At 43.5% G+C, this 72,089-nt stretch overlaps 1 protein-coding gene and 2 pseudogenes across 1 annotated transcript; 2 read left to right on the top strand and 1 right to left on the bottom strand.

Moving 5' to 3' along the window:
- The window catches only part of LOC132503231 (leucine-rich repeat-containing protein 37A2-like), a 36,354-nt pseudogene extending 2,725 nt beyond the window's left edge, over positions 1-33,629 (bottom strand).
- Positions 33,630-56,663: 23,034 nt separating this feature from the next.
- On the top strand, positions 56,664-59,416 carry LOC132503220 (dipeptidase 2-like; annotated as a pseudogene).
- Positions 59,417-66,726: 7,310 nt separating this feature from the next.
- Positions 66,727-68,371, top strand: LOC132503208 (probable ATP-dependent RNA helicase DDX28). The gene is given in 3 exon segments (XM_060119633.1): positions 66,727-67,965; positions 67,968-68,183; positions 68,186-68,371. Coding segments are annotated over 3 exon segments (1,641 nt in total).
- Positions 68,372-72,089: the final 3,718 nt, after the last annotated feature.

Below are 72,089 nucleotides of genomic sequence, written 5' to 3'. Positions count from 1 at the left end.
AGAAGGGAAGTTTTCTTGCCACTTTACAGAAGGGACTCATATGTTCTACCTTTCGTCAGCTTTGAGAGAGGCCTGTCCCTACATCACCAACCATGTGGCCCTCCCTACCCCAGAGCCTCCTAGAAGGCCTCTGGCCTGGGGTGATGCCTAGGAACCAGGCATCAGGCCAGCAGGAACAGGCACAACCAAAACCTCTCCCTGTCCACCCTCTTTCCTTAAAGGACTAGTGAAAGCAGATGAATCTGTGCCAGTCCTGTTCTAACTCAGCTTGGGCTGGGGAGCTAATTCTGCTGGTAAATAAATTAGGGTAAACCATTAGGGTAATTAAACATTCTTCCTGCCTTTGGTGAGGAAATTGATATATATGAGTTCTAAGTTCTCCTCTAGTTGTAAAATTCCGCTTTAAAAGACCAATATTTACCTTCTGCCTCTTTTTTATCTTCCTCTTTTGCAATTCTATGAGAATAAATCTGTTTTGAAAGAAAACATGATCATGATTATTCATTACAACTATCTCCAAATCCTTATTCATTCCTTTTTACTTTAAATCATACCTACCCAGTGAGATGATAACTTTTTTAAAGAAAGGAACTCTACTCTGTTTAATAATTCTTTGACTCTTCCACAGTACCTAACTTAGGGTCTTGCCTGCAGCTGGCGATATATTTTATTGACTGTTTTAAATAACGTTCAACAGATAATTCCTAATAAAAACTCTTAGAAGTAGGAAAAGAAAATAAAAGTATCTAGCAGAAACCTAAGCATTGTTTTAAAGTCAAGAACAAGAGTAGGATGCCCATCATTACTGCTACTATTGATCATTGTGGAGGAGGTCTTAATCAGTACGATAAGAAAAACGAAGTATTGGAAAGGAAGAGACAAACATATTTGAACATGAAATGAGGGACCTAAAAATACCAAAAGAATCAACCGAAATTTTATTGGAAGTAACATGCGTAAGATGGCTCCATACAAAATCAAGAGATCAACATATAAGGCTCAATAGCTTTCCCATGTAACACAAATAACTAACTAAAAAACAGAAGAAACATCCCATTTACTATATCAATAAAAATGCATAAAGTACCTAGGAATAAACTTCACCAAAATTTTGTAAGACCTATGTGATGAAATTATTAAAACATTTCTGAAGGACATTAAGAAAAAGTACTTACATGGCATGAGATACCATCCTCCTAGAATGTTATAAAGAGGTCAATTCTCCTCAAATTAACCTACAAATTCAATGCAATCCATTGATATCCAAAATATTTTTTAAATAAAACCTGGCCAGCTGACATTTGGTAGAGAATATATGTAAGAATAGTTATGAAATGTATGAAAAAGAAGGTCAAAGAGTAGGACCTTGCCCTACCAGATATAAAATAAGTTATAGAGCAACTGGAATCAAGTAGTGTGATATTGGTACTGGTACAGGACAAGATAAATGGATCACAGAACAGAGTCTAGATGAAGACAGTATATTAGACCAGGGAAGAAAGAATAAACCATTCAGTGAAAGATTTGAAAACAATTAGATCTACATGCAGGGGGGAAAATTTAGATCCCCTACGTCAACCACACTAAAAAACAAATACAACAAATTCTAGACAGATTATAAAAGTACTTGAAGAAAATATTAAAGATGATTTTTACATCATGAGGTGACAAAGGCCTGGCTAAGAAAACCCACCCCCATGAGCCATGAGGAGAGGACAGGCAGATATGGTGGCAGACTGTCAACACACCTCCTACTCCTCAAAGCCCTTGCCCCCTTTTCCCCTGGACTGTTTGTCTTCTTCTTGCTGACTTATAAAACTCTTGGGAGTTCCCTGGTGGTCCAGTGGTTAGGGCTTGGTGCTTTCACTGCTGTGGCCCGAGGTTCAATCCCTGGTCAGTGAACTAAGATCCAGCAAGCTGCACAGCATGGCCAAACCCCGCCACCCCAAACAAACAAACAAACAAAAAACTCCTTATAGTAAAGAAATACTGGCTTTCATTGAATTTCAGTGTTTCAAATCCTTCCAGTGTTTTTGTCCCTAGGGAGACAAAAGAGTTGAGTAGGGAGCCAAGCTTTGCAGTCGGGTGAAACTGGCTTCTGCTTTTGTTTTGTCCACTGGGGCCTTACATTGACCTCCTTCATCTATGAAGGAGGGATAGTAATATCATCCTTACAGGACTGTGGGCATGAAATCAGACAATATATGGAAAACTCTTCATCTTAACGCTTGGCATGAATCAGTGCTAAGCTGGTGTCACAGACAAGATGGTGGAATATATCAAAGGCTCTGCTTGTGGCATCAGGCTCTGAAGGCTCCTTCCCACCATAAGATTATAAAAATATGGCTTTTCTTTTCTTCTAATACCTTTATGTGGTCTTTTTTCACATTTATGGAAATATGTTTATTTAAGATGAAAAATGGGGATCTGCTATTGTTTACCCCCCAAATAGTTAGGTAGCTATTCTATCACCATTTATTCATTTTCTTCCACTGATTGGAATATTAAAACGTGACATTTCAAAAGTCTTAAGAACACATGGGTCTGTTGCTGGACTCTATGCTACTTTAAATAAATATTCGGTTGCATTATTCCTCACTGTGGAGTTGACATAACGCCTCATCTCTCTTTCATTGAACACCATTATTGTCTACCATAGGAAAACACTGCATGGACCTTGTCCTCAAAAAGCTTATCGTATAAGTGGGGAGAAGAAATAACGGTTAGGACTCTTCACTTTCACTGCTGAGGGTACAGGTTCAATCCCTACTTGGGGAACTAAGATCCCATAGGCCTAAACAAAACAAAACAAATGCAAGATTAAACTACGTAGAAGTTAAAAACAATAAAAAGGGGACTTTCCAGAACTTCTAAAAAAGCAAAAGGCCATATGCCACCTGGAGATGTAGAGGGTACAGTCTGGGCAATAGCCAATGACTAGCAAGCTGACCCCATGCTAGTCCCCAGCCTCCTAGGCTCAGAAATCATACTCTTCCTCACCAAGAGAGAACTCACGCCTTCCAGTTGTGGCAGTCTCACTTTATCAATATCAAAGGATTGATCAAAAATCAGAATGCCAAATTACTACTTCACAATGAGAAATACATCTGTTCTACACACAGGGCATCCGTGTCTACACAATCAGATAATTACCTTCTGTGGAGACAGGCCTCTGTGACACACTAAAGCACAATCATGCAATCGAAGGCTACTTGGTGAGAACAGAATTAGAAAAGGAATCAGCTGAATCCAGAATTTAATGGGAAGACCTGAGGTAGCTGGATCCATCCATCTCCTCAACAGGCACAGCCTGGCTAGTGGGCCTGACTCTTCAGTTATGGTGCCATGTCTACTCTCGAGCAATGTGAGGATGGGCAGTGCCCATGTTGGTCTCTCCAAACCTTTCCTATGCTTTCACTACTGACCAACCCTCCTGCAGACAGACACATTTCTCTTTAGAAGTTAGTACATCATGTCAGGTTTTATTCAAGTCTGATAGGCCAGGTAGCCATTGGTCCTTACACATCTCTGCTCAGCTCCATGATGTACTAACCTTGGTGTTTCTCTCTTGGGGGGCTGCCTTTTAAAAAATCGCTTACCACTTTTGTGAGTTCTGAGGGGAGGGGACTGCTTTGCTATGGCCCCTAAGAAATGGTGACAAACCTCACAGGACTAGGATCAGGAGGGCTGGAGTATTCAGGGAAAGCTTTATGAAGAAAGAAATCTGAACTTGAGTTGGCTTTTGCGAGATTCATAGGACTTCCACAGGCAAAGTAAAATAAAGGAATTTTAGATGGGCAAAGGCACAGACAAAAGTAGGAATGGGTATGGTGTAACTAGCGTATAGTGAGGAGCTGCTTTGGCTGGAATGGAGGGCTGCCATTACAAGAGAAAATGTAAATAAAGTAGGTTGGATTGGTAGGGTAGAATCAAGATTGTCAGCTTATTAAAATCACTCTTTTAATGTTAGCAACTGCCTGTTGGGAAAAGTAATAAACCATTATGTAACTGAACAAAAGGTAAACAGGCTAGCTCCAGGAATAGGCTACTATAAATATGACATACTTTAGGGTAGCCTGTTGCAGGATTTTACTTGCAGTGTGTTAATGGAACCTATCTACACAATTCCTAATAAACTGGAGAAGAAAGCTGCTAAGTAAACCTCAGGACTTGACGAGATTACACTTCTATCTTTTAGCCATGTCCTTTTAGCCCTCCCAGGGTGACTGATAGCTCCATGAGTATGGAGATCCGATATCTCTCATCACTTCAGCCAACAAGGAAAGAAATCAACAGTAGAAAGAGAGTGATTGGTGAGTACATCAAATCAGCATAGTTTTTTGAGTTGAAGAAATTTTACTATTGTGTCAACTCTGGCCTTCTTATAAACTTAACTTGTCAAAACAGTCCAATGGCTTGTTAACATGGATCTAATTCCATAGAGATCTCCTGGGAGTGGAGTTCCTTTAAAAATCCTGTGGGGACTTCCCTGGTGGCGCAGTGGTTAAGAATCCGCCTGCCAGTGCAGGGAACACGGGTTTGATCCCTGGTCTGAGAAGGTCCCACATGCTATGGAGCAACTAAGTCTGTGTGCCACAACTCCTGAGCCCTCGCGCCTAGAGCCCGTACTCCACAAGAAGAGTAGCCACCACAGTGAGAAGCCTGCAGACCGCAATGAAGACCCAATGCAGGAAAAAAAAAAAAAAATCCTGGGAATATACTTTACAGTAAAAGAACAAAGTGTATCTCAGTCCTCATGACTAAAGAGAAGAATCAAGTAGTAGTAGGTGGAAAGGTGGCTTTGATTCTCAGGTTGTGGGCTCTGAAACTGATTATTGTCCTTACCTCAATGAGACAGAAAATTGTAACCAAAATTGTCACTACTACAGTTACAGACACTGCCAAGATGAGTTTGTTGTTATAGCCATATCCTGGAACTTCTTTTGTGAGCTAAAAAAATAAATAACATTTTTTTTTAAAACAAGGAGATGGAAGGGATGAAAGCTAACTATTCTTAAACCTATTCTAAAAAATAGCTAACTGTTCTTAAACTACTATAAAACCCAATCCTTTCAGGTGAGTAGCTTCCATAAGAACAAGCCAAATTTAATATGATTTATGTTATCATTAGCATTTTCTTCTACAATTTATTTATCTACAATTTATTTATCTTGTGTTATGTCCTTTTCTCGTCTACCCTAGGAATAGTGGCACACTCTCTAAATGAGCAAAGTGGGAGATCACTGTCTTAGCCAGTTTCATGGCTGAAGATAAGATACAGACTAGGAGCCCGTGGTACTCCTGCTTGGGCACGTTAATGGCATGTCCTAAACTGAGGAAAAGTCCAGGTCCCATGTGTCAGGGCTTATCCTCACCTCACTTGACTCCTGCTCTTTCTGCTCACTCTGAGCTTCTGTGCTCTCACTGATATAGTTGTCAGTTTTCCACTGGTCTGTATCCCATCCCACTTTGGACACATTTACTTCTTACTTCTTGCTGAGAAGCTTCATCAGGAGGCCTGTTCTAGAGATGAGGTTGGCACAGGCCAGCTGCACTTGGGTCTCTGAGCAGTCCATTTTCAAAGTCTGGATAACATGAGAAATGAGCCTTCGCATGTCATTGTTGGGGATGAGGGACAGTAGCTGCTGGTTTAGCTGAGTTTCAACTTGATCAACCGGGGATGTGAGCCCTGGGAAAGTAAAGCCTGTGGGCTTGGAGGATAATTCAGTGCCCGTGTTGTGGTACTCCCATTGTGTTTTGTTGGTGTGTTGAACAGTTGGCATACTGTTGTCTGCAGCAACAGTAGAATGTGCAGTGGAGACGTTCCTATGGGTAGTGTTTCCAGGACTGGTACCTCCTGGAAGAGTAGAGTTTCCTGTAGAAATAATTTCTTCAAAAACATTTTGTGCAGTATTGTTTTCTGAAGTAGTATTTTCTGTAGAAAGATCTGAAAAATAAAATAATTCTGAAGAAGGATTTTCCTGAGAAGCCACTTCTCTAGAAGGTGAAGCAGCCTCTCGTGGAGGAGAATTTATGAGACTCCTCACTACAGACAATGGAGGGCTTGCAGGCATGATTCTATTGAGTGAACTTTTCTTTCTGAACTTTCGACTCCTTTTGACTTTGGGGTTTCTGTGGACCCGATGAGATCTAATTTTATGGAAGATGGATTTTTTCCCAGAACGTGAGATTAGTTCAAAAGTCTTAATATTTCTAACTCTAGACTTTGCATCTTCTAAAACACGAATAGTGTTGGATAACCCTTTTGATTTGCTTTTAACCTCAGCTGGGGATTTTGGAGGGATGGAGGCAGAAGGCCTACCCTTGAAGTACTGTTTCAGGTAAGAGGAGCCTGCTGCCTTGTATTCCTTTATGAATGAAGACTCTGCATTGGAGGACTTTCCCACCATCTTCCCCGGCCTCTGCACCATGAGAAGCTGTTTCAGCATTCTTGGGGATGGCCTCCTGAGCCTTCTTTCTTCGGCAGTGTTCACCACAGATGGCTGGGCATTCTGTTTCCTCCTGATAGCTCTCATCTCCCACTGCTTTTAGGTGAATTTTCTGTATGCCCCTTGGGCCCTTGTGGACCCTGTTCACTCTCACCAGGTTTTCCTCTGTACTCTCAATCTTTGCTAGGCTGTCTTTCTGTTTTTGGGCAGTTTCCAATTTCTTTTGAAAGCTGTAGCGTTTAAACATGGCACTTAAAAGGTTGGAATGCGTACATGTGGCGGGATTTTCTTCCTTTTTAACCTCATCAATTTTTTTCTTGAGTTTCTGCATCTAACAAATTTTCCAGAAAATGGAGTTTCCTCAATTTATTTTTATTAGTTGAATTGTAGGGTACAGGTTTAACAGAAAGGCTCCTTGTATTGTTTTTCAAAAGGCCCAGCGGCATATCTCCATCTTGTGTATTTGAAAAAAGAAGTTGAATGAATGGTAATAATGTTGATTCCACATCTCCTAGATTTCCCTACGAGATATAAGGCAGTATGTAATTTAGTGCACTGATAATATCACTTTTATTATTAAAGTCCAGCTGCTCATTCATGAAGCCTGACAAGCTGACAGCGCTTTTATCTGAGGATGCCCTCTCTGACTCAATAGTCAGCTCGGTGCTGTTGTTCTTCTTCCGGGCTTGTAACACCTTCAGCAACGATCCTTCTGCACTCCCTATAGATGTTGCCTCATCTGTCAAAAAAGAAGGGACTGTTTTTGATCACTGAAGACTGATGGGACAGCTGATGTCAGTCTACAGCCAAATAAACTAGGAATCAGTCAATGTTTGAGTGCCACTTAGGAGAAAAAGAAACCCACACTTAAGCCTATGACTGGCAACAACAAAATGTGAAAAAGATATCTCGTGAAAAAGTGGCTATCTACTCAGAAAATTCTGTAGCGTGAAATATAGTAACTATATTCAGGATTACTCCACTGGTTCCCAGGGGCCAGTACTCAAGAAAAGCCAAGGCTGGAAGTCAAATATTCCCCTACTCTGCTGGGCTCTCTGCAGATCTACTGTGACTCCTCACATTCATATACCCCATCTTGCCCTGCCTCAGAGGCACAGGAGTGTGAGGCTTCCTCTCTCCACCTATTCAGTGTGCTTGTGTTCTTGCTGCTATCACAGATCTCCACGACAACAACCACTGCTAACAGGTCATCATCTGGACATGTCCTTCTCCACCCACACACCGAGTCCTTTGCTCAGTCCCTGCTTCCATATATCCCAGCCCCCATAACAGAAGGCTCTATACAGGAAAAAAACACTATATCTGCCCTGGCTCTTTGCTAAAATTTGGGCAGGGATCTGGGGTATAAGTTAAGAGATTTGCCAGATTGTATGCGAATGTGGAATGTTCAACAAATCAATGGAAGAATACTTGAGGTCCTAAAATGCAGAAGGGAAAAAGCAACTTCTATCAGATGGCTAAATTGCTTTCATTTCATTTTACTTCTAATATTTCCAGCTTTACTTGGGGAACCATCCAAATCTTCTGACTGTGTGAAGGTAATGTGTACCATTGTGTAGCTCGGCTTCTCTTCCAAAAGGATTAAAGGAATTTTTGGTGAGGGTCAAAGGAGGAGGGAAGGGTCATGAGAAAGGAGGAGCATGGGCTTGCAGAGAGCCCCAGACTGGGGACAGGAGATCGGGGCACTAGGGTCATACCACCTAACACCTCTGATCTTTTTTTCCTCACCTGTAAAAGGAGATTAAAAATGCCTTTTCTGGGGCTTCCCTGGTGGCGCAGTGGTTGAGAGTCTGCCTGCCGATGCAGGGAACACGGTTTCGTGCCCCGGTCCGGGAAGACCCCACATGCCGCAGAGCGGCTGGGCCCATGAGCCATGGCCACGGAGCCTGTGCTCCGCAACGGGAGAGGCCGCAACAGTGAGAGGCCCGCGTACCGCAAAAAAAAAAAAAAAAAAAAAAAAAAAAAAAGCCTTTTCTGCCCACTTCTGGGGGAGAAGGGAGCAATATAATTAGTAAAAAAAATTGTTTGGGGTAGTTCCCTGGTAGTCTAGTGGTTAGGACTCTGCACTTTCCCTGCTGTGGCTCGGGTTCAATCTGTGGTTGGGGAACTAAGATCCCACAAGCTGTGTGGCACGGACAAAACAAAAAAAAAAGTGTTGAAAAATCAGCAATATTGTCTTTATATAAGTAGCAAAGTGTTATTATTTACGATGTGCTCTAGATCACTGAAAGAGACCTGTATTCAAGCTACCTGGGCATGAAAGCACATTTTGGAAGTCATCAAGTCAGAGCCAATAAATCTAATATATAGAAGAATAGTTGAAAGCCCCTGAGGGTTTTGTGGATAGAAAAGTTTGAGATTCAGAGCAAGTTCAGAGCTGGACAGTCTAAGAATAAACTAGCTCTCCCATCCATTAGAAGGGCTAGGTAGCAGCTTCTGGTTATGGAACCAGAAACTCTCAGGCTCCAAATAGGACAAAAAACAGCATCATTGTACTCTTTATAAAATTGCAGAAACAAACAAAATAAACAAACAAAAAAATATTTACACCTGTCCTATAAGACAAAGGGTACTTGAGAACTAATGTATATAAAATCAGTTTACAAACCGTGATGCACTATATGAATAAGTTCTCATTTGCAGAAAGCACAGCATGGGATATGTGGTCATTAATGTTAATTCCCTTCCCCCTTCCATTCCTTTCTCTTGCCCCTTTATGTATGCGGATCAGTTACATTATTAAGCTAATAATGTAACTGAGCTATCATTAGCTTAATAATGTAACCAAGAATCTGATTTTTAGCAAGGGGGTAATTCTTAGAAATTCAGGGAGCTGGAACTCTGAATGAATGAATTAAAATAATGCAATTATATCATTAATTTTAAAATTTATCATCCTTGATTAAAAATAAAAATTAACTTAAAAATTAAAAATTTATTATCCCGCAATTGAGACTCACCACAACGTGCGATGTCCGTCAGGCATTCACTGTCACAATGCAGCTTGACTGCCTTACAGACAACCTCAATAGTATTTTTAAATTGGCAGAGGCAGCAGGCCATACGGCTAGGTAAGATCCTATAAATGGAAACACAGGTAATTAAATTCGTGATAAAAGAGTTACTTGAGTAAGCAGAAGAGGTAGGCCAAGGCCACCACAGACCAGTGCAAAAGAGTTCTTGGGGCATGTGGACTGGAGTACTGGATAGGGGCCGGTTGGCCAATTGCTGCCCTTGACTGTTGTAAATAAATATAGAGGAGGAGAGAGGTGCCCAACAGAAGGATAAGGATGGCAGTAGGTACAGTATGCCTAGAAAAAAGGGAATAGGGATTAGAATTGGGTGACATTGATCTGTAGTTTAATTCAGAAGTATCTCCTTCCAACTCGAAAGCCGCACTTTGGTTTGAGAGTACACAGGAAGAAGGAAGACTTCTAAGAAGAGTGTGAATAAGACCGCACCTTCTGAAGTCACTTTCTCAGTTCCTATTTGTGAGTAGTAATATATTAGAAATTATTCTAGTAATAAAAAAGCATCGTGTGGTTAAACAATAACAGAGATCATATTGGCCAAATCTGGACAAAAGGAACATTCCAAAGAATAACATTATCATTATAATAAGGTATAACATAGTTAATTAAAAAAATGAGTTCATAATGATACTCCAAATGAAAACTAGGGAACTCTTCTTTATAGAATAATGTCAGCTAATAAATGAAAAAGGAATGATAGAATTAGGAAAGTGTCATTTTGCAACTATCAATGTAATAATCGATTCAGACAAGGATTATCACTGATGCACAGTTGGGTAAAGAGTTGTTTGGAAGTAGGATCTTCACTGATCCCAAAGGATCACCCCACTTATTATTTATCAATTACTAAGGGGAAAAATAACTTTACAATGGAGAGATATGGAAGATACCACATTAATCAAGTGATCGAACTTAGCACTGGGCCACCTGAAGTGATGAAGTATGAAGAATACATCACCTATATAGTATTCTTCCCCAAAATGTTTACTTTGAATCTAATGAGCAAACAGACAAATCCAGATTGTGGGGCAATTTACAAGACAACTGGCTTAGACTCTTCAAAAATGCCAATGTCATAAAAGACAAAAAAAAATAGTAGGGAAATATTCTAGATTAAAGGAAACAATGACATGACATGCAATGCCTAATCTTTAATTGGACCCTGTATCAAAACAAAAGACTTAAAGAATGTTATTGGCTTCTGGCAAAGATGAAGTAACAAGGACCAATTTAACCTCCCACGTGAAACAATGAAAACATCAAACAGAACATATGAAACAACAGTTTTCAAGAAACTGGACCTCAGGCAATAAAGTTCAGAGATTCCCCAGGAGATGGGAAATAAATGAAGTGATCCCTATAATTGCCCTAACTTACTTCTCTGAGAGAGTTTACAGGTCATGGTACAGGGAAGAGAAGTCCAGGCAGAGACTGGTGGACTCCCTGACTGAGGAAAGGAGCTAAGAGTCTGGGAAAACCAAGGTAACAATAGTTCACAAAGCAGAGTATCAGAGAGAAAAGAAGTGCACAGACAAAGAACTCTGGAGATATGCAGAGGGATCTCTTGATAATTCAACAAAGTATTGGCCAGTACATTTGTGTGAGGAATTACTTGATGCCAGGAAAAGAACCACATGAAAGGATTAATAATAAGAAAACCTGGATATCACACAGGGTTGTAGGAATAGTACCTGTTCCTACAAGTCAGACTGGAAAACCTCATGATACTCAGAAAGGACTTGTCTCAGTAGTTGCAAATAATGAGCTCCAGACTAAATGCTACGTGGACTCCTACCAAATGAATCTTAAAAGCTAGACCTAAAAGAATAAAATTGTTTTGAGTAACTTAATTTCACCCAAAACAAAGCCCAAGCATTTTACAGGAATATAAATATATATAGCACACAATAAACTAAAACTCACAATATCTGGGATCATATGAAAAATTGCCAAGCATGCAAAGAAGTAGGAAAATATGACCCATACTGAGGAGAAAAGGCAACAATCAAAACTAACTCATAATCTATACAGATGTTGGAATTGGCAGAAAAGAACATTTAAAAAGTTATTATACATCAGAAAAGTTATTATAACTGTATTTCATATGTTAAAAACCCCAGACTAAACACTGCAAATGTTAAGTACAGGCATGGAAAATGTAAAACAGACCCAAATTGTGCTTCTAGAGATTAAAAACAATGTCTAAATGAAAAAGATACTGAATGAGGTTAATGGCTGATTAGACACTGCAGAAGGGTCACTGATCATTAAGGCATAGTAATAGAAACTATCCAAAATGAAACAAAGAGTAACAAAACAAAACAACAACAGAAATGAATAGAGCATCAGTGAGTTGTGCAACAACTTCAAGTGGCCTAATACATGTGTACTTAGAGTCCATGAAGGAGAGGAGAAATACAAAAATTTGAAGAAATAATAGCCAAAATTTTTCCAAATTTGTAAAGACTATAAACCCACAAAGTCAAGATCAATGAACTTTAAGCATAATAAACATGGACAAAAATACACCAAGGCACAAAAAATAATCGAATTGCTCAAAACACGCAATAAAGAGAAAAATTTAAAAGCAGCCAGAGGAAAAAACTATACACTACATACAGAGGAAGAACGATAACAATGACGGCAGAATTCTTGTTGGAAACAATGTAAATGAGAACTCAGTGGAATAACATCTTTAAAGTAGTGAATTCTATCAAGCTGGAATTCTATATCCAGATCTGTCACCTTGTCTGTTACCTTGTCTTTAACTATGAAATGTCGGAACTGACTTACAAAAAAATACAAAGTGTTTTGTTTGTTTAATTACAGTCATGGTGAGTAAGACCTAGCTCAAAAGAACTAATGTGACTTAGTGATTCTCTCATCAGGAAACACAGTTTCTACTTCATTGTTTATTCTCCACATCCTGTAGTAAGTAAAGTTTCAATGATGATAAATCTACATGACAAAAAGAAAAGAAAACTTACGTGTGTTGGTAAGATAATTTTGACAGGGTTTACCACGTATGTCAGTGTTTCTGGCGATGGACACAAGCCAGAGCTCCCTACTCGGACATTTTCACTGATGTCATTCCCTTTGATCCACAATTTTAAAGTGGATAAAAATGCCTTCTATGTTTTCTTCTTTAAGAAATTAAATAAAGAATGCTGTCTAGACATGATCCTCCAATGATTTTCAGTCAGTGGTCATCAATAGAGGAAAAGCACAGAATGTCATACCCACAGAAGGATGACATTCAGTCAGGTAAGAAAATTCTCCCTGAAAACAGAGCTTCTTCTTTTTTTTTTTTTTTTGCAGTACGCGGGCCTCTCACTGTTGTGGCCTCTCCTGTTGCAGAGCACAGGCTCTGGACGCGCAGGCTCAGCGGCCATGGCTCACGGGCCCAGCCGCTCCGTGGCATGTGGGATCCTCCCGGACCAGGGCACGAACCTGTGTCCCCTACATCGGCAGGCAGACTCTCAATCACTGGGCACCAGGGAAGCCCCAGAGCTTCATTTTTAACATGCAATCAAAGGCTTTCACAGGTTCTGCATCACTCTGCAGGCAGCCCGACCATATGGGATTGGCTCTGATAATCTCACATCAGATGACTGACAACTTAATGAACTCCTGCAGGGACATTGGGATATTCTAAGAGGTTTCCTGTAGCCATCTGCCCTATACAGGTACACTTCCAAGTAGAAACAGAAGCTTTGATTCTCACTGGGACCCCTGCTCTGTCCAACCAACCACTCTAGAAATATGATGTTCTAATCTCTCCTGATTAGAACATTTAAAGGTCTCTCCCTGTGCTAATTTACTAAAGGTAAAAGAGAAACAAGAAAGAGCAAACTATACAGGGAGCAATATATAAGATTCCTTTACTTAATGTATTTATCTGATATACCCAAATACTGAGAAATGTAGATTCATTTCATAATGGTCAAGAAAAGAGGAGGAGGAACCTCCATGTCAACAGTATATATAAGATGGAATCAATAGTGCATAAGCTCCAGCTTAAGCTTGGCTATGAGGTACTAACTCTTCTCATAAAGAAGCAATAACTCTCCACCATTTGAAGCACACTGAGGACTCAGACAGCTGGACACTGAGGGTGTAGTCTCCTCACTCGAATTCTGTACCTGCATCACAGAGCAATGAAATATTCCCAAAGAATTATTAAGGATGAGGTGGGGAACAGAAATAAAAAAGATGAATCCATAGTCTGCCCTACCATCCGTTCTGCTGGATATTACCACCATCTTGGCCCAATATGACCTTCCCACTTTTCTCTGGGCCTCCCTACTTTCCACCTCCATCCTCTCATTATATCTTACCTACACTTGGAAACAACTCTAGTTTTTCCACTTATCTTTTTCAACAAGTAATCCAAATAGCAATGGCGTATATAACTCCTTAGAAATCAAAGGTCTGACTCAGTAATCCATGACCTTCAAAGTCCAAAGATTTCCTAATTCTCTTTATTATTTTTTTTTCTACTTTCCATGTACTTACACTCTCAGGACCTCCACTGTTCTCAAGTTCGTCTTCGCTCCAAAATCTGTCAACCTAGACATAGACTTAAGTGCCAGCCCCTAATTATCTCATACGGAATCTAGTTTTTAAAAAACCCTCAGCAAACCTTTTGGACTTTATTACTTTATTAAAGACTCTTTAAGATAACTCACGGCAGATAGCAGTACACCCATAGATATCTATTTAATACATCCTCAGAGTAATTTTTAATTTTTTAATAAAATCTCTTCTGTCCAATGAAGACTCTCACCTCTTCTTCAACATATGCAGTGTCTCACCCTTCTGACTACACTCTGCTCCATCCCAGGTCCACTCCCTTTCCTGATATTACATTCTTTCCCAATTTTTTATGTTGGTAAAAACAAATAACCTAAAATATAACATGTTAATTATTATAAAGTGCACCGTTCAGTGATATTAAATACATTCATATTATTGGGCAACCAATATTACCATTTACTTTCTAATTCTCTTCTATCCTTTAAAACTGTAACTCAATATCCTTTAAACATAACTTTCCTTTTTGTTCCATAACCACATGAAAAGCATCATTACCCTCTCAATTTCTATGGTTTTGACTACACTAAGTACCCCATATAATTGAAATAAGTAGTTGTATTGTTATGACTCATTAAACGTCACAAAAATGGCATTTTTGGTAGCTAAATTTCCTCAAGATCTCTCCATGTTGTAGCATATTCCTAGATCTTTTCCTTCTTAAGACTGAATAATATTGTATTATATTGGTATACCACATTTTGTTTATCTAGGAACTAGTGGATGAACACTTAGGTTGCTTTCATATTTTAGCTATTGTGATTATTACTGCTATAAACATTGGAGTACAAATATTTCTTTAAGACCCTGATTTCAATTCCTTTGGGGATACCTCATAGTACAATTCCTGGATCATGTAGTAATTCTATTTTTCAGTATCTGAAAAAATGCCATACTCTTTTGCAAAGCAGCTGTATCATTCTACGTTCCCACTGAGAGAGCACAATGCTTCCAACTCCCTCACATCCTCACTAATACTTGTTTTCTGCTTGTGTATGTGTGTGTGTTTCTGTGCATATGCATGCACACAAATATATAAACATGCATTTAGTGATACGGAGCATGTTTTCAAGTGCTAGTCATTTGTATATCTTTTTGAAGAACCATCTATTCAAGCCTTTTATCGATTTTTGAATCAGGATGTTTACTTTTTTGTTGAGTTGTAGGAGTTCTCTCTATATTCTGAATAGAAATCTCTTGTCAAATATTTGGCTTTCAAATATTTTCTCCCATCTTGTGGCTCTCCATTTTACTCTGTTTCCATTTATTTGATACACATTTAAAAAAAATATGTACTGAACATTGTTTTCTTTTTTGTTAGCTGTGCCTTTGTTACTCCTTCGTTTCATATTGAGGAAACACTGCCAACTCCAATGTCATGAAGCTCTTGTCGTGTGTCTTCTTCAAAGACTTTTTTATTTTATTAGGCCGTATATTTAGTTTCTTAATACATTTTCATTAATTTTTGCCTATGATGTTAGGTAAGGGTCCATCTTCCTTCTTTTGCATGTTGACGAGACCTCTCAGCACCATTTGTTGAATATACTATCCTTCCTACTTTGAAAAGTCTTGGCAAATTTTCAAAAATAATTTGGCCATATATCAGGGTTTATTTGTGTGTGCTCTATTATATTCCATTTGTCTTGAATAAGGGAGGAAATAGTATAACATATCCAGGTTGATGAAGAACATAAAGAAAAACCAGGACTGAGAATTTGTAGGGCAATATAAATGAGCAGGGAGTAAAAGACACTGTGAAAGAAGATCTTGTACTTGCGAGTTCAGGGAAATATGATCATGCTAAAACCACCAAAAACCTGACTGAACAATACAGTAATTTTTTTAGCAAGAAACATAATACCCATCTCTGGGAAATATAGTATGGGCATAAAGATAAACTACACACAAATATATTAAAAAGGGAAGGGTTTTCATTGTGTGAGAATATGGTGGGATTTGAAATACAATTTACTTCTGTTCTACCATTGTCTCTAAAATTTATCAAAGTGTATATACAAGCAATTCCAATTCCGGTAATGTGCTTGACAGGTTTATATACGAACTTCAGCAGACCAGTAAATGTATATTCATAGGAGGACTGTTCCATAAACCAAAAACCATAAAACAAAAACTGGAAAGACCATAGTTCACTTTGTCAACACACATACAGATGGAATGATGGCTAACAGTCCCAAAACAGAAGGTGAGCATGGGTGCAAGTGGTTAATCCCCAGGCTGGGGTGGGGTGCAGAGTTTGAGGGAAACACAGGTAGAAAATCCTTTTGTACTATCCTTGATTTTTGAGGTATGGAGATTCACAGGTCACTATCTCCATTTCAAAATGAATGAATGCACTATTCAACTTTTTAAAACAGGCGAAGTGAATATGAGTGATATAAATTTCAAACTGTCACAAATCAAATATGATACTAAGAAAAATTAAATAATATGATTTAAGAATGAAGTGGAGAGATGGTCCTAGATGTTAGCATAGAAAGACCCAGAGCTTGATGCCTCTCATGGGCACACCAAAGTCACAAATATTTACAGAACAGCAATTGATGAAAAAGGCCGGGACCTACCATGAAAGATGTTTTACAGCTAAAGACATAAGGAAGGCACCACGAAAAGACAGGAAGGAAGGGGGAAAGTCTCAATATACTCAAGACCCGTACCACCAGATGCGAGGCCGACACATGGGAGAATAATTACAATTTCAGAGGGGCTCCCAGGTAGCAAGGGGTATGAACCTAACAGCAGGCTCCCAAGCCCAGGGATCCTGTGCTGGGAGGAAGAGTCCCTAGAAAGTTGGGCTTTGAAGACCAGTAGTGCTTATTTTCCAGAGAGCCAGAGGGTTGTGGGAAATAGAGATTCCACTCTTAAAAGATGCTCACAAAATCCCACATGATCCTAGAATCAGAACATAAGCAGGAATTTGAAAGCATCCTGGGTCATACCTACCTCCTGATCTTGGAGTCTCCCAGAGAGGCAATGACAGCACAGCCTCAGGGACATAGACAGTGGCAGCAGCCATTTGGGGGAGCTCCTTCTACCTCATGGAGACTCGTAGCATAATTTCAGAATCCTCCCTCTAGCTTATCAGCCTCAGGACCGAGACCCACCCATTTCCACCAGACTATACACACAAGCACTAGGGGGCTTCAGGCCAAGCAGCTAACTGAGCAGGTGCACAGCCACACCCATCAGCCATCAGGTGCCTTCAGACCCTCTCAACGCACAGCTGCCCCTGGACATGGCCCAGCCACCAAAAGCCCCAGGACCAGCCTCCATACGTCAGTGCACAGGCACTAGATCCAAGACCCCCAGGACCCTTCACACAGAGACCCTGGATCCCAACTTCACCCACCAGTGGGCAGGCACCAGCCTCAGAATCCCTGGCCACTCCGACAAGTGAGCCTGCTCTGGACTTGGAATCAGCCTCACCTGTCGGCATGTGATTACTGCACAGGGACTGGATGGAGCTTGGACCTACCCAACAGCAAACTTGCTCTAGCCTTGGGATCAGCCTCATACACCAACAGGCACACACCAGCTCCAGGAATACCACAGGCCAGCAGTGTGTGTGACCAGAACACTCACCTGCAGGCCAGAAGCAGCCATGGACTCAGCTGGGTCCTGATCCTGCCCATCAGAATGCCAACACAAGATTAGGGATACCCCAGACCCTGCAGATAGCTGTGTCAGGAACAGTGATCCAACACCAACACTGCAACTCCTGGGCCGTGCAGCCAGAACTCAGGACCTGTGTCTTCCTCCCAGTACTGAACATAGCCCCAGGACCAGTGACTGGGCACTAGCCCTGATATCACCTGGACTGCAACTCTACCCATAAGTGAATCAGCACTAGATTTGGTGTCCCCCAGACTTTTTCAGCCAGCTGCCTTATGTTTTAGTCCCAGCAAGCAACACAGACAGCCTCCATACAAGGCAGAGCCTGGCAAACAAGCAGTCTGGGGGCAGACAAGCCTACCAGACCACACACAGTAGTCAGCCCACCACAATAGAAGAGCCCAAGCAGTCCACAAAGGGGGTACACCTTGAACATATAGCTCCAGTGACCAGGGGACAGTGGGCTGCTGGGACACATAGGACATCTCTAACAAAAGGCCACTTCTAAAAAAAAAAAAAAAAAAGGCCACTTCTCCAAGGTCAGGAAATGTAATGAACCTACTACATACATAGCAATAAAAACAGCAAATTAAGAAAAAATGAGGTGACACAGAAACACGATCCAAATGAAGGAACAAGATAATAACCCAGAACAAGATCTACGTGAAGTGGAGATAACCAATCTACTCAAGAAAAAGTTCAAGGTAAGGACTGTAAAGATGATCAAAGAACTCAGGAGAAGAATGGACGACCAGAGCAAGAAGTTAGAAGTTTATTTAAAAGAGTTAGACTCCTGAGAACAACCAAACAGAGATGAGGAATACAATAAATGAAATGAAAATTACACTAAAAGGAAACAACTGTAGACTCAATGATACAGAGGAATGGATCAGAAAACTAAAGGACAGAGTACTGGCCATCACTGAAGATGAACAGTAAAACAACAGAATAAAATGAAATGAGGAAAGTTGTACAGACCTGTGAACAACATCAAGTGTACTAACATTTGCATTATACTGGTCCCAGAAGGAAAAAGGAAAGAGAAAGTGGTGTAAAACATACCTGAAGACATAAAAGCTGAAAACTTCCCTAACCTGGGAAAGAAAACAGACATCCATGTCCAGTAAACACAGTAAGGCCAAAGCAGGATGAAACCAAAGAGGACCACACCAAGACTCACTGTAATTAAAATAGCAAAAAAATAAAGATAAAAAGACACTATTAAAAGGAGCAAAGGAAAAGCGGCAAGTTACAAACATGGGAACTTGCATAAAGTTATCAGCGGACTTTTCAGGATAAACTCTGCATGCCAGAAGGGAGTGGCATGGTATATTAAAACTCATGAAAGGGAAAATCCTATAACCAAAAATACTCTACCCAGAAAGGCTCTCCTTCAGATTTGATGGAGAGATCTAAAGTTTCTAAAGCAAAACTAAGAACTCAGCATCACCAAACCAGCTTTATGAGATATCTTAAAGGGGCTATTCTAAGTGAAAAAGAAAAGGCCTCGACTGAATCATAAACATTATGAAAGGAAACTTACTAAAGGAAAAACCTCATTGGTTAAGTCAAATATTTAATAAATGTAGTAAATTAACCATGTACACAGCTAGTAGGAAGGATGAAAGAAAACACTAATAAAATCATCTATATTCACAATAAGAAGTTAAGGGACACACAAAACAAGTAGATGTAAAATATACGGTCAAATTCAGTAACTGTGGGGGAGGAGAGTAAAAATGCAGGGTTGTTAATATCCATTTGAAATTAAGAGCTCAGCGACTTAAAATAATCTCTCTCTCTCTCTCTCTCTCTCTCTCTCTCTCTCACACACACACACACACACACACACACACACAAACCTGAAAGAAATCCAAACATAATATTAAAGATAGTCATCACATCACAGATGAAGGGGAAAAAAAGGGGAAGAAAGGAACACTGAAGAAATTAATTAGGGATTCTAAAAATACCCAGAGAGAAATAAAAATGAACACACAATGATCCAAAACCTATAGGACACAGCCAACGCAGTTCACAGGGGGAAGTGATAGTGATACAAACTTATTCTTAGGAAACAAGAAAAATATCAAATAAACAACCTAACATTACACCTGAAGGAATTAGAAAAAGAAGAAAAAACAAAACTGAAAGCTGCCAGAAAGAAAAATTAAGAAAACAATACCATATGCAATTACACCAAAAAGAATAAGATACCTAGGAACAAACACACCTAAGCAGGTAAAAGACATGTATTCAGAAATCTATCAGCCACTGGTGAAAGAAATTGAAGGCAACAGAAAAAGATGGGAAAATATAGCAGGTGCATGGACTGGAAGAATTAATACTGTTAAAATAACCATACTACCAATGACAATCTACAGATTTAATGCAATCCCTATCAGAATACCAAAGCATTTTCACAGAACTTGAAAAAGTACTTTTAAAATTTGTATAGAAGCACAAAGACCCTAAATAGCCAAAACAATCTTGAGAAAGAACAGAGCTGGAGGCATCACACACCTTGACTTCAGACTATGCTACAAAGCTACAGTAATCAAAGGAAATAGTACTGGAGCAAAAACAGACATAAAGATCACTGGAATAGAATAGAGAACTCAGAAATAAACCCACACACTTATATTTAATTGATTTATGACAAAGGCAATATGGAGAAAAAACTGTCTCTTCAATAAGTGGTACTGGGAAAACTGGTCAGCTACATGGAAAAGAATAAAATTACAATATTTTAGTACACTATATATAAAATAAATTCAAAAGTGAATAAAGACCTAAATGTAAGACCAGAAACAATAAAACCCCTAGAGGAAAATATAGAACATTCTTCAACATAAATGATAGCAACACTTTTAGGTTCAGTCTACTAACGCAAATGAAACAAAGCCAAAAATAAACAAATGGGACTTCACTAAACTTAAAAGATTTTACATAGCAAAGGAAACCAAAGACATTATGAAAAGACAACGTGCTGAAAGGGCAAAAGTATTTGCACATGATAAGAAGTTAACACAAAAAGAGGACTAATCAAGGGTTAATATCTAAAATATAGAAACAGCACATACAACTCAATATCAAAAAGACACCCAAAATCTTTTTTTTTAAAAGTGAGAAGACCTAAATAGACATTTTCCAAGGAAAAAATACAGATAGCAAGAACTCACAAAGATTCTAAACATAGCTAATCGACAGTAAAATGCAAATCAAAACTTTGAGATATCATCTCACTCTTGTCAGAATGGCTGTCATCAAAAAGATCACAAATAACAAAGGTTAGTGTGGATGTGGAGAAAAGGAAACTCTTATACACTGTTGATGTGAATGTGAATTAGTGCAGCTGCTGTGGAAAGCAGAATGGAGGTTCCACAAAAAAACTAAAAATAGAACTACCATAATATCCATGAATTTCACTCTTGGGTATATATCAGAAGAAAACAAAAACACTATTTCAAAAAAATAACTACACCCCAAAGTTCAAAACAGTGTTATTTGCCATAGCCAAGATATAGAGTCAAACTAAGTGTTCGTCAATATGTTACTGGATAAAAAAAGATTTTTTATGATGACTTCAACAAAAGATGAAATTTTGCCACTTGCAAGAACATGGATGGACTTGGAGGATATTATGCTTAGTAAAATAAGTCACAGAGAAAGCAAGCCTGGTATGATATCATTTACATGTGGCATCTAAACAACTGAATACAACAACAACAACAACAAAAGAGACTCATAGATTAAAGAAGAGACTAGTGGTTACCAGCAGGGAGAGACAGGGTGGAGGAGCAAAATCGTGGTAGGAGATTCTGAGGAATAATCCACTATGTATAAAATCAATAATCTACAGTGACGTACTGTACAGCATGGGGAATAGAGCCACTCTTATAATAAGTATAAATGGAGAAGAACCTAAACATTTATGAATCACTATGTTGTACCTCTGAAACTGATATAATAATGTAAATTAACTATATATCAATAAAATATAAAGTAAGAATAAAGGGGAGACAGATTATGAGATAGAAATCAATTAAATAAACACAAATTTTGGAAATCAAGAAAACAAAAAAACAGCATGTAAGGAATAACATTGGCATTAAAAGTGTACAATTTATTCATTTAAAAGAAATCATTTAAGTGGTAAAAGATGTTATCCATTCTCACAATTTTGTATATCTAGGGTAAATTATTATCTACAAAGATGTTACAAATATTCACTCAAAAAGAAAGAGCAACTTTGGATTAACCGATTTTAGTGTAGAAATTTAATATCAAAGACTCTAAAATTGATTTGAATAAGTTCTGTCAATGTTGAATAAGTTCTGTTAGCCACTTCTAGTCTTTATAATGTAAAATCTTTTGAAGCATAAAAATCAGCCTTTACATTATTCCATTAGACATACATAGAAGTTAAAAGAAATGAGAAGAAAGAACAATCAACTAAGGAGGTGAATTTACTGAAAAACAGTCATTCTTTCTCCCCCTTCCTTTTCTTTTCCTCCTTTTCCAGGCCCTTTCGGTTCCAATCAAGAGAAGTCTTGAGACATCTGAGAATATTTCTTTAAGGGCTTCAAATCACCATACCTATAACCTCTGCCGCAACTACACACACAGGAACAAAAATAAACCTCTGCTATCTACTCATGTAGGAGGGATTCACGCAAAATAAACTCCTACCTGGAGACCAACAGGTGAGTTTTCTACCTGTTCTTTATAATGTACTTCCATTATAGTAAATCCCACACATTATGAGGCAGAAGGGGTTATGTGAGCTTTTCCTTGAAGTCAAAATACTTGCATTCATTTCCAGTACCTGGTGATCATAGGGTAGAGCCAGGGAAGGTGCCATCCCCCTTGAGGGAGGGCGGTGAATGGGCTCCCGCATCCATGCACCTCCTGATGTACAGATTCTGGAGAAACAAAGGGCGGTCACACCGCAGTCAGCCTGTCAGGCTGTCGGGCCACTGGGCAACCCCACCAGCTTGGAAGTGCCCCATCAGTTGCTGAAAGCAAAACTCTGTCCCCCCTGTGAAGCCAGGCAATTTGGGCCAGAGAGTCAGAGGAGACCGGTAATCAACTCCTCCTCTCTGCTCACCTCCTTGGGGTTACAGCAACCCCATCTCCAAACCCAAATCTGACCCTGGAGTGCCAAACTGGGAGTGGAAGGTGGGCTCTGCCGGTGCTTCAGCGCCCTCTGGAGGTTGTCTGCTCTAATGGCAACCCTCAACCCTTCCTCCTCCTCCTTCCCTAGTCCTGGGGGCTGCCTTGGCCTCCTGCAGCTGCTGGCCTGATTTCATTCTCTTTTTTCTCCAATTACAATGAAGTGTCCTACAGAGGTTTGTAATCTCTTGAAGAAGGAAGATATTTTAGTCAATACACCTTAACCTTGAGAAGCAGGTTTCAAGAATGAACCTGAAATACTGTATTTTTGTCCTGATGATTCCAAGGGGAGACAGCTCAAGTTTCCTAAATCATAAGAAAAACCAAGGTAAATATGATATTCTGAGCCAGAGATGAAAAAGCAGTTTTTAGCACCCACTCCTCATGTCATATGACTGGATTTAAATCAATCAGCTGCCACTGGTTTTTAAATCACATGACCCAACTTTAAATCAAGCAGCTGCTTACCTCTAACTCATGTGACTTGGCTTTGAATAATAATGCAGAGGTATAAAAATGATGTTCTGAACAATAAATGGAAAAACAACATTTTAGAAAGTTTTTTTTTTTCTTTTCGAATGGACGATTCATTGCATACAGAGTAAAGGATTCTCTTCTGGATTTCTTGAACTGAAAACACATACAATATCTCCGTTGGTGTGGTTGACTTAGTTTTTTTCGTTGTTGTTGTTAACATCTTTATTGGAGTAAAATTGCTTTACCATGTTATGTTAGCTTCTGTTGTATAACAAAGTGAATCAGCTATTCGTATACATATGTCCCCATATCTCCTCCCTCTTGCGTCTTCCCCCCACCCTCCCTATCCTACCCCTCTAGGTGATCACAAAGCACCGAGCTGATCTCCCTGTGCTATATGCAGCTGCTTCCCACTAGCTATCTATTTTACATTTGGCAGTGTATATATTTCCATACCACTCTCTCACATCACCCCAGCTTACCATTCCCCGTCCCAGTGTCCTCAAGTCCAGTCTCTACGTCTGCATCTTTATTCCTCAGCAGCGACTCCTGCGAGGGGTGGATACTTCCTTTTATGCTCAGGGGATATCCCCTAGTTTGTATATGATTTGAGTTCGATCCTGTGCAACAGTCAGAACTTCCCACCAGAGATAACTGAGGAGATTCTGGCCTTTATTAGTACGCACGGTGAAGACGTGTGTCCTGGCTGTACTTGCCAACCCTCCTATTTTACCCACCTATTTTTATCCACCTTCCTCCCTGTGAATACCTTTGGCCAACCCTGAGCTCAGACTCCTGACCTATTACAGTGACTTCGTCAGTCTTTCTTTAAAAATAGACAGGTAATAAAATGAATTTAACCTAGAAGCAGCAGCTCAGTAAGGGAAATAAAATCACCAGAAGTTATGTAATCACAGACACAGCCATCAAGGGCTCTTGTCATATCTGCTGGGTCATAAGAATGTGACCTTCCTAAATTTGAAGGGCATCCAATCAAAGAAGTTAAGGTGTCGCTCACCTCTGGCTCTTGGAGGGATTGCTAGGCAGTCTACCCAGTGTATACTAATTGCAAAACACGGTCATGGTTTTGAAACACCTATGTTCCAGGAAAGCTTTTTGAGGTGCATGGGGAAGTTTTACTTTTTTTTTTTTTTTTTTTTTTTTGACATGAAGCAAAAAATAAATCACCAAGCTGTTTGTGCACAGGGCTTCTTAAGAGGGCAGTAGAAGGAAGGAATGGGCAGAAAAGACGATCTCCTCTGAAGTGAAGGTCGTTTTTCCAAAAGAGTAGGATTTAGTCTCAGTTTAAGGAGAACACTTTTAAATAGCTGGGACAGCTCCAAACTGCAGTTTAGGGAACGAGTGCTCCAAAAGAACAGTGCTTTAAAAGTCCTGGCAAGGCAGCAAGAGGATGAACAGTTGGTTTTGCATAGTTTTGAATACAGGAGTAAAGAAGCAGAGGCATCTCTGACTAAAAGGCCCTGAGATCCTATGGCATCAATGGGTCAGTTGCAGGGGGCAGGGTGTCTGGGGGGCGAATTATTTCTCTCTCAACATCTCCCAGGGCCCTCCCTACCCCACCTCCCTACTCCCTTCACCCTTCCTCCCTCCACTGTTGGGTCCCCAGGGACAGCACTTCTTAAGCTGGAGGGCTCAGGCACCATCTCTGCAGTCTGGATTCTTCCTGGAGCCTGGAAAGTTCTGGGACAGGAAGCCAGGTCTGCAAGGCCGCTGGGGTGCAGTCGGACTTGGAGGCCTGGAGGGGAACTGGAGCCCTGAAGCCCACCCATGTCCTTGAAGCCGAAGGAGGAACACATCCTCCTAACAGTACTTCTCAGGGGTCAGCATGATCCCCATCCGACGGTGATCCATACTCACTTGAGGCAGCAAGGACTGCCTCTAACTGGCCCCCTCGATTCAGCCTTAAGGTTCCTTGCACATATATGAGAGCGCAGGCCCTGGATCTCTTTAGTCAGCTGAGCCCAGTGCTGCTGGGGTCCCTCCAGTCCCATCCCCCAGCCCCCGCCTCTGGGACTGTATCTAATAGAAGAAAGAGCACAGAGGAATTGGCTGAATCAAGGAACCTGGGAGCCTGGGTATGAGTTTGAAGACCGAGAACCTAAGGTGCAATTACATATTATTGGAAACTCTTGTGGGGTGTGTGGGGGGAGGTTAGGAGGCTGAGAGGCTGAGTCGACCTGGTGAGTCCAGCCCCAGGACACCACACAGCCCCGCCCCCCTTTCCTGTCATCAGACAAGGGGTGCCGCAACTCCAGCCGGGACTCTGCACTTCCCACTCCCTGATTCTCCTCCAGAAGAGCAGGTGGCCCCGCTCTGAGGGCAGCGGCAAGACAACGGACCAAGGCCCCCTGCACTAAGGCGCTACTGGAAGCTCTTCCTGAACAGCAGTGCTGGCTTGGAGTGAACCCGTGCACTGCCAAAGTTGGTCTCGTGCTGCAGCTGAGGGACGCAGGCTGTAAGTCAGCTGCCCTGGTTTAAATCATCAATTAGCCCCCCTCTTTAAGTCAGGTGGCCCGACTTTAAATCACTGTGTGCCCCTCAAGCCTGCAACTTCAAAAGTTGGGAACTTCACTTTGATCCCAGAACCTCACATAGCTGAATGCACACTGTAGTCACCCCCAAGCCTGGCTTAGAGGAAGGATATAAGGTAAGGGGATTGGCATGCACTCATGGCGATGAGAGTGTACTTCATGTACCAGAAGGGTCTAGGCACTCTGGGGTACAGCAAGCAGTGCACGATACAGCAGCTCCCTGGCAAAGCTGGTGAGGCACAGGGAGAGCAGGCACACCCATGCGTGCAGAGGTTCCAGGACGGGAGCTGGGGCACAGCCAGCCGGGAGGGTGTGAAAGCGGAGGATCTGAGCCTTCTTGAGAAAGGCAGACACAGAGGATGGATGAGAAACAAAGACCAGATGAAATATGGATTTGAAAAACACACCCTGCTCTTGAAATTGGGGTGGGGGGCACCCCAGATTTAAGTCTTCTTACTCCCCAGTACCTAGTGCTTTGGCATTTGCCCAATTACTTATAAAATTTACTGATAATATCTAACCCATAGAATACTGCATTTGTAGTGGTTTTGTGTGTTTATGTTACTATAGTGGAATTACCTTTTCTACAAGAAAAATGTATATTTTCTGAAATAAATTAAAACCCTTTTTTAAAATGAACTATATCAGACGTCCCTGGTGGCACAGTGGTTAAGAATCTGCCTGCCAATGCAGGGGACATGGGCTCGAGCCCTGGTCAGGGAAGATCCCACATGCCACGGATCAGCTAAGCCCATGCGCCACAACTACTGAGCCTGGAGGCCACAACTACTAAAGCCCTCACCTAGAGCCGGTGCTCCACAACAAGCTCAACAAGAGAAGCCACCGCAATGAGAAGCCCACGCACCGCAACAAAGAGTAACCCCCGCTCGCTGTAACTAGAGAAAGCCCACGCGCAGCAACGAAGACAAATGTAGCCAAAAATAAATTAATTTTTTAAAAAAGTACTATATCCTTCTGTACATGTTCTCTGGGAAGAACAGAGAGGAGTGGGAGAGTGAGAAAGACCAAAACTTAGTGCACATCCCTGATGCAGGTGCTCTGCTGGCTCAGATAGTTTTATCCCCACTTTTACAAAGGAGGAAATAAGCTCAGAGAGGTTTAGCAATTTTCCCAAAGCCAAACAGCTATTCAGTGAAAGAACCAGGATCTGAACCAAGTCTGTTACCTTCAAAGCCTAAGCCCTCATCACAACAAAACTCAATTAATATTTACATTTATCGAATTACATTGCAACCTGGGGAGTTCTTGGCATAATCCTGAATAAGAATGAGAAAGAAAGAAATAGCATTGTTCCTACAGTCAACCAAAAATTTTGGAGCAGCTGCTAGATGCCTGGCCCTTTTTGGCGTTCAGCAGTGATCAAGACAGGAAGAGTCCAGCTTTCCTGAAGCATGTAGTGGGGAGGAGAGATGGGTGCAACTTGAGCGAGGGATTTCACCTTGCTGGGCCTCTGTTTTCTCATCTGGAAAATGGGATGGGGTGTTTCTCATTTTGTGGGATTGTCCAGCCCTCACATTCTCTGATTCCATAAGAAGCATTTGTTTTCCTGTTTCTTTAAAATTCATTCAGGCCGTGAGCTGTGATGAATGTCGTTAGCTCTCCCCAGATCACTCTATTTCCACCCATTTCCTGTGATCAGTTCTTTCCCCCAACATGACTCACAATCAATCAAGTCACAGAAGCTAAGGGGCACCCAGCAGAAGAATTCCAGCCCTGGCTTCTCAGGAGCTCTGCGGTCTACCTGGCCAGGTAAACTTAACTCACCTGGGACAAGGTGGCCATCCCTGGTTTCGCATCAACATGATCTCAGGCACAAACGTCCTTGTTTTGCCATTTTGTCTTTAAGTTACTTGTTGAAACAACTGCACAGATATGAAAAAGATATAATATCAGGCATCCTCTGCTCCCAGTGCCTACTAATACATGATTTTCTGCCACTTTAATGATAAAGAGAGAACATTCCAGTATCCCACTGCCCTTATTATTTTTCATTTTTGTTGATATTTGTACTAAATACATCTTTCAATATTTTAAAAATGGAACATTTATTTAGGTTGTTCCACACACAGCCTTTAGTGGTAAGGGTTTTGTTGTTATATTTCTACTGTGTTTCCTTTAAAAATCATTATACTGTTTAAATGGATTAAGTCAATTTTATAGGCATTTATCATATGATATTAATGAAATTAATACATAGAGGGCAGTAGTACAATTTGATTGGACTTGAGAGTCTCTATTAGCACAGTTAAATATAAATATTATCTATATCTATATATATATAAGCTAAATTACATGCCGAGTGAGATTCTCCTACTCTTTCCACTCTGTGCCCCTCAAGCCTGTGAGAAATGGAATATTTCTTGCCATCTCAGTAAACAAAGGATGTCACAGTCATCAGTCCTTGCAGCCTTCCAGTGGGAGCCAAGGGCCCTGAGGAACTCAGGATATGCAAATACAGAAGGCAGGCCCCAGAGCGCTGAGGTGCATATGAAAGGAAGGAATTCAGTGAGCCCAGACTCTGGCATCTTCGCAAACAAAGAAAAGCGCTACATTCCTCACGTTGGGAGAGCTGGTTTTCCTTAGTTCACAATCACCTGTTGAAGTTCCCCATTACCTGCGCCAGTCCCCTGCCCTGTCCCCTCCCCCCGGTACTTTAGCTCAGGGAGGAAGGCGAGCAGAGGGACTCGGCTGAATAAGGGGCCTGCGAGCCTCGGGAGGAGTTTTCAGCCGCTTTCCCCGCAGTCGGGAGGAGGGGCGCTGACGCTGCAGCCGGACCCTGCGCCTCCCTTGCCCCGTTTCCCCTCAGGACGCTCAGGCCGACCACCTCCCCACGCCCCCCAGGCCCCGTGAGCCAGGCCGAGGGCAGGGGTGAGAGGAGGGACCGAAGTTCCCCGGGACCAGACACTGGGGGCCACTCTTTCTGCACAGCAGCGGTGGGTGGCAGCGAACCCCTACCGCTCAGAAGCTGGTCTTGCGCTGCCGCCCACCCACCGGCCCAGGCGGAGGGTAGGCGCCCACTTACCCGGCCCACCGTCCGCACACTGTCGCGGCTTCGGCCGCCGGGGCCCCTCCACAGCCGGCAGCCTCAGTGAGGCCGCCCTCCCTTCGGGCTCCGGGGCAGGTCCGTGAGGGCGGAGGGAAGAGACCCCGAGCCGGAAGTTGCAGCTCTGAGAAAACGCGGGCTCCGTTCTGGGCGCAGGAGGTGGGACCGCTCTGCCCCGAGGCCTTCCGGGAGGGAGGGGGGCGCTGGGGGAGGGAGCCGCCAGGAGCGCAGGGCCCCAGTTGGGGTCCTGGAGGGGCGGCCCGGCCTGGGGGCCCCGCCCACTGCGACCGCAGCCCAGGCATTTTTCCAGGAATCCTACACTAAAAAGTTAGAAAGATACACGGTCTATAGTAAATATTCACAAATGATTGTTGCTGCTGTGCTTACTTTCCTACTAAAGGTGTAAAATCCATAAAACACTTTAAGTTCAAAATAAAATATGAATTTTTACCTTTCTAATTATGTCTCTGCTATTCACAATTGTCGTTAATGGATCAGAGACTGTGGCATGGCTAGTTAAAAATGAGCTTGTTAAAAAAAATAGAACTCAGGCCCACCGGACCTACTGAATCACAATCTGAACTTTTACAATCTCCCCAGTGTATATGTGTACCCATGAATAGTTGAAAGGTACATTCCTACCTCGACGGTGTCTTTTCTGTCTGAGAAATACGCACATTTTATCCAATTTGATATAAATAAAACACTAAAAAATGCATATGCCTGTGTTGAAACCATCATTTTATCATTTCTTTTTCAGATAAGTATAGTCTCTATACTGGTTTTGTGGATCGCATGCCACACTCTTTTCTTGTAGTTAGAAATAAGGTAGAGAAAGTTACTTTGTGTTATTTATTTATTTATTAGTGGATAATTGAGGAAACTCTTCTAAATTAAAACCAGTTCTCTTAACTTGCTGTTTTCTTCTTGAGTCACATTATTAACTCTTCCCGTGGCCATATGGCATGTGTACTTTTAATTTCAGGGACTGCTCACATTCCAGGATATGGCCATAGATTTCTCTCAAGAGGAGTTAGAATGCCTGGACCAAGATCAGTGGGAATTGTACAGGGATGTGATGTTAGAGAAGTATAGGAACCTGCTCTCCTTGGGTGAGGATACCTTCCTTCCAGAATTCCTTATCCAACCACAGGGTTTAGAGTCCTTCATTTGTAGAATGTCTCCTGGAATCTTCTGCTTCTTACAGTAGGGTTTCAGATTGCAATGTTTCAGGAAATATTGGGAGTTTGTGGGTATGATTTATCTTATTCTATTAAAATTGCAGCCTCCCTCAGCCACATAGCACAGGGAGAGCAGCTTGGTGCTTTGTGACCACCTAGATGGGTGTGATAGGGAGGGTGAGAGGGAGAGAGATGCAAGAGGGAAGAAATATGGGAACATATGCATATGTATAACTGAATCACTTTGTTAAAAAGCAGAAAATAACACATCATTGTAAAGCAATTATACTCCATAAAGATGTTAAGAAAATAATTAAAAAATAATAAAATTGCAGCCTCCCTTTTAATATACTTTGTAACTGCTTGGGATGTGTCTATATGAACTGTGTACTATATGCTTCTGTTATAGTCCTTACAATATTTTATTGTCTTATTTTCTGTAACAATTTTCCATGGAATCTTTGGGCTTAAGGTATACTAAAAGGGAGACTTCAATTCTGGGACTTCCCTGGTGATGCAGTGGTTAAGAATTCGCCTACCAATGCAGGGGACACGGGTTCAATCCCTCGTTCGGGAAGATCCCACTTGCCACGGAGCAACTAAGCCAGTGGACCACAACTACTGAGCCTGGTTGCCACAACTACTGAAGCCGGTGCACCTTGAGCCTGTGCGCCATTTATATTTTGGAGAATAAAACCACCTCTGAGTGATCAAAATTTAGACCAGCTAGTCAAAATGCTTGATCACCTATTCTTCTAAAACACTGATCAACGGAACAAGTTTTACTAGGGATAACAGTGTAATTGTATTCTGGAGTTCATATCGGCAATATGGTTTATGACCTTGATGCTGCATCACGACGTTTCAATGGTATAACTGCTATTAATTGTCTGTTCAACGATTAAACTCTCACGTGATCTGAGTTCAGACTGGAGTCATCCTGGTTGCTTTCTGTCTATTGCAGATTTCTTCCAGTATGAAAGGACAAGAGCAATAAGGCTTACTTTACAAAATGTCTGCAAACTAAATGATGATATAATGTACATTCAATTAATTTATACATACGCTACCGTAGAACCGGGTTTGTTACGCTGGCAGTGCCCGGTAATTATGTAAAACTGAAACCTTTATCTGCACTGGTTCAAGTCCTCTTCCTAAGAATACATTTATAATCAACATTCTTTCACAAGTGACCCAATTTAATTCACCATGGCGTTCCTCATATTAACTAAATGGAAAATCCTAGGCTATATACAAATCCAGAAAGGGCCAAAAATCATCAGCCCCCATGGATGACTACAACCCATTGCTGAGGCATTCAAATTACTTATTAAAGAACCACTATGTCCATCAACATCATCAATTTATATATTATTGCCCCAATGCTAGCCTTAACCCTGGCTCTCACAACATGAATTCCTCTTCCCATATCTTATCCACGAATTCATATAAATGTAGGCATACTATTTATATTAGCCATATCACACCTAGCCATTTATTCCATCCTCTGATCTGGATGAGCTTCAGATTCAAAATACTCACTCACTGGAGCCCTAGGGACAGTAGAACATACAATCTCATATGAAGTAATGTACCAGTTATTCTCTTCTCAGTCTTACTGATAAATGGATCATTTACACTTTCAACAGTAATTATTACATGAGAACACCTATGACAAATTTTCTCCTGACCGCTACCCAGAATTTGATTATCTCCCCAGTAGCAGAAATCCAATGAAACCCCACTTGATTTAACAGAAGTAGAATCAAAACCTGTAATTGTCTTCAGTGTAGAAAATGTAGCAGGCCCACTCACCCTGTCCTTCCTAGAGAATATGTCAATTTCCTTACAATAAACATTTCCACAACAATCTATTTTTAGGAGCATTTGACAATCCCTAGGTGCCAGAATTATAGATTCTTTCATCTTGTGAATATAGTTTTTTTAAAAAATAATTTTTATAGTTTTACTACCTTTAAACAAAATGTACTCCATTGCTGTGGAATATTCCTTCATAGGAGCGTGCATCGTTCATTTCTGCATCTGCTTGTGATGGCCTTCAGGTTTTTCAGGTTTGGCTCCTGTGGCTGCAGAGTCCATGTCCGTGTGTCCTGGTGCAGGGCTGGGCTGTTTGTGTTCAGCTGGGAGGAACACTGTGGGTCTGTGTGCACGGACTTCGCTCTCTGAGGCCCGATTGTTTCAGAAGTGGTTGCACTCTCCGCTGCGCACCAGGCTTTCCATTGCTCCACATCCTGCTGATATTTGATACTGTGTCTTCATGTCTGCCATTCTGGTAGGTGTTTGCACAGTAGTTTTCTTATGGTTTTAATCCCTTGGTTGTTAGTGAAGTTGTGTATCTTCTGGTATTCATGCACTACTTCCTGTTGTTTTTAAAAAAGTTTTAAAAATCGTGGTCAAATACACAAAACATAAAATTACTATCTTAACCATTTTTAAGTGCACATTTCAGGGTCAAGAAGTAATTCACACTGTTGTGCAAACCTGACCGCTATCGTCCTCCAGAACTTTTTCATCTTGCAAAATTGAAACAGTCCCCATTAAACACTCAGTCCCCACTGTCCCTCCCTCAGCCCCTGGCACTCAACATCTTACATTCTGTCTCTATGTTTCCGACTGCTCTAGGGGCCTTGTATGAGTGGATCAAGCACTGTTTGTTTTTTTGTGTCTAGCTTACATCACTGAGCATAATGCCCTCAAGGTTCATCCCTGCTGCAGCCTGTGTCAGAATTGCCTTCCTTTTTAGGCTGAATAACATTCCCTTGTATTGATGGACCATGTTTTTCTTCTCCATTCATCTGTTAGTGGACACATATAATATCGACATTCATTTCTCCTGTCATAATATTTGTGGAATAATGTCAGAAAGTCCTATGAATCAAAAGTCACTTGCCATTAACTTTTTTTCTTAAACGTTTTATTGTGAAAAACATCAAAGCTAAGAAAAGGGAAAAATACATGTCAGCTTCACTTGTGTTCAGGACTTAATGCTTTACGGATTCACTTTATGGATTCAGTTTATTCCCTGTGTGTGTGCTATGTACATGTGTGTGCATGTGCCTGTTTGCATACATATGCTGTGCATGTGCATAGGTATGAGCACTTGCACACGTTAGTTAGTGTGCACTTGCTCATGTTAATGTGTTCATGGGCATATGTGTGCATGTGTGTTCATATGCTAGTGTGTGAATATATTTGTGTTGTGAACCTGCACGTTTGTGTGTGTGCTGTGCCTGCCTGTGTGCACAACTGTGTGTGTGCTGGAACCACTTGCAGATATATCCACATGCAGCTGCTCTAACAATCCTGCGTAGCCACGTAAAGGTCACAGATCTCGGGGATTTAAAGGGATGGAGCAGGATGTCCTGACACAGGGTCTGTCTTCCAATGACTGTCACTGTCTCAGTAACAACCTTCACACCTTGTTTAAGCCCCATTCAGGGTCCAGTTTAGACACGCATTACATTCAGTCACCTGACCCAGGTCCCCTAAAGCTACAATGTCACAGTTGGAGAGCCCGGCAAAGGCTGGGGGTGCCCCTCCTGTTGGCCTGGCCTCCAGGCCCTGCACTTGGCTCCTGTGTTCCCATCTCTCAGCCAGGCCCTGACTTGGATGGGGCCGCCACCTCTTTCCTCACAGGGTCCCATCGTCCAGTCAAGGGGGCTCATTCTCCCAATCTCAGCATCAGGAGTGGGGGCGTGACCGACCCCACTGGGTCTCCTTCATGGGAGACCTTGTGCTTTTGAAAGAGCAGGAGCCCTGCCCTCGTGGGTGGGGGCTGGGTGGTGACATGCGGACCACGATGGGCAGGCGGGTCACCAGGTGGGCCGAGCCAGTGTGCAAGGAGTTCCGCAGTGGGTTCTCCTCTCCAACAGCTTCTGTGCCCCTACCTCTCCCCGTGCCTCTCCTCGAAGACAGCGCGGTGCCCGGGACCGGACCCATTGGAACCATCAGCCACCGCCCCCTCTACACACACGCACACACACACGCACATGCTGCAGGGAAGCAGGACCTGAGTGCAGGGCTCTCAGCGGCCCTGAGCGCCCCGCCTGGAATCGGCCAGCAGAATGGACAGACTGGCTCTCCCGGCCCGGACCATGCAGGACTGTCCTGCCTGGGCTTCCAGTGTGGCAGCCTCCTTCTGGAAGCCTGGGAGGCTGGAATCAGGCCACTTCTTGTCTGTCCTGGCAGCAGACAGGGCTGCACTCTAAGAAGTTCGTGGCTCACCCATGGATCCTGACCATCAGGTGGCCAGAGATATTGGTAACATTTCGGTTTTGCCTGTTGAAATGTTTAATGAGAAAGATTTGGTTCAGTTTCCTGGTGTGGGTGTCCAAAGATGAGAGACCCATGTGTGTGACCTGTACCTCCTATGAGATCAGCCCTAAGCTAGTTTAAACATGATCAAGTTCTGTCTACACGGTAGATTTAGACCTCTGCATGTCCTGTCTACTGATTATGTTTAGAGCTGACCATGTGTTGTCTATAATAAGAAGATTTAGACCTGACCATGTTCTGTGTACGCTAGGACTATGGGAACCTGGGTAGAAAACCTGCCCGGCCTCAGTACTGGTAAGCTCCGTGCCCGCATCTGAAGGTCAGTGCTTAAATGTCTGGGGTCTGGAGCTGAGGTGGGCTTGTCTAAGTAACAGTGCTCTTCTGAGTGTGGTTACCTGGTCCTCCCAAGGGTCAGTGCTATTGTCGGGGCCTTAGTCTTAATCCCTGCAAGTTTCACCTTCCCTGGGGCTCGTGGAGAATCCACAGAAGGGCTACCTGGCAATAATTCCAATTCACCAGCACATGCATGGTGCGTAGGGAGGCAGGTTTAGCTGGTGAATTGATTGCAGGGCACGCAGATCGGGCAAAAGGTCGATGGGTAACAGCTGAGGCTGCTGCTGAGCTCTCCTTCCAGTCTACCGTCCCTACTCAGAAGTGTCCAGAGCTTCCCCTCGGCTTTCAAGCCCTGCTGTCCTGTGAGTTATCTCAACAAGCGTGGGAGACAAGAAAGGACTGAAGCTGCCAGAACCAAGTAGTGTGTTCAACTCTAGCATGAAAGCTCTAAAAACAGGTAAAATCAACAGAACCAAAGTGAAAAGAGGAGGATTTCTCTGGTACAAGTGTGGGGAGAGGAGACCCACCTGCCACTTTTTCCCATCCCAGGAGGTCCCAGGAACACAGCATGTTTCCACATTAGGGGAGCCACCAGCAGAGCCATGGTGTCCTGACCAAGGGGACACGTCACACCAGGTGCAGGTTCTGGGGAGGTGAGGTCACCCTGGAGACTGTTCATGTGTGACCCAAGTTGGGGGAGTCTGGGGAGGGTGGTTCCCCCTGGGACTGTGGACATGTGACTCAGGTGGAGGGGTCTGGGTAGAAGGGGTCACCTGTTGAGAGAGAACGTGTGACTTTAGGTGCAGGGTCTGGGGAGGTGGGGTCACCTTGGTGAGTGTGGATGTGCGACCCCAGGTAAAGGGTGTGGGGACTCTGCACAAAGAAGAAGTGTCCATGTACCCAATGGAAGATTAGCCATGGAAAACAATGAAACAGTGCCGGTTGCACCACCATATAAGGACCTAGAGATACACCCAACTTGAAGTAAGAGAGAAACTGAAAGAGAGATATCCTACGACATCACTTCTAGGTGTTACCTAAAAATTGATACTCATGAACTTATTTCCAAGAGAAGGAAAATCATGAATTAAGAAAAAAAAATTATGTTTAACCAAATGGAAAGGTGTAAGGAATGTATGAATTAGGATATGGGGGTTAAAAGACATGTACTAATACATATTAAATATGTAATCACAAAATATCTATGGAATACCAAGAGAGGTCTACTCAACACTCTGTAGCAACCTACACGGGAAAGGATCCAAAGATGAATAGACAGATACATTGATATGATAAACCAGATTCTGTACACATTGGAGAAACAACATTTTTTTATCAAATTGGCTTTGATACCTAATAAAAATTAAATTAAAAAAAAACAAACAACAAGTAAGGAGATATAAGCTCTTGGGGGTTTGCGCTGGCACATTCCACTCTAATTTGAAGCCTACTAACACTATTTCCAGGAAAGCTCTGTTGCCCAAAAACCCAGAGTTGGAAATATAGAAATGCTGACACCTTGTGGCCATTTCCTGCAAGAGCGGCTTTAAACCCACACATAATGGTCACTTAACATTCACAAGGCCTCAGGGCTGTAAAGGACACTGCCCTAAAAAAATTGTGCTGAGGTAGGGAATGGCCAAAGAAATTCAAAACAGGCAAAATTTTCAAGAAGATAGTATGGAGACGTAAGTCTTACTCACTGTCTTTTCAAAAAAAAAAAAAAAAAACGAAAATGGATAAAAGCTCAACCTCAGGAATTATTACACTCATGCAAATCTAATCTACAAAAAGGTTTCAACTCACACCAGTCGACTGACCTCGAGCAAAAAGTCTACAAACAATAAATGAAGGAGTTTTAGGGAACTGTGTACCCTCTAGCTGCTGGTGAGATGTAAAGTGGTAACAGCCAATAATGAGAACATAAAGGAGCTGCGTTTAAAAGTAAAAATTGAGCTAACATTCGATGGAGTAGGCCCACCACTGGGCCTCTCACCTGAGAAGACCAGAATCGAGAAGACACAGGCCGAAACAGCTGCACTGCAGCCATATTCACAATAGAGAAGACATGGAAGCAACCAAAATGTCCATCAACAGATGAATGGATAAAGAAGAAGTGGTCCATGTACACAATGGAATATTAGCCATGGAAACCAATGAAACACTGCTCTTTGAGGCACCATAGAAGAGCCTAGAGATAATCACGGAACATGAGGTAACTCGGAAAGCAAAAGCCATATATCCTATGATATCACTTATAGGTGCTATCTAACAACTGACACAAATGTACATATTTCCACAGAGAAAGACAATCACAGACTTAGAAAACAAAGTATGCTTATTTAAAAGGAAAGGTGGTAAGAATGGATAAATTAAGATTAGGCTTATCATACGTATACAAATACGAATTAAATACATATAACAAAAAGGCCGACCACATAGCAAGGGAGGTCTAGGGAACACTCTGTAATAATTTACATGGGAAGAGGTTCTGTACATGAATAGCCATATTTAGTGTACAAATTAACCAGATTGTGTACGCCTAGGACAAAGAATACTCTAATCATTACCCCGATTAAAAAAATATTAAAACAACGAACAAGAAGGAATAAGACATAAACTCATAGGGGTTTTTCCTGCCACATTCCATTCTAATTTACAACCGAGGGACACGACTTCCACTGCTACGCTAGTAACTAGATTTGGTAATGGAGAAATGCTGCCGCCTTGTGGCCGTTTCCCCAAACCGCAGCTTTACAGCCAGTGCTAATGGTCACTAAATATTCACAATCATTGCAGACTTGTAAATGACACCTAACCTCAAAAGAAAATCCTGGGGTCTAAAATCGACCAAAAAATTCATAAGAGGGCAACCATCCAGGAAGAAAATTTCAAGAGGTATATTGTACTCACACTTTTTTTTTTTTTTTTTTTTTTTTTTTTCGGTATGCGGGCCTCTCACTGCCGTGGCCTCTCCCGTTGCGGAGCACAGGCTCCGGACGCGCAGGCTCAGCGGCCATGGCCCACGGGCCCAGCCGCTCCGCGGCATATGGGATCCTCCCAGACCGGGGCACGAACCCGTATCCCCTGCATCGGCAGGCGGACTCTCAACCACTGCGCCACCAGGGAGGCCCACACTTTTTTTTTTTAATAGAAAAAAAAAAGGCCTGGAAAAAATGCTGAACATTAGGAATTATTAAAGATATGCAAACCCAATTTACAAAAACCTATCAGCTAACACCAGTCAGAATGGCCATCGGCAAAAATTGTGCAAACAATGAATGCTGAAGGGGTTTTGAAGAAATGCTTACCCTTGGTACTAAGTGGGACATGGTAAGAACCACTAATGAAAACACAATGGAGGTGCTTTGCAATGTAAACATTGAGCTACCAGTCAATGAAACATACCCACTGCTGGGCCTATCACATGAGAAAATGAGAATCAAAAAGTCACAGGTTGGCAATCCTTCACTCGAGCAATATTTCCCATAGCCAACAACTGGATGCAACGAAAATGTCCATCAACAGAGGAATGCACAAAGAAGAAGTGGTCCATGTACACAATGGAATATTACTCCAATAAAAAATATAAATTAAATTTAAAAAGCAAACATAAGTAAGGAGATATAAACTTTTGTAGGTTTATCACGGCACATTCCACTCTAATTTATAACTGAGGAACACCACTGGCAGGAGGGCTGTTTCCCTAGGTACCAAAGTAGGGAATGTAGAAATGCTGCTGCTCTCTGGTCGTTACCTGCAACAGCAGCTTTAAAATCTGTGCTAATGGTGAGTTCATATGCAAAAGTACTGCAGGGCTGTAAATGAAACCTGATCTCAAAATGTTTTTACGCAGGTAAAGGCCAAAAAATTTTGTAATGTGGCACATAACTTCAAGAAAACCATTTGAAGAAGTAACCTATACTCAGAGTTTGAAAAATAAAAGGACATGCCTGAAAGCTCACTTTCAAGGCATTATGAGACACATGCAAATCCAACCACAAAGAGGTAACACCTCGCACCCCTCAGACTAACCATCAGCCAAAAAACTACAAACAGTCAATGCTGAAGGGGTTGTGGAGAAATGCATACCCTCAATTTGAAGTGGGACATAACCTGGTAAGAGCCAGTAATGGGAAGAGAATGGAGGTGCTTTGAAAAGGTAAACTTTGAGCTACTATAGGATGCAGCAGGCCCACTCCTGGGCCTATAACGTAAGAAGACAGAATTGGAAAGACACAGGCATGCAAATCTGTACTGCAGCAGTATTATAATAGCCAAGACATGGAAGCAACCAAAAAGTCCATCAACAGATGAGTGGACAAAGAAGAACGGGTACATGTACAGATGGAATATTACCCAAGAAAGAAAATGAAACAATACCATTTGCAGCACCATAGATGAGTCTAGAGGTAATCAGGCAACTGACAGTAAGTGAGAAGGCGGAGGACACCTATCCTATGATATCATGTATAGTTGTTTCCTAAATCGACCAGAAAATTCAAAAGACGTCAACATTTCAAGAAGACAATTTCAACAGGCATATGTTATGCACACTTTGTCTTTCTTTCTTTTTGTTTGTTTAAAGAAAAAGAAGCATGGAAAAATGCTCAACATCAGGAATTAATAAAGCCATGCAAATCCAATCTACAGAAACGTTCACCTTACAGCCGTCAGAATGATCATCAGCAAAAAGTTTACAAAGAATAAATGCTGAAGGGCTTTCAGAGAACTGTATACCCTCTAGTTGCTGGGGGGATGTAAACTGGTAACACCCAGTAGTGAGAACAGAATGGATGTGTGTTTAAATGAAAAACGTGAGGTACTATGTGATCTTGTAGGCCCTTTTATGGGCCTATCACCTGAGCAGAGCAGAATCAAAAAGACACAGGCTGGCAATCATGCACTGCAGGAACATTTACCATAGCCAAGACTTGGAAGACACCGAAATGTACATCAACAGAACAACACACAACGAAGAAGAGGCCCACCTATACAATGGAATATTAGCCATGGAAAAGAATGAAACAGTGTTGTTTGCACCACCATAGAAGGACCTAAAGATCATCACTCAAGTTGAAGTAAGAAAGAAACCAAAAGACAAATATCCTATGACATCACTTCTAGGTATTACCTAAAAATTGATACCCAAGAACTTATTTCCAAGAGAAGGACACGCATGGATTAACAAAAGAAAATTATGTTTAAGCAAATGGAAAGGTGTAAGGAATGGATGAATTAGGATATGGGGGTTAAAAGACATGTACTAATACATATGAAATATATAATCACAAAATACCTGTGGAATACCAAGCGAGATCTACTCAACACTCTGTAATAACCTACATGGGAAAGGATCCAGAGATGAATAGATAGATACATAGACATAATAAACCAAACTCTGTACACCTAGAAAAGCACACAATTTTTATCTAATTTGCTTTGATAATAACTAAAAATTAAATTTAAAAAACAAACAAGAAATAAGGAGATATAAGCTCTTGGGGATTTGCCCTGGCACATTCTACTCTAATTTTCAGCCTCCTAACACGATTTCCAAGAAGGCTCTACTGACCAAAAACCCAGAGTTCGAAATGTAGAAATGCTGTTGACTTGTGGCCATTTCCCGCAAGAGGGGTTTAAGGCCACAGCTAATGGTCACTTAACATTCACAAGGTCTCAGGGCTGTAAAGGACACCTGCTCTCAAAAAGTATCCTGAGCTAGGGAATGGCCAAAAAAATTCAAAACAGGCAAAAATTTCAAGGAGATAGTATGAAGAGGTAAGTTTTCCTCTTTTTTTAAAAAAAGGAAAATCGATAAAAGCTCAACATCAGGAATTATTAGACTCATGCAAATCTTATCTACAAAATGGATTCAACTCACACTAGTCGACTGACCTTCAGCAAAAATTCTACGAACAATAAATGCTGAAGGGGTTTTAGAGAACTGTGTACCCTCTAGCTGCTGCTGAGATGTAAAGTGGTAACAGCCAATAATGAGAACAGAAAGGAGTTGCGTTTAAATGTGAAAATTGAGCCACCATTCGATGCAGCAGGTCCACCACTGGGCCTCTCACCTGAGAAGACCAGAATCGAGAAGACACAGGCTGTAGCAGCTGCAGTGCAGCCATATTTACAATAGCCAAGGCATGAAAACAACCAAAATGTCCACCAACAGATGAATGGATAAAGCGGAAGTGGTCCATGTACACAGTGGAATATTAGCCATGGAAAACAATGAAACACTGCTCTTTGAGGCACCATAGATGAGACTAGAGATAATCACAGAACATGAGGTGTGTTGGAAAGCTAATGACATATATCCTATGATATCATTTATAGGTGATATCTAACAACTGACACAAAGAAAAGGAAAAGGCCTGGGAAAATGCTGAACATTAGTAATTATTAAAGACCAGCAAATCCAAATTACAAAAATTTATCATCTCACACCAGTCTGAATGGCCATCAGCAAAAGTTCTGGAAACAATGAATGCTGAAGGGATTGCAGAGAAAGGCGTACATTCGGTTGTATGTTGGACGTGGTAAGAGCCACTAATGAAAACAGAATTCGGGTGCCTTGAAATGGTAAACATTGAGCTACCATTCCATCAAGCATACACACTGCTGGGTTTATCACCTGAGAAGATGAGAATCAAAAAGACACAGGCTGGCAATCCTGCCCTCCAGCAATATTTACCATAGCCAACACTTGGAAGCAATGAAAATGTCCATCAACAGAGGAATGCACAAAGAAGATGTGGTCCATGTACACAATGGAGTATTACTACAATGAAAAATATAAATTATATTTAAAAAACAACATAAGTATGGAGACATAACCATTTGGGGGTTTATCCGGGAACATTCCACTCTAATTTATAACTGAGGAACACCACTGGCAGGAAGGTCTGTTTCCCTAGTTATCAGAGTGGGGGATGTAGAAATGCTGTCGCCCTCTTGCCATTACCTGCGACAGCAGCTTTAAAACCTGTGCTAATGATCACTTCATATGCACAAGTACTGCAGGGCTGAATATGAAACCTGCCCTCAAAATGTCTTGAGGGAAGTAATGGCCAAGAAATTTCAAAATGTGGCACATACTCAAGAAAAGAATTTGAAGAGGTAAGCTCTATTCACAGTTTGAAAAAGAAAGGACATGCCTTAAAACTCAATTTCAATGGATTATTAGGTGCATGCAAATCCAACCACAAAGAGGTATTAGCTCACACCAGTCAGAATAACTATCAGCAAGGAAACTACAAACACTAAATGCTGAAGGTGTTGTGGAGAAATACGTACCCTCCAATTTAATTGTGATGTAACCTGGAAAGAGCCACTAATGAGAACGGAATGGTGGTGCCTTTAAAAGGTAAACACTGAGCTACCGTATGATACAGCAGGCCCAATCCTGGGCCTATAACATAAGAAGAGAGCATTGGAAAGACACAGGCAGGCAAATCTGCATTGCAGTAGTATTACAATAGCCAAGACATGGAGGCAACCAAAAAGTCCATCAAGAGGTGAGTGGACAAGGAAGAACTGGTACATGTACAGATGGAATATTAGCTAAGGAAAAAAATGAAACCATGCCATTTGCAGCACCATAGATGATTCTAGAGGTAATCTGGCAAATTGTACTAAGTCAGAAAGCAAAAGACACATATCCTATAATATTACTTATAGGTGTTAGCTAAAAATTGATACCAGTGAAGATATTTCCATAAAGAAAGGCAATCACAGAATCATTAAACAAACTTACGGTTCACCAAATGGAAACGTGTGAGTATTGGATACATTAGGATATTGGGGTTAACACAGATATAGAAACACATGTGAAATACATCATCACCAAAGACCTATGGAAAACCGAGAGAAGGCTACTCAACATTGTGTCATAACCTACATGGGAAAATGATCCGAAGAAGTATAGATATATGTATATATGTAAAAGAACCACATCTTGCACACCTAGAACAAAACATTTTAATCAAATTTGCTCTGATAAAAAATAAAAATTAAATTAAAAAAAGAACAAGAAGTAATGAGACATAAACCTAAGGGCCTTTTTGCTGGCACAGTACATTCTAATTTACAACCAGAACACGACTTCCATTAAGGCTCTGTCATCACTAATAAAGCAGCTTTATAAGCAATGTTGAAGGTAGCTTAAAAGAAGTCTCGCTAATTTTTGATAGTAACAAGAAAACAAACAAAAGTAAAAATCTCACTGCAAAAAATATCCATAAAGTGAGGGTTGTAGATCTAACACTTATTAAACTTCTGTAAAGAATAAAAGACAACAATAGTATGTTTTTTTTTAAAAAGGGAGGGCCCAAATAAATCAGAAATGAAAGAGACGATGTTACAACAGACACCACAGAAATACAAAGTATCCTAAGATACACAGGGAAACTCAGAGCTCAGACTGGACAGAGCCCACTCTCCATTCCCCTGTACATGACTTACAGGAGCCTCAGGAACTGAGGAGGGGGTCACTGAGGGGAGGCACAGGATAGAATATGTTAGGCATTAACATGACTGCATTCATCTTAAACGTGCCTGAACTACATTCACACGAGATGATTCTGTCCTGTATGTACATCAGCACCTCTAGTCAGAACTGCGGATCTTTGGTTTCACCATCTCTACTGACAGCAGTAGCTTTACCTGCTTTGGACCGTCTCCTATAGGATTTCTAGAACCACAAAGCATCGAAGCTTCACAGGACCCAGAGTCTGTGCGACTCCACTCAGAGTCTCAGAGTCACAACTCCACTCAGAGACTCAGAGTCTCAACAGAGACTCCACTCTTGGAGGGCACACACAAAGTAGCGTGCACATCAAGACCCAGGGGAAGGAGCAGTGACCCCATAGGAGACTGACCAGACCTACCTGCTAGTTTTAGAGGGTTTCCTGCAGAGGCAGGGTGTGGCTGTGGCTCATCGTGGGGACAACGACAACGACACTGGCAGTAGAAGTTCTGGGATATACTCCTTGGCACGAGCCCTCCCAGTGTAGGCTTTAGCCCCACCCAGAGCAAGGTAGGCTCCAGTGCTAGGTTGCCTCAGGCCAAACAACCAACAGGGAGGGAACCCAGCCCCATTCATCAGCAGACAAGTGGATTAAAGTTTTATTGAGCTCTGCCCACCAGAGCAACACCCAGCTCTACCCACCACCAGTCCCTCCCATCAGGAAGCTTGCACAAGCCTCTAAGATAGACTCATCCACCGGAGGGCAGACAGCAGAAGCAAGAAGAACTACAATTCTGCAGCCTGTGGAAGGAAAACCACATTCACAGAAAGATAGACCAAATGAAAACTCAGAGGACTTTATACCAGATCAAGGAACAAGATAAAACCCCAGACAAAAGACGAAATGAGGTGGAGATAGGCAACCTTCCAGAAAAAGAATTCGGAATAATGATAGTGAAGATGATCCAAGACCTTGGAAAAAGAATGGAGGCAAAGATCAAGAAGATGAAAGAAATGCTTAACAAAGCCCTAGAAGAATTAAGGAAGAAACACCTAGAAGAATTAAAGAACAAACAGAGATGAACCATACAATAACTGAAATCAAAAATACACTAGAAGGGGAGGGGGAAGGGTAAGCTGTGACAAAGTGAAAGAGCGGCATGGACATATATACACTACCAAACGTAAGGTAGATAGCTAGTGGGAAGCAGCCGCATAGCACAGGGAGATCAGCTCGGTTCTTTGTGACTGCCTGGAGGGGTGGGATAGGGAGGGTGGGAGGGAGACGCAAAAGGGAGGGGATATGGGAACATATGTATATGTATAACTGATTAAATTTGTAAAATAAAAAAAATAAAATAAAGAAAAAAAATACACTAGAAGGAATCAGTGGCAGAGTAACTGTGGCAGAAGAACGGATAAGTGACCTGGAAGACAGAAAGGTGGAAATCACTGCCGTGGAACAAAATAAAGAAAAAGAATGAAAATAAATGAAGACACCTTAAGAGATCACTGGGACAACGTTAAACACAACAACATTCACATTATAGGGGTCCCAGAAGGAGAAGAGAGAGATAAAGGACCCAAGAAAATATTTGAAGAGATAAGAGTCGAAAACTTCCCTAGCATGGGAAAGGACATAGCCACCCAAGTCCAGGAAGCACAGAGAATGCCAGGCAGGATAAACCAAAGGAGAAAAATGCTGAAACACATAGTAATCAAACTGACAAAAATTAAAGACAGTGAATAATGATTGAAAGCAACAAGGGAAAAATGACAAATAACATACAAGGGAACTCTCATAAGGTTAAGAGCTGATTTCTCAGCAGAAACTCTAGAAGCCAGAAGGGAGTGGCATGATAAATTTAAAGTGATGAAAGGGAAAAACCTACAAGCAAGAGTACTCCACCCAGCAAGGATCTCATTCAGATTTGATGGAGAAATCAAAAGCTTTACAGACAAGCAAAAGCTAAGAGAATTCAGCACCACGAAACCAGCTCTATAACAAATACTAAAGGAACCTCTCTAAGTGGGAAACACAAAAGAAGAAAAGGACTCACCAAGACAAACCAATAACAATTAAGAAAATAGCAATAGGAACATACATATCGATAATTACCTTAAACGTGAATGGATGCAATGTTCCAACCAAAAGACACAGGCTCACTGAATGAATGCAAAAACAAGACCCATATATACGCTGCCTACAAGAGACCCATTTCAGACCTAGGGACACATACAGAGTGAAAGTGAAGGGATGGAAAAATATATTGCATGCAAATGAAAATCAAAACAAAGCTGGAGTAGCAATACTCATATCAGATAAAACAGACTTTAAAGAATGTTACAAGGCACAAGGAAAAACACTACATCACGATCAAGGGATCAATCCAAGAAGAAGATATAACAAGTATAAATATATATGGGGCTTCCCTGGTGGTGCAGTGGTTGAGGGTCCGCCTGCCAATGTAGGGGACGTGGGTTTGTGTCCCGGTCCGGGAGGATCCCACATGCTGCGGAGAGGCTGGGCCCATGAGCCATGCCCACTGAGCCTGCGCGTCCGGAGCCTGTGCTCTGCAGTGGGAGGGGCCGCAGTGGTCAGAGCCCCACGTACCGTTAAAAAAAAAAAAAAAATATATATATATATATATATATATATATATATGTACCCAACATAGGAGCACCTCAATACATAAGGCAACTGCTAACAGCTATAAAAGAGGAAATCGACAGTAACAAAATAATAGCAGGGGACTTTAACACCTCACTTACACCAATGGTGCTCATCCAGACAGAAAATTAATAAGGAAACACAAGCTGTAAATGACAGAATAGACCACATAAATTTAATTGATATTTATAGGACATTCCATCCCAAAACAGCAGATTACACGTTCTTCTCAACTGCACACGGAACATTCTCCAGGATAGATCACATCTTGGGTCACAAATAAAGCCTCAGTAAATTTAAGAAAACTGAAATCACATCAAGCAGCTGTGCCGACCACAATGCTATGAGTTTAGAAATCAGTTACAGGGAAAAAAACGTAAAAAACACAAATACATGGAGGCTAAACAATACGTTACTAAATACAAGAGATCACTGAAGAAATAAAAGAGGAAATCAAAAACTACCTAGAGGGCCTCCCTGGTGGCGCAGTGGTTAAGAGTCCGCCTACCGATGCAGGGGATACGGGTTCGTGCCCCGGTCTGGGAGGATCCCATATGCCGCGGAGCGGCTGGGCCCGTGAGCCATGGCCGCTGGGCCTGCACATCCGGAGCCTGTGCTCCGCAACGGGAGAGGCCACAACAGTGAGAGGCCCGCATACCGCAAAAAGAAAAAAAAAAAAAAAAAAAAAAAAAACTACCTAGAGACAAATTACAACAAAAATACGATGATCCAAAACTTATGGGATGCAGAAAAAGCAGTTCTAAGAGGGAAGTATATAGCAATACAAGCCTACATCAAGAAACAAGAAAAATCTCAAATAAACAATCTAACCTTACACCTAGAGGAACTAGAGAAAGAAGAACAACACCCAAAGTTAGTAGAAGAAAAGAAATCATAAAGATCAGAGCAGAAATAAATGAAATAGAAACAAAGAAAACAATAGCAAGGATCAATAAAACTAAAAGCTGGTTCTTTGAGAAGATAAACCAAAATAATAAACCTTTAGCCAGACTCAAGAAAAACAGGGAGAGGACTCAAATCAATAAAATTAGAAATGAAGTTACAACAGACACTGCAGAAATACAAACCATCATAAGAGACTACTACAAGCAACTCTACGCCAAAAAATGGACAACCTGGAAGAAATGGACAAATTCTTAGAAAGGTATAAACTTCCAAGACTGAACCAGGAAGAAATAGAAAATATGAACAGACCAATCACAAGTAATGAAATTGAAACTGTGATTAAAAATCTTCCAACAAAAGCCCAGAACCAGACGGCATCACAGGTGAATTATATCAAATATTTAGGGAAGAGCTAACACCCAACCTTCTCAAACTCTTGCAAAAAAATTCAGGGGAAGGAACACTCCAAAACTAATTCTATAATGCCACCATCACCCTAAAACGAAAACCAGACAAAGATACTACAAAAAAAGAAAATTATGGATGAATATCACTGATGAATATAAATGTAAAAATCCTCAACAAAATACTAGCAAAGAGAATCGAACAACACATTAAGAGGATCATACACCATGATCAAGTGGGGTTTATCCCAGGGATGCAAGGATTCTTCAATATATACAAATCAATCAATGTGATACACCATATTAACAAATTGTAGAATAAAAACCATATAATCATCTCAATAGATGCAGGAAAAGCTTTTGAGAAAATTCAACACCCATTTATGATAAAAACTCTCCAGAAAGTGGGCATAGAGGGAACCTACCTCAACATAATAAAGCCCATATATGGCAAACTGACAGCAAACATCATTCTCAATGGTGAAAAACTGAAAGCATTTCCTCTAAGATCAGGAACAAGATGAGGATGTCCACTCTTGCCACTATTATTCAACATAGTTTTGGAAGTCCTAGCTGCAGCAATCAGAGAAGAAAAAGAAATAAAAAGAATACAAATTGGAAAAGAAGTAAAACTGTCACTGTTTTCAGATGACATGATACCATAGACAGAGAATCCTAAAGATGCCACCAGAAAACTACTAGAGCTAATCAATGAATTTGGTAAAGTTGCAGGATACACAATTAATGCACAGAAATCTCTTTCATTCCTTTACACTAACAATGAAAGATCAGAAAGAGAAATTAAGGGAAAAAATCCCATTATCATTGCAACAAAAAAATAAAATACATAGGAATAAACCTATCTAAGGAAGTAAAAGACCTGTACTCAGAAAACTATAAGACACTGGTGAAAGAAATCAAATATGATATAAATAGATGGAGACATATACAATGTTCTTGGATTAGAAGAATCAATATTGTGAAAATGACTACACTACCCAAAGCAATCTACAGATTCAATGCAATCCCTATCAAATTACTGGTGGCATTTTCTACAGAACTAGAACAAAACATCTTAAAATTTGTAGGGAGATACAAAAGACCCTGGATAGCCAAAGCACTCTTGAGGGGAAAAAAAAGAGCTGGAGGAATCAGACTTCCTGACTTCAGACTATACTACAAAGCTATAGTAATCAAGAAAATATGGTACTGGCACAAAAACAGAAATACAGATCAATAAAACAGGACAGAAAGCCCAGAGATAAACCCACATACCTATGGTTAACTAATCTGTGACAAAGGAGGCAAGGATATACAATGGAGAAATGACAGTGTCTTCAATAAGTGGTTCTGGGAAACCTTGACAGCTACATGTAAAAGAATGAAATTAGAACACTCCTTAACACCATACACAAAAATAAACTCAAAATGGATTAGAGACCTAAATGTAAGACCAGACACTATAAAATCTTATAGGAAAACATAAGCAGAAGAGTCTATGACATCAATCACAGCAAGATCCTTTTTGACCCACCTCCTAGAGAAATGGAAATAAAAACAAAAATTAAAAAATTGGACCTAATGAAACTTAAAATATTTTGCACAGCAAGGAAAAACATAAACAAAATGAAAAGGCAACCCTCAGAATGGTAGAACATTTTTTCAAATGAAGCAAAAGACAGAGGATTAATGTCCAAAATTTACAAGCAGCTTATGTAGCTCAATATCACAAAAACAAAAAAACCCAATCCAAAAATGGGCAGAAGACCTAAATAGACATTTTTCCAAAGAAGATATACAGGTTGCCAACAAACACATGAAAGGATGCTGAACATCACGAATCATTAGAGAAATGCAAATCAGAACTACGGTGAGGTATCACCTCACACCAGTCAGAATGGCCATCATCAAAAAATCTACAAACAATAAATGCTGGAGAGGCATTTATTGGAGAAAAGGGAACTCTCTTGCACTGTTGGTTGGAATGTAAATTGATATAGCCACTAGGGAGAATGGTATAGAGGTTCCTTAGAAACTAAAAATAGAACTACCATATGACCCAGCAAACCCACTACTCGGCATTTACCCTGAGAAAACCATAATTCAAAAAGAGTCATGTACCACAATGTGCATTGTAGCTCTATTTACAATAGCCAGGACATGGAAGCAACCTAAGTGTCCATCAACAGATGAATGGATAGAGAAGATGTGGCACATATATACAATGGAATATTACTCAGCCATAAAAAGAAAGGAAATTGAGTTATTTGTAGTGAGGTGGATGGATCTAGAGTCTGTCCTACAGAGTGAAGTCAGAAAGAGAAAAACAAATACCATATGCTAACACATATATATGGAATCAAAAAAAAACTTTATGAAGAAACTAGGGGCAGGAAAGGATTAAGGACACAGACGTGGAGAAAGCAGTTGATGACACAGGGAGGGGGAAGGGAAAGCTGGGACAAAGTGAGAGGGTGGCATGGATATATATACACTACCAAATGTAAAACGATAGCTACTGGGAAGCAGCCACATAGCACAGGGAGATCAGCTCGGTGCTTTGTGACCACCTAAAGGGGTGGGATAAGTGGGTGAGAGGGAGGTGCAAGAGGGAGGGGATATGGTTTTATATGTATACGTATAGCTGATTCACTTTTTTATACAGCAGAAACTAACACACTATTGTAAAGCAATTATACTCCAAAACAGGTGTAGTAGAAAAAACTAAAGAAAGCCCAGAAATAAACCTACACACCTATGGTCCACTAATCTATGACAAAGGAGGTAAGGATATACAATGGAGAAAAGACAGTCTCTTCAATAAGTGGCACTGGGAAAAATGGACAGCTACATGTAAAAGAATTAAACTAGAACACTCCCTAACGCCATACACAAAAATAAACTCAAAATGCATTAGAGACCAAAATGTAAGATGGGACACTATAAAACTCTTAGAGGAAAACATAGGAAGAATACTCTTTGACGTAAATTGCAGCAAGATCTTTTTTGATCCACCTCCTAGAGTAATGGAATAAAAAAGAAAAAATAAAAAATGGGACCAAATGAAACCGAAAAGCTTCTGCAAAGCAAAAGAAACTACAAACAAGATGAAAAGAAAACCCTCAGAATGGAAGAAAATATTTGCAAATGAATCAACAGACAAAGGATTAATCTCCAGTATATATAAACAGCTCATGCAGCTCAACAGTAAAAAAACAAACAACCCAATCCAAAAATGGGCAGATGACCTAAATAGACATTTGTCCCCAAAAGACATACAGATGGCCAAGAAGCACATGAAAAGCTGCTCAACATCACTAATTATTAGAGAAATATAAACCAAAACTACAATGAGGTATCACCTCATACCAGTTAGAATGGGCATCATCAGAAAATCTACAAACAACAAATGCTGGAGACGGTGTGGAGAAAAGGGAACCCTCTTGCACTATTTGTGGGAATGTAAATTGATACAGTCACCTTGGAGAACAGTATGGAGGTTCCTTAGAAAACTAAAGATACAATTACCATATGACCCTGCAATCCCACTACTGGGCATATACCCAGAGAAAACCATAATTCAAAAAGACACATTCACCACAATGTTCATTGCAGCACTATTTACAATAGCCAGGTCATGAAAGCAACCTAAATGCCCATACACAGACAAATGGATAAAGATGTGGTACATATATAAAATGGAATATTACTCAGCCATAAAAAGGATTGAAATGGGGTCATTTGTAGAGACGTGGATAGATCTAGAGACTGTCATACAGAGTGAAGTAAGTCAGAAGGAGAAAAACAAATATCGTATATTAATGCATACATGTGGAACCTAGAAAAATGGTACAGATGAACTGGTTTGTAAGGCAGAAATAGAGACAAAAATGTAGAGAAAAAATGTATGGACACCAAGGGGGGAAAGTGGCGGGGTGGTGGTGGTGGGATGAATTGGGAGACTGAGATTGACATATACACACTTATATGTATAAAATAGATAACCAATAAGAACCTGCTGTATAAAAGAATAAATAAAATTTAAAAATTAAAAAAATAAATAATATTTTAAAAAGCAGAAAACAAGTTCTTTCCTTCACATAGATGTATTTATATGAATTGATTATTTCCATGCTTATATCTATAAATATAAAAAGGGGAATAAAACCTACCTTGAACCAAAAAAGAAAAAACAAAAACAAACAAAAAAAACAGAACCTAAAGAGAAATTTAGGTTCATACAGAGGAAAACCCTACCAGGGCACTTGCTCCAGTGGTAAACAATTCTGAAGTTGGTCAGAGGTGGGGAATCGTCTCTCATGCAGCCAGCAGCCCCACTGCAAGGAGCATCCTCATTGCAAAGCTGGGGGACCGTGCCGAGTCGTCTGTGAGTAAACGTGAGGTGAGCCCCAGGCCAGCTGCTGCTGAACTGTTCCCACCCTTCCCAGGTAAAACACCCGAATGTGTGCAAAGACTTGAAAGCCTAGAGGAAGGGCCGTGGAGCCACACCAGCGACTGCATGCAGGCCGACTTGGTGCCTGCAGGCCAGCCAGGATGGTCCTGGCCCCGGGCGCTCTTCTGGAAGCTTTCCATTTCCCTGCCTGAGATACCCCTCCTGTCCCGGCCCCCACTGCTTTTTTCCTTCCTCACCTCTGCCCGGGGAGAAATTCCAGCGGCAGGTACGAGTGACACATTCTCTTCTTTAGCAGGTGGCAGCCTGGCAACTCCTGCGGAAAGTCCAGCAGGGCCCCACTCACACCGGGCCACCCACAAAGCCGTGGGCCCTCACTCCCTCCCACCAACCCAGCCCCAAGAATGCTGACGGGGCAGAGAATATGGCGTCGGGCACAGCTGCAGGGGCTCTTGCTGCTTGGAGGGGTGTTTATATTGACCTCAACCCAGGCACTCTTGGGGAGGGCTGGCTGGCCAGGTCACGCTGCCCAGGTCAGCCAATCCTCGCCCCTCAGGGGCTCACAGTTGCAGAAAATGGGCCTTGCTGCACCGGCGAGGTCCAAAGAACAGGTGTAGAGTCCTGAGGGTCAGGATAGACAAGGGGTTGCAGCCCTGGCTTGTTTTCTAATAATTTTATCTGGCCCATGAGTGGGAGACAACTTCATGAAGACCCTCTCCTAATGAGAGGAACCCAGGAGTCAGGGAGAGGAGGGGTGGTGGGTGGAGACAGAGGCCTGGTGCCCCAGCTGCAGTGGAAGCCTCTGGAAGACCAGGCGGAGGGAGGCCACACAGAGTGAAGCCCAGGGTCACAGACCTGTCGGAGGTGCTGTTTGTTAGTTAAAGTCCTGCTCTGAGATGCTCTGGGTCAGCTCTGACCGACAGGTGGGCTGGGGGTGCTCTGCAGTGACCGCTATGTGCACGGTTCCTGTGTGACCAGCCCTGCCGGGGTAACTACCCAGGGGGGCTCCGTATCCAGGGAGGGGCCTGACCACGAAAGCTGCGTGGGCTGCTGGGTACCTGCCCAGGTGAGCTCCGTATCCTGGGAGCGGCTTGACCACGAGGGCCCAGTGGGCTGCTGGGCACCTGCCCAGGGGGGCTCCGTATCCTGTGAGGGCCCTGACCACGAGAGCCCCGTGGGCTGCTGGGGACCTGCACAGGTGAGCTCCGTATCCTGGGAGGGGCCTGACCACGAGAGCCCCGTGGGCTGCTGGGGACCTGGTAAAGGACTTCAGGACAGTCAATGAATCCACCGAGGATATACAGCCAGTAGTTCCTAATTCCTACACCCTGCTGGTCATTCTACCATCCACCAGGACATGGTATTCTGTATTAGACTTCAATGATGACTTCTTCTGTATTCCATTAGTCACAGAGTCACAAAAAATTTTGGCTTGTGAGTGGCAGGACTCAACATACAAAAAAAAAAAAAAAAATACTGCTGGGGCATCCTGCCCCAAGGGTTCAAAAATCCCCATACCTTTGGGGAAATGTTAGCTAAAGACCTAAAAGTTCTACCTCTGGAGAAAGGAACCCTCCTTCAATATGCAGACGACATTCTGATCGTCAGCCCTACTAAGGAGGCCTCTCAACTACCTACCCAATAAAGGATAGAAGGTGTCTAACAAAAAGGCTCAAATATCCCAGACTAAGGTGACCTGTCTGGGGTTCATTCTCACAGAAGGTCGAAGAAGCCCATCCCAGGAAAGGGAAGAAGCCATTTGCAGCCTTACCCCTTCTAAAACTAGAAGACAGTTTAGGGGTTCCTGGGGAGGCCGGGGTTTGCTGCATCTGGATCCCTAACTACAGTCTAATAGCTGGGCCTCTATATGAAACACTAAAAGAAAAGATGATAATCATTTTGAATAGAATCCAGAAGCAGCCTTTCAAGAATGTAAAGAGCAGTCACTTCAGACCCTTGCCCTGGAACTCCCTAATTTAGCTAAACCCTTTGACCTTTACATTCCCAGTCGAAGGTGAATTGCCCTTTTAGTATTAGTTTAAAAACTGGGACCACTTGAAATGGAACAACGCAAGAATGCCCTCCAGGTAGGAGAAACTACGGTCACAAAGGGCTTGGCCAGCCGCCCAATCCGGCCAGGATACTGGGAGTATCTAAAAACCTGGAAATCATCAGCCCGCAAGGCCAGCTCCCTCCTAAGGGAAAAGGACCCCACGTGGCGATCCTAACCACCCACCATGCCCTGAAGTTGCAGGGATTGCTCCGTAGGCACACAGACCTTGAGAGAGGAGGCTCTCCAACTCCAACCTCCAGAGAGACAACCGGGGGCAACGGGCCCCCATGACGACTCGTGTGACCATCACTTGACCTGGAGCTTCTCTCAGAAAACAACAAGAGTGTGCCCCAAAAGAGCAGACTACTGCTTGCAGGACTTATTGCACCCAGAGGGGAGCTAATAAGCTTGGCGGGGGAACCGTATATCACGCTGTCACCATAGAAAAGCCTACGAACACCGCCGTGACGGCGGCCAGTGAGACCGGCTGGACTCCTGGCTACTTCAAAAGGCCGTTGACTCAGTGGCCGTCATGGTCATGGATCACCACCGGCCCTGGACTGTCTGGGAGTGAGCAGGCAGGGCTTGGACACCTGGTGCTGTTTGTAAGTTAATTCAGTGACCTAAATGAAGAAAGCGCAGCCTACTAGTCAGAGAACCTAGGCTGGCAGAAACCGTCAGCCTAAGGTGGCCAAACAACTGTGGGGCGGGGTAAAACCGGCGCCCCCCGCCCAGTGTTTCTGCGCATCTCTTTCCTGGACCTTTAAAGGTCATTAGAATCTATAATACTTCTAATGCTGGTGCTCAGGCGGACAAGCAGTGAGGGAGGAGGCCTAGGGACAATCAACCTCAACTGGAGGCTGCCGGGGAGAAGTTCTGCCCCTCCCCACCCCCGAGTATGAGGACTCCCCACTCAGCACGAAGCACTTACAGAAGAGGGGTCTGCACCCTCAGCCCCCCAAGAATGAGGAACGGGACAAAAGGCAGAGGAGGGGTTTGTCACCGGCAAAGCCCATTAAAAATTCCTGGGAGATAAAAATAGAATCTGGGCAATAAAATAAAGTCTAACCTTTTTTTCCTTTGTGCTTTGCCTAATTTCGCTTGCTCCTAGGTTTCCACATGCAGAGGTCCCACACCCGGCACTTCAGACCCAATTTCCTGGTGCAAAATGGCTGGGCCGACACCTCAGCTCGCGGGACCCCTGCAGACTCTGCGACATAGAGCCTGAGCTCCAGCCAACCCGGCCCTAGAAAGCTCCGCCCCCTCCCTCCCGCTGACGCTGACGGGATCCCTACACAGCAGCCCCGCCCACAGCCCACGGAGGAGCGCCCGCTCTCACCTCTCCATTCTCTGATCAAAATATAAAGTGTTCCTTTGCTTCTGAACCAAACTCAGTCTCGTTCTTTTGGCTCCAGTGACACTGGGCAGGGGGACCCTTGTTGAGGCCCACTCGAGAGGATCAATAACAGAAATTGAGAACATTGTAACTTCAATGAACAGACGTGTGAGCCAAACTGTAATTAACATACAACAGTGTATAAGGCTCGTGTAAAATAAGATGTTTCTAACACTTCCATTTGATATTTCCATCACTTTATTATAAGCAAGTTCAGTAGAGGGGTTTGTCTTATTTGTCAGGTCAATATTAGAGAAATGATGTGATTTCTTTCCAGGGATGTACATCTAATAATCTTGGCTGAAGCTTCAATCTTGTTTTGAATGCTTTTCAATTGAAAATGATACCTCTCCTTCAGCTCCCCCATTTCTGAGAAGTATAAAACCTTATAACGTATTATTACCTACCAAAGGGGAAACGCAGGAGAGGGATAAATTAAGAATTTGGGATTAACATATACACACAGCTATGTATAAAATAGATCATCAACAAGGAACTTCTGTATAACACAGGGAACAACATTCAATATTCTGTAATAACCTATAAGGGGAAATAATCTGAAAAAGAATACATATCTATATCTACATCATGTATCAACGACAGATAAAATGTAACCTAAGGGAGGCCGATGGTGAGCGCTTCTGACCCTGAAGATTTCAATCAGCTAAAGCTCGGACTCTGACTACTGCCCAAGGCCCTTAAAGAACATACATGTACCCGTAGCTTAAAAATTTCCCAGTTTGGAGTTCGGGGAGACACTGATTTGGAAAAATCCCTGGTGTCCTCCTTACATGAAAGGGACTCTACCTACAGCTAAAACATGCCTGACACCCAGAGGATGGTACACCGTTTGACCGGGAAGGGTTTGGAAAAAGCACCTCATTTCCTCATCTCCTGGTAGTGGGGCTCACCCCTCCAGCCTCTTTTCTAACAAGCTCCCCACTTGCAGAATCAGCAGCTTTAACCTCCTGTTTCGCACAGTTAGCAATTTGTCCGGAGGATGAACAGGAAGAGGGGGAACCAATAAGAGACCAACACTAGGTGTTTGGACAGGCACATGTCACTCTAATTTCCAAGCAGGAAGAAGAACTAACCAAAGTCTCAGCCTGCACCCCAGAACAAGAATAGGGCCTGAAGCAATCCTGGGGTTTTGTGGCCAGCGCCCAAAAAAGCGACTTAAAAAATGGAGCTCAGTGGCACTGCAATTGACAAACCTGCACTGTTATAAATGATAACAATCTTCCAAATATATATTGAGGTAAGGACACGAAAAGGATGTGAAAGCAAGGCAGAATTGCAGGAAACAGTTTTCAACAGGTAGACTGGAGTCGCCTTTAAAGCACGTGAAAAGCGGCAGAACTTCGACAATGATGCAGTTGGCCAAAAAGGGCATATGCGTTTTTTCCTGAATATATTAAAGACTGATTCCCCAGAAGGACCCTCTTACTGCCACGCAGAGCCTAGTTTGGGTCGCTCCTCTTGCACCAGGGAGTTGCACGTGTAGACGGTTCGACAGAACCTCTTTCTAGGCTCTTGTAGCCAAGTCATGGCCACCAGTCAGACTGCCTCCTGGCCATCCTGCAGGGCACAGAGCTCAGCAAAGGGTATCCACCCCTTCTACAGCAATGTCAGTCGGCTCACCGGCTTGGTGAGGTAAGTACCCGGGTTCCATACCCTGCCCCACATGAATGTACAGCACCGCCTGTTCCCTACAGATAAATGCACACAAGATAAATGCAGCCCTCATGCACTCTCCCCATCCTGTCCCTGCAGAAGGTGGTGGCAGAAATGAACCACCTGGGCATGATGGTGGACTTGTCCCATGTCTCGGATGCTGTGGCACGGCGAGCCCTAGAAGTGTCACAGGCACCTGTCATCTGCCACTCAGCTGCCTGGGGGATGTGTAAGAACACTCGCAATGTTCCTGATGATATCCTGCAGCTTCTGGTGAGAGACTGCCCTGGCCCTCAAACCTAAAGCAAGAGGTTCAAACCAGGAGCCCTTGAACCTGAGCCTCTTCTCCCTCAATTTTCTCAAACCCCAAGTTAAATATCTTCTGCCCCCAAAACCCACGATCCACAGCCCCTGAACTCTTGAGCCCTAGGTGGGGGTCTAGGTGGTAAGATACTCCTCCAAACCCGGAAACCCAGGGCCAAGACACCACCCAGACCAGGGCTGCGGCCCCTCTGTTCACACAAACCCAGAGAGGAGACGACTCTGACCTCAAAGCCAGGGCTGAACACCTTCCTCAGAGGGGCCGAGAGAATGAACAGGCAGGTGGCTGTGCTGGGGGCCAAGCTGACTGTCCACCGGTCCACCCCTGCAGAAGTAGAACTGTGGCATCGTGATGGTGTCCTTGTCTGTGCGGGTGCTGCAGTGCAACCTGTTAGCCAATGTGTCTACTGTGGCAGGTGAGCCTCAACCTGGGCTCTCTGAAAACTCGGATTTGGAGCTGAAGCTGGGTCCAAATTTGGGGAGGACTTCAGAAGAGCCCCAGTGGTTTGACCCACCTGTTGGCAATAGGTACAGCTCCCCAAAACCCAATAATGGACGGTACACAGAACCTTGGTGCCATGTGGAACTGGAGCCACGGAATCAAAACTGTGATACTGATGGGTATCAGGGAGGCTGTCAGACACAGAGCCCGGGTGCTGCCCATCTGTGCCTCTGCAGGGGCTCCTAAAGCATACTTCCCCTACCTCTGGCCAAGGGACTGGTCAGATCCGTAGGTCTCTGGGGTCTTCATCAGTTGTACTCTTGTTCCTCTCTCAACCTCCACACCCGGGGAAAGGAGCCCCCACAGGTTCTCAAGGAGACTGGGAGGCAGGGTGAATCTTGGGTGGGAAATGGCTCAAACAGGGGGCTCTGGGGTCCACTCCAAATCTGAAGTCCAGTCTAGAGCCAGCTGGTATCACTTCAGATCAAACCTCAGGGCCCTCTAGTTGGTAATCTCGGTGCCAGGCCATGAAGGAACTGGCCTGTTTGGCCTACAGGCTGCAAAAAGGGGAATCAACAGATGGCAGTCATCACCCCCACCCCTGCCCTGGAAGCCCCACACTGCTGACTTTCCATTCTTCAGATCACTTTGACGACATCAGGGCAGTCATTGGATGCAAGTTCATCGGGATTGGTGGAGATTATGATGGGGCTGGCCGGTGGGTGCTTCCCCATGGCTTGTCTCGGGCTGGCTGGGCAGCAGTGGGGCTTTCACAGCCACCGTGCCCACCATACTGTGGTCCTCATGGCCTTGACCATAGCTTCAGGTGTGCTGGCCCAACTGGTATCTCCCCTCTCCCAGGGTCTGCTTCCTGGGCTCTCCTGTCTGTTTGGCCCAACTCTAGGTCATCATGTTTGTCTAAAACACCACACAGAGCTCATCTGCCCAGCATCTGCGCCCATCCAGTGCCAGCAGACCCACGGCCTCTGAGCAGACTCTTAGCAAAGTCTGGGCTGTGCTGACCATCTTCTCCGCCTGCAGTTGGGTCTGTGCATGCAGGGGTGTCAACCCAGTTCTTAAAAAGCTTTTCTTCTCTTTATAAAATGGAGGCAAAAATTGCATTCATTGAAAGGCATAGATCTTAACAGTACAACTCAATGACTTTTGATGAATAGTCGAGGCGCTTTTGGGGTCTTCCTCTGAAGGATGAAGAGCAGGAGTGAATCATTTACTCTCTCCAAGTCTCCATTTTCCATATCTGACCAGGGCTGGGGTTCAGTGGACCCTGGACACATAGGGCTTTGGTTCTGACTCAGGACCAGTGAACAGGTCTGAGGCCCAAGAGCTGGCTGGCTGGCGGCCACACAGATTCCCACAGGGGCTGGAGGATGTGCCCATATACCCGGTACTGATAGAGGAGTTGCTGGGGCGTGGCTGGAGTGAGGAAGAGCTCTGGGGTGTGCTTTGAGGAAACGTGTGGCGCGTCTTCAGACAGGTGGAACAGGTTTGCTGGGCTGGGCAAAAGAGTAGCTCTGAGCAGGTGGTCTGAGCAGGTGTACGCGGGGGTGCTGTGAGAGGTGTTGCCCTCTGACCGTCGCCTCCAGGTGCGGGAGGAGAACGAGGGACAGAGTCCCTTGGAGGATGAGTTCCCAGATGAGCAGCTGGGCAGCTCTTGCCGCTCCGTCCTCCCACGTCTGCATCAGAGAGAGGATTTGGCTCCAGACCAGAAACTAACCAGAGCTGTGGTTCGTGGGAATCCCATTTTGTCACCTAAGTGGTCATTCTCAAAATCTTGCCCCCACATGGGCCCAGGCCTCACAGTTATTGCTGCCTTCCCAGTCCTCATTGTTTGGCTCTGGTGATCCAGTTAATCCTGCCAGATGTCACTTTGGCAGCCACAGATACCCCACAAAGTTTCCTTGCATGCGAGCACAAACATTTCCTGAAAATAAATGTTTTAGAAATGGAATCAGCACAAGTGTCCTTCTCCGTGGTGGGGTCTGTGGTGCAGGCTCCCAATACTGGAGTTTGGTGGGGGACCCTGCAGTTTAGACACCGGATACTCAAGGAAGACCTGTTGGCAGTGGCCTGAGGATATCCAGGTGGCTTGGCTCAGCACTGGAAGAAGACAGTGGGTGGCTCTGGCTGTGGGAGGGTGGACCTTACTCAGTTCCCTCTGTGTAGCTCACCTCAATCCACATCCTGACCCACTGAGTACCACCTGGGGATCTTTCAGGGAATTCTGGTTCAGATGCCCAAGAAGAGAACATGCCTAGATCACAAATGATCTTTGTACCTATTTGGACAGAGCCCAGAATCTCAGGCTACTTAATGGGCCATGGAACTTCAATGGCTAGACTGCTCTGGATGTGGGCACACCTCGTCCCCTGTTCTTCAGGGACTTCCTCTCTAATTGGTTCAGGCTACTTAGACAACCACCCCATCTTCCCCCAGTTCATTAATGATAATAGCAACTGCACTAATTATAGCCAAATGTGAGTTAATACATTAGTTAATAAAGAGAGGTAGGGCTTCCCTGGAGGCACAGTGGTTAAGAATCCACCTGCCAATGCTGGGGACACGGGTTTGAGCCCTGCTCCGGGAAGATCCAACATGCTGCGGAGCAACTAAGCCCATGCACCACAACTACTGAGCCTGTGCTCTACAGCCCGTGCGCCACAACTACTGAGCCCACATGCCGCAACTACTGAAGTCCGTGCGCCTAGAGCCAGTGCTCTGCAACAAGAGAAGCCATCACAATGAGAAGTCTGCGCACTGCAATGAAGAGGAGCCCCCGCTCACTGCAACTAGAGAAAGCCCACGTGCAGCAACAAAGACCCAACACAGCCAAAAATAAACAAATAAATAAATAAATAAAATGCAAAAAGATACAATACAGTATTGTCAACCATAGTTGCCATGCTGTACATTACATCCCAGAATGTATTTGTCTTGTAACAGGAAGTTTGTATCCTCTGACCACCTTCACCCATTTCCTCCCCACCTCATCCCCATAGGTTAAAATTTTAAATAGAGAAGCCCAGATAAGCTTCAATGAGAAGACGACACCTGAGCAGAGATTTGAGTTAGCCAAGTTGGTGTCTAGTGGAAGAGTGCACAGGAGAGGAAAGGGCCAGTGCAAAGACCCTGGGGCAGGAGCTTGTGTGGTGTGTTAGAAGAACAGGAAGGAGCCCACTGTGGTTGCAGCACAGAAAGGAGAAGAGAGTAATGGAAGTCAGATACACGATAGATGGAGAGCAGTAAGCAGATAGGACACAGTGGTCAGACCCCGAATGGCCTTGTAGGACGCTCTGCGGGCTTTGTTAGCTCTTCACGATAGGAGCCAGTGAAGGGTTTTTAGGAGAAGAGTGGCATGACTGATCACATTCCCCATGATCACGGTGACTGCTGTATGAAAAACAGACTCTGGGGGCCACGGTAGACACAGGCAGATCAGTTAGACGGCTCTTCAGTCACCGATGTCAGAGACGATGGTGGCTCAGGACGGAGAGATAGTAGGGGAGGTGGTGAGAAGTGGTCACATTCTAAAAATATTTTGAAGGTAGAGCAACAGGAGTAAAACGAAGAAAATCAAAAGCCCATGTCCCAGAGATAACTGTTAATTTATTTATTCTAAGCAAATACGGTCCCTCTAAAAACCACAAAGCTTGCCAAGGATGCTCTTCTCAGAGGTACTAACTTTTTACTCCTCAGTCTACTCCGGCCTGGTCTCCCCCTCTGCCACTCTCCCAAAACTGCTCTGATTAAAGTCACCAATTACCTCGAAGTTGCTCAATCTACGAGACACTGACCTGTCCTCAACCTTGTTCTGCTAGCAGCACATGGCATGGTTGAGTCTCCCCTCTTCCTTGATCTCTCTCCTCCCTGGGTTCGTCGACCACACACTCTCCCAATTTTTCTCTCTACCCCTGCTTTTCAGTCTCTTTTGCGGTTTTCACATCCTCCCCTCACATGCTGAGGTTGCTCCTTAGTCATGGGCCCTCTTCCCTTCAAATTTCACACATCCTCCCTCACAAATTTATTCACTCCCATGGTGTAAAATATTGGCCATGATCATCTCCAAAGGCATCCCAACCTCACACCAACTGCTCAAAACACATCCCCACTCGGATGTCGCAAGGGCATCTCCTACTCAACATGTAGAAAACAAAGCCTTGATCTTCCCTCCTAAGCCTTGTCCTCTGTCTCCAATTATTTATTCATCAGACACTTACTGAGCCCCTAAGATATGCCAAGCACTGGTAGGCACTAGAGATAAAATGATGAGGCAGGAGGGAAAGGTTCAATAGAACAAAGGGTTATAGAAAAGGAACTTACACATATGTGTGAAATTAAAACTGTGTATGGTGCTATGAAGGAGCAATTACGTAAGGCTGTGGGAGTCTAGGTCAGCAGGGAAGAGACTGATGGGGGTTGAGGAGGGCCTCCCTTAAGAAATAATCTCTGGGGACTTCCCTGGTGGCTCAGCGGTTCAGAATCCGCCTGCCAGCACTATTTACAATAGCCAGGATATGGAAGCAACCTAAGTGTCCATTGACAGACGAATAGATAAAGAAGATGTGGCACATATATACAATGGAATATTACTCAGCCATAAAAAGAAACGAAACTGAGTTACTTGTAGTGAGGTGGATAGACCTAGAGTGTCATACAGAGTGAAGTAAGTCAGAAAGAGAAAAACAAATACCGTACGCTAACACATATATATGGAATCTAAAAAAATAAAATGGTTCTGATGAACCTAGGGGCAGGACAGGAATAAAGCCACAGACGTAGAGAATGGACTTGAGGACATGGGGAGGGGTAAGGGTAAGGTGTGACGAAGTAAGAGAGTAGCATTGACATATATACAATGCCAAATGTAAAATAGCTAGCTAGTGGGAAGCAGCTGCGTAGCACAGGGAGATCAGTTCAGTGCCTTGCGACCACCTAGAGGGGTGGGATCAGGAGGGTGGGAGGGAGACGCAAGAGGGAGGGGATATGAGGATATACGTATGCATATAGCTGATTCATTTTGTTATACAGCAGAAACTAACACACCATTGTAAAGCAATTATACTCCAATAAAGATGTTTAAAAAAAAACAAAAACAAAAACAAAAATCCGCCTGCCGGTGCAGGGGACACCGGTTTGCTCCCTGGTCAGGGAAGATCTCACATGCCTCGGAGCAACTAAGCCTGCGAGCCACCACTACTGAGCCCATGCACCACAACTTCTGAAGCCCACGCACATAGAGCCCGTGCTCCACAACAAGAGAAGCCACTACAGTGAGAAGCCCGTGCACCGCAACGAAGAGTAGCCCCTGCTCGCCGCAACAGAAAGCCCACGCGTGGCAACGAAGACCCAACGCAACCAAAAATTAATGATTAAATTAATTAAAACATATTAAAGACACAAAGAAGAAATCTCTGCTGGGAATTCCCCGGTGGTCCAGGGGTTAGGACCTTGTGCCTCCTGTTCAGGGGGCCTGGGTTCATTCCTGGTTGGGGAACTAAGATCCTGCAAGCTGGCATCGCAGCCCAAATAAAAATGAAATAAAATAAAATATATTAAAATAAAAAAAGAAAGAATCTCTGATTCAAGTTCTAAAGGGTGAGAAGGTGTTTATCAGGCCAATATGTGGGGAGAAAATTTTTCCCATTTCAGTAAGTAGCACCTCCATTTACCCAGTTACACATCCTTAACCCACATTCCCCACATCCAATTCACCACTTACTCCTATTCACGTCCAAGCCATCACTAACCTTCCAAATATGACTCTAACCTGCCTGCTTTACTCCATTTCCAAGGCCACCACTGTGCACAAAGCCAGTCTCCTAATGAGTCTCCCCAAATCTTCTCCTGCCCCCTCCTATCCATTCTCTTACAATAGCCAGTACGGTATCTGAAAAAGCCATCTCTGCTAACACCACTTCTCTGTTTATACCCTGAAATGGCTTCCCACCAAGTTTAGGATAAATCCCAAAGAGATGATGGACTGGAGGTTGAAAGACAAGAAGGAGGTAGGGTGTTAGGTTAGAAAGAGGGATAAAGGGTCTAAGTAAACAGTGAAAAGAGCTGAAAAGAAAATGATCAGCACTTATACAACAGTCCTGATGCAGGCAGGAAAATGCAGGAATAGCGAAGGAATACCAATAGCCACTTTTTATTTCTGCAATGCCTTTGAAATTCCCAAAGTGCTTCATTTATAACTGTGATTCTCAAACCTAGCTGTACATTAGAATCATCTGGAGAGATTTTAAAAACTACCAATGGCCAGGCCTCACCCCAAGCCAATTAAATCAGAATATACAGTTCACTAGGGCAGGAATTTTGTCTGTTTCGTTCACTGTCCATATGAAAAGTACCTGGCACATACATGGTGCTCAGAAAATATTTACTGAATGAATAAATGAAGGAAGGAATGTACCACTATCACCTGAGATCCAAGGAAGAATTCTTTTCAAAACTTAGGGAGTAACCAGGCAACGTTAGTTACCATGGCAGCCCTGGGAAAAACATTATCAAGAGACACTAACACTCCCAGGAGCCTACATTTGTTTTCACGATAAGTAAACCTTTCTCATTTCTAAAGTACTATACTGTGAAATATGCATCTCAGTCCCAACTAGAGGTTACTCAATGTCTGCTGTGAGCTGGAGGAAAAGAGAAGGGCCTTACACAGTATCTAAAGCAATGACAAGAAGAAACTAGGGGCCACGGGCAGAGACAGACAGGCTCACACAGGCTCCAATCCCTATGACATTCTGAGGTGATCACATTGTAAGGGCTCGAGCATGGGAAAGCAGTCACTAACCAGCTACCCTGTCTCAAATATTTGGAGAAAGTCAATGCAAATACATACCTATGTATTATTCTTTTCTGATCATTCTTTCAGTGTATCCCTTCTGGCTTTGTGCAAAGCGATTCTTTGTTTTGTACCTGAAAAATGAGTGGCACGTGTAAATGGATGAAACATGTCAGAGCAGACATCCAAGGAGCTCTTCAGCTAACGAATGAGGAGCTCTGAGTTCTGGAAAAGAATCGTAAAAGTAGTGTCAAAAAACAGTATCTTAGAGCATCCTTTATATCAACTCCCCTCTATCATATCACCAATCAGTGGTCATCAGCCTATACATGAACATTTCAGTGACAGAAAACCCAGCACTCTCTAGACAGATCTAGGCATTTCTAGTTGCTACAGCAGTCTATATCAAATTCAGAATCTGACTCCCTGTCAAGCATCAGTCCCAGTCTGCCTTCTGCAATTGTACACCCCATGGCACACCTCATCTCTTTTCCATCTGGCACATTTCCCAAACACATGAGGACAATTTTGTTCTTCCTAAAGCTCTCTTCTCCCATGTCACCCTCCTAAATCACTCCTTCCTGTGTTTATGACTTTGAGGAGCCCCCAAGGTTTTCTCATCCCAAGGCCATGACAAGCAATGGCATCAGTGCCCCTGCTACAGATTCTGGGAAAGGGGCAGGGCCACACAAGAGTCTGGCAAATGTGACTGACTACCTGAAGTGAGAGTACATGTGACAATCTCAGCCTCTCTTCAGTCCTCAGCCTCTATCCAAGGTTTCTCCATAGCACATTATTGACATTTTGGGCCAGATAATTATTTTGGGGTGGTGGGGAGCGCTGTCCTATGCCTTGTATGATATGTAGTAGCATCCTGGCCTCTACCCACTAGATGCCTGCAGCACCCCCCCCCCACCCCGGATGTGACAAAGAAAAATGTCTCCAGCCATTGTCAAACGTCCTGGAGGGAGGGTGAGGGCAAAATCACCCTCACTCAAGTGCCACTGCTCTATCCAATGACTCTGTTCACTCATGAGGACTCAAAACTCTCTCCTCTGCTGGCTTAACAGGTAACTCTCCAGAAAGTCTATTGTGTATCAAAATGCTATTTGAAATTTAATAGTATTTATCTCTATAACAGTATCTGATGAAAGTAAAACTCTTTCTCCAGATGTTAAGAACCTCGGAGATGGTTAATCCACGTTTACCTTATCTCCTACCCCAGGCACTGGAAATTACAGAAATGTTCGGTCACCCATTTTCAGGATCCGTTCAAGAAGTACCAGTAGTGTAAGGCTTTTTGGCAACCTGAACAACTGAATTCAAGTAAAATATTCTGCCTGATCATGGCTTTGTGAGACAAGCCACAAACCTATAGCAGGACCCTCCTCTCTGCTATTTACGAGATTGAGGTATCTGACTGGAAAGCCGGTGGAGGTGAGCTACCCAAGAAAGCAGTGGGTTCAGGATGAGAAGTTGGAAAGGATGACAAGGGAGGGGAGCATGAACCTCAGCTGAAAAGAAAGGGGAAAAGTACCAAGAGATGAGTTCTCTTGACTGAAGAGAAGATACGCTGAAGGCCATCAGCTTGCCCTCAGGGCCGTCAGCTCTCTGGGGAGCTCTAAGGGAAGGGTGAGCCTGGACCTACGACTCCGGACTCCTGGTCTCGGCCCCCAGGCCTGACAATTCACTCAGACTCTCAATAAATACTTGTATTAAAAGACCTTAGGGCTTCCCTGGTGGCGCAGTTGTTGGGAGTCCGCCTGCCGATGCAGGGGATGCGGGTTCGTGCCCCGGTCCGGGAGGGTCTCACGTGCCATGGAGCGGCTGGGCCCGTGGGCCATGGCCGCTGGGCCTGCGCATCCGGAGCCTGTGCCACACGGCGGGAGAGGCCACAAGGGTGAGAGGCCCGTGTACCACAAAAAAAAAAAAAAAAAAAGACCTTACACGGGGACCACATCTGGGAAAACATCGCCGTACCCTCATAAGTTACAGGGGGAGACCCGAACTGGCCAAGCCATGACAGGAGCTGTGAGGGCGACAAAAGAGCATTGCAGGGATCGGACATCGGATCGCCAGGAGCCCTCCGCCCTCCTGGTTCGTAATGCCAGGGCCCCATCACCGCGTATCGCCGGACCCCGGTCCTGCCTCCATCGTGCACCCTTCCCCAAGGTTGGCCGGGGTCTGGAGCCACCATCCCGTTAGGACCTACAGATCTCGCTGCTGCTGAGCTCTACAGATCCCGCTCCTTCCACACAGTTCGCCAATTCCGCGGGCCTTACTGAGCCGCGCCAGCCACCGTCCGCGAGGCCTTGGCGCACCCGTGATGTCACTGTCGTGCGCCTCTCCCACAGCAAGGGGAGTATGGCTCTGGCACGGCAGCTGCTGCTGTTGTCGCTCGCGGCTCGGTTGCTTCTGGCACCTCGCCGGGACCTGACGGCCCGCCGTCCTAACGAGCCCCTGCCCGTGATGCGCATCCCGCAGGCTCTACAGCGGCGGCAGGAAGAGTGGCAGAGCGGGCAGCGGAGCCCCCCACGGCCGGTGCTGGCGCGACCTGGGCCGCTGCTGATGTCAGCGCGGCGACCGGAGTTGAACCAACCGGCACGCCTCACGCTGGGCCCTTGGGAGCCTGCACCACTCGCTTCGCGCAGCTGGAGGAATCGGCGTGCCCATGGGGACCATTTCTCCATCGAGCGCGTGCAACATGAGGCTCCAGCGCTGCGGAACCTCTTGCCCAAGGGCAGCTTCACCGAACTGGGTCTGGAGCTCCACGTTCTGAGCACGCTACAAGAGGCTGCTCCCGAAATTGTTCGGCCCACAACCGTGCAGTTGAGTACCATTTCCCCACTCCTTTGCGGCCGCCACATCCTCTACGCCGCAGAAACCGGCAGTGGCAAAACTCTCAGCTACATGCTACCTCTCCTTCAACGGCTCTTGGGCCAGCCAAGCCTGGACCCCTGTCGTATCCCTGCTCCTCGAGGCCTGGTTCTTGTGCCTTCTCAAGGATTAGCCGAACAGGTGCAGGCTGTGGCCCAGCCCTTGGGCAGCTCCTTGGATCTCCAGGTGCGGGAGTTAGGGGGAGGCCATGACATGAGGAGGATCAGGCTGCAACTGTCCAAACAACCTCCAGCAGATATTCTAGTGGCCACTCTGGGGGCTCTGTGGAAGGCCCTGAAAACTCAACTGATCAGCCTGGAGCAGCTCTCCTTGGTGTTGGATGAGGCAGACACGCTGTTGGATGAAAGCTTCCTGGAACTGGTGGATTACATCTTGGAGGGGAGCCATATAGCAGAAGGCCCAGCTGACTTAAAAGACCCCTTCAATCCCAAAGCTCAGTTAATGCTGGTGGGGGCCACATTTCCCGAAGGTGTAGGCCAGCTGCTGAGTAAATTTGCCAGCTTAGACTCTCTAACCACCGTTACCAGTGACAAGCTACACTGCATCATGCCTCATGTCAGACAGACATTCATGAGGCCGAAGGGAACAGAGAAGATGACTGGGTTGGTGCAGATCCTCAGGCAGCATGACAGAGCATATAGGACTGGCCCCGCAGGAACTGTTCTAGTGTTCTGTAATTGCTCCAGCACTGTGAACTGGCTGGGGTATATATTCTGGATGACCACAAAATCCAACACTTAAGACTGCAGGAACAGATGCCAGCCTCAACGAGAGCAGGCATCTTCCAGTCCTTCCAGAAGGGCTCCCAAGACATTCTTCTCTGCACAGACATCACCTCTTGGGGCCTGGACAGCACCCAGGTGGAGCTAGTCATCAATTATGATTTACCTCTCACCCTGCAAGACTACATCCACAGAGCAGGGAAGGGAGGGTGGGCCGGGTGGGAAGCGAGGTGCCAGGCACCGTTGTCAGCTTTGTGACCCATCCCTGGGACGTGAGCCTGGCTCAGAAGATTGAACTGGCAGCTCGCCAGAGAAGCCTTCCAGGTCTGGGGTCCTCAGTGAGAGAGCCTTTGCACCAGCAAACCTTATTGCAGCAGGCTTATATATGATGTCATAACAGGGACCTTTCCCTCTGTGCTGGATGGGTGAGCACACTTGTCAGTAGGGTGCTCTGGGCTGCCTAGTCACCTTCTGAACACCCGGGCTGCTGTCTGGCTTCAAAAGGTAAGCTGCTGGCCAACACGGGAAGGTGAACTACTGAGCATGGCTCTCTGTAGTCTTTCATGTGAAGAATAATGTCGATCCTGGCTCTGTATTATGTCATGGTTTCTAACAATAAGCAATGTGTCTATGGGTGTCCCTTAATAACAGTTTCCACTGGGGCAGAATTCAGTAGACTCTGAGAAGATTCACACTCCAAACTACCACACTTAGGACGAAGGCTCTTTCAACTGATGTTTTACTTTAAATTTTATTTCCTGCCCCCAAACATCCATTAAGCCCCCAGGAGAAGGAAAGGGGGATTTGACTAGCAATAGAGAGAAATTTTCTTCACAAAAATGGCCATGGCAAGCTTAGGCACTTTTGGTGAAATCTCTCTGGGAAGTACTGGCAGAGGGATAAAAGGCAAACTGACACAGAAGTATTGCTTGGTGTGCATTTCCAGGCTCTGCCTTCTTTCTCATCTCTTGGTGGCAGGTGGAGGAAGAGGAGAAAAGGTTAAACTTCTTTATAAACCAGAAGAATAAGCTTATAACATCCTCTCACTATCTCTGCATAGGTTCTAGTCTCTGCAGCATTATATAAGTTTTGCCCAAAGTAATGACAGTTGAAAGTCAAATGTAATACTTCACCAAACAACTTAAAAATGCTTGCACACTGGAAAGGGTTAAGCTGCAGAGAACACAAATGGACGCAGAGCAACCTTTGCCAAAAGAGAACATTGTGCTAAATGTACAGTCATAGCTCTTTTCCATATGAAGAAACAGTCAGAAGGATAAAAGAATTTTGTCAGTTTTTTGGTCGGATCACAGGGATAGGACTGGGGCTGGCAGCGTGAACACAGCCTGCAAGTTAGGGCACCACGGCTGGCCGGGAGGGAGTCCGGGAAAAAGTCTGGACCTGCCGAAGAGGCAAGAGACTTTTTCTTCCCTTTTTGTTTCCTGGTGCGTGAGGAGAGGGGATTAAGAGCGCTGCTTAAAGGAGCTCCAGAGATGGGCGTGAGCCGCGGCTGAAAGTGCGGACCCCAGAGATGACTGTGGGACGCTGGGCCTACTGCTGCCTCCAAGAGGCCTGTGTGCGTGCGCAGATCACTGTCCACATCCCCCTTCAAGGGAGCCTGTGCAGCCCATCACTGCCGGGGTGCCAGGATCCAGGGACGGCTTCCCTGGGAGAGCTCACGGCGTGCCTTGGGCTGGTGCAATGTCACGCCAGCCTTTGCCACCGCAGGTTCGCCCCGCACTCCGTGCCCCTCCCTCCCCCCCAGCCTGAGTGAGCCAGAGTCCCTGAAGCAGCTGTTCCTTTTACCCTGTCCTGAGTGAAGAAAAGACACCCTCCGGTGACATACACGCAGAAGCGGGGCCAAATACAAATCTGAGACCGGGGAGCTGTGAGAAAAAAGAAGAGAAAGGGAAATCTCTCCCAGCAGCCTCAGAAGCAGCAGATTAAAGCTCCACAATCAACTTGATGTACCCTGCATCTGTGGAATACATGAATAGACAACGAATCATCCCAAATTGAGGAGGTTCTTGGTGCTGCAACCAGGAGTCAGTGCTGTGCCTCTGAGGTGGGACAGCCAACTTCAGGACACTGGTCCACAAGAGATCTCCCAGCTCCACATAATATCAAACGGTGAAAATCTTCCAGAGATCTCCATCTCAACACCAGCACCCAGCTTCACTCAACGACCAGCAAGCTAAAGTGCTGGACACCCTATGCCAAACAACTAGCAAGACAGGAACACAATGCCACCCATTAGCAGAGAGCCTGCCTAAAATCATAAAAAGTCCACAGACACCCCAAAACACACCACCAGACATGGACCTACCCACCAGAAAGACAAGAACCAGCCTCATCCACCAGAACACAGGCACTAGTCCCCTTTACCAGGAAGCCTACACAACCCACTGAACCAACCTTAGCCACTGGGGACAGACACCAAAAACAATGGGAACTACGAACCTGCAGCCTGCAAAAAGGAGACCCCAAACACAGTAACATAAGCAAAATGAGAAGACAGAAAAACACACAGCAGGAGAAGGAGCAAGATAAAAACCCACCAGACCTAAAAAATGAAGAGGAAATAGGCAGTGTACCTGAAAAAGAATTCAGAATAATGATAGTAAAGATGATCCAAAATCTTGGAAATAGAATAGACAAAATGCAAGAAACAGTTAACAAGGACCTAGAAGAACTAAAGATGAATCAAGCAACGATTAGAAACACAATAAATGAAATGAAAAATACTCTAGATGGGATCAATAGCAGAATAACTGAGGCAGAAGAACGGATAAGTGACGTGGAAGATAAAATAGTGGAAATAACTACTGAAGAGCAGAAGAAAGAAAAAAGAATGAAAAGAACTGAGGACAGTCTCAGAGACCTCTGGGACAACATTAAACGCACCAACATTCGAATTATAGGGGTTCCAGAAGAAGAAGAGAAAAAGAAAGGGACTAAGAAAATATTTGAAGAGATTATAGTTGAAAACTTCCCTAATATGGGAAAGGAAATAGTTAATCAAGAACAGGAGGCACAGAGAGTCCCATACAGGATAAATCCAAGGAGAAATAGGCCAAGACACATTAATCAAACTGTCAAAAATTAAATACAAAGAAAACATATTAAAAGCAGCAAGGCAAAAACAACAAATAAAACACAAGGAAATCCCCATAAGGTTAACAGCTGATCTTTCAGCAGAAACTCTGCAAGCCAGAAGGGACTGGCAGGACATATTTAAAGTGATGAAGGAGAAAAACCTGCAACCAAGATTACTCTACCCAGCAAGGATCTCATTCAGATTTGATGGAGAAATTAAAATGTTTACAGACAAGCAAAAGCTGAGAGAGTTCAGCACCACCAAACCAGCTTTACAACAAATGCTAAAGGAACTTCTCTAGGCAAGAAACACAACAGAAGGAAAAGACCTACAATAACGAACCCAAAACAATTAAGAAAATGGGAATAGGAACATACATATCGATAATTACTTTAAATGTAAATGGACTAAATGCTCCCACCAAAAGACAAAGATTGGCTGAATGGATACAAAAACAAGACCCATATATATGCTGTCTACAAGAGACCCAATTAAGACCTAGAGACACAGACTGAAAGTAAGGGGATGGAAAAAGGTATTCCATGCAAATGGAAACCAAAAGAAAGCTGGAGTAGCAATTCTCATATCAGACAAAATACACTTTAAAATAAAGACTACTAGAAGAGACAAAGAAGGACACTACATAATGATCAAGGAATCGATCCAAGAAGAAGACATAACAATTGTAAATATTTATGCACCCAACATAGGAGCACCTCAATACATAAGGCAAATACTAACAGCCATAAAAGGGGAAATCGACAGTAACATATTCATAGTAGGCGAATTTAACACCCCACTTTCACCAATGGACAGATCATCCAAAATGAAAATAAGTAATGAAACACAAGCTTTAAATGATACATTAAACAAGATGGATTTAATTGATATTTATAGGACATTCCATCCAAAAACAACAGAAAACACATTTTTCTCAAGTGCTCATGGAACATTCTCCAGGATGGATCATATCTTGGGTCACAAATCAAGCCTTGGTAAATTTAAGGAAA

This window comes from Mesoplodon densirostris, chromosome 2 (genome assembly GCF_025265405.1).
Source record: "Mesoplodon densirostris isolate mMesDen1 chromosome 2, mMesDen1 primary haplotype, whole genome shotgun sequence".
Lineage (NCBI taxonomy): Eukaryota > Metazoa > Chordata > Mammalia > Artiodactyla > Ziphiidae > Mesoplodon > Mesoplodon densirostris.
This window is presented reverse-complemented; position numbering and strand designations above follow the sequence as displayed.